This window comes from Centropristis striata, chromosome 11, assembly GCF_030273125.1.
Source record: "Centropristis striata isolate RG_2023a ecotype Rhode Island chromosome 11, C.striata_1.0, whole genome shotgun sequence".
Taxonomy (NCBI): domain Eukaryota; kingdom Metazoa; phylum Chordata; class Actinopteri; order Perciformes; family Serranidae; genus Centropristis; species Centropristis striata.
Window position 1 is genome coordinate 4,301,491 of NC_081527.1, and position 71,285 is coordinate 4,372,775.

The 71,285-nt window shown below is 37.8% G+C and overlaps 5 protein-coding genes across 6 annotated transcripts in view; all 5 read right to left on the reverse strand.

Moving 5' to 3' along the window:
- Nucleotides 1-353: 353 nt before the first annotated feature.
- On the reverse strand, nucleotides 354-13,657 carry LOC131980465 (solute carrier family 22 member 13-like). The gene is made up of 10 exons (XM_059344712.1): nucleotides 13,208-13,657; nucleotides 13,009-13,112; nucleotides 9,534-9,688; nucleotides 2,388-2,556; nucleotides 2,163-2,283; nucleotides 1,818-1,912; nucleotides 1,482-1,696; nucleotides 1,286-1,394; nucleotides 821-1,027; nucleotides 354-701 (listed from the first exon to the last, which is right to left on the reverse strand). The coding sequence occupies exons 1-10, from the start codon at nucleotides 13,637-13,639 to the stop codon at nucleotides 647-649; spliced, it is 1,662 nt and encodes a 553-aa protein (XP_059200695.1). The 5' UTR covers nucleotides 13,640-13,657; the 3' UTR covers nucleotides 354-646.
- A 2,394-nt stretch (nucleotides 13,658-16,051) lies between these two features.
- On the reverse strand, nucleotides 16,052-23,068 carry LOC131980467 (solute carrier family 22 member 13-like). The gene is made up of 9 exons (XM_059344714.1): nucleotides 22,694-23,068; nucleotides 22,495-22,598; nucleotides 21,074-21,228; nucleotides 17,613-17,781; nucleotides 17,387-17,507; nucleotides 17,041-17,135; nucleotides 16,705-16,919; nucleotides 16,509-16,617; nucleotides 16,052-16,262 (listed from the first exon to the last, which is right to left on the reverse strand). Exons 1-9 carry the CDS (start codon nucleotides 23,066-23,068, stop codon nucleotides 16,052-16,054), a joined length of 1,554 nt encoding a protein of 517 aa, XP_059200697.1.
- Nucleotides 23,069-28,817: 5,749 nt separating this feature from the next.
- LOC131980460 (solute carrier family 22 member 13-like) lies at nucleotides 28,818-39,736 on the reverse strand. The gene is made up of 10 exons (XM_059344707.1): nucleotides 39,362-39,736; nucleotides 38,123-38,226; nucleotides 37,868-38,022; nucleotides 36,300-36,468; nucleotides 36,091-36,211; nucleotides 34,486-34,586; nucleotides 34,144-34,358; nucleotides 32,822-32,930; nucleotides 30,622-30,828; nucleotides 28,818-29,245 (listed from the first exon to the last, which is right to left on the reverse strand). Exons 1-10 carry the CDS (start codon nucleotides 39,734-39,736, stop codon nucleotides 29,179-29,181), a joined length of 1,623 nt encoding a protein of 540 aa, XP_059200690.1. The 3' UTR covers nucleotides 28,818-29,178.
- A 3,908-nt stretch (nucleotides 39,737-43,644) lies between these two features.
- Nucleotides 43,645-55,887, reverse strand: LOC131980466 (solute carrier family 22 member 13-like). Its single transcript, XM_059344713.1, has 10 exons — nucleotides 55,513-55,887; nucleotides 54,252-54,355; nucleotides 53,208-53,362; nucleotides 51,790-51,958; nucleotides 50,634-50,754; nucleotides 49,610-49,704; nucleotides 47,648-47,862; nucleotides 47,445-47,553; nucleotides 46,264-46,470; nucleotides 43,645-43,769 (listed from the first exon to the last, which is right to left on the reverse strand). Exons 1-10 carry the CDS (start codon nucleotides 55,885-55,887, stop codon nucleotides 43,712-43,714), a joined length of 1,608 nt encoding a protein of 535 aa, XP_059200696.1. The 3' UTR covers nucleotides 43,645-43,711.
- A 6,464-nt stretch (nucleotides 55,888-62,351) lies between these two features.
- The window catches only part of LOC131980464 (serine/threonine-protein kinase OSR1-like), a 22,055-nt gene continuing 13,121 nt past the window's right edge, over nucleotides 62,352-71,285 (reverse strand). The window contains exons 7-17 of one of the 2 annotated variants that reach the window (XM_059344710.1): nucleotides 71,150-71,251; nucleotides 70,376-70,509; nucleotides 70,203-70,251; nucleotides 70,041-70,106; nucleotides 68,574-68,696; nucleotides 68,068-68,103; nucleotides 67,759-67,911; nucleotides 66,178-66,283; nucleotides 64,668-64,736; nucleotides 63,333-63,397; nucleotides 62,352-63,245 (exon numbers count right to left, since the gene is read on the reverse strand). In XM_059344710.1, the coding sequence (XP_059200693.1) occupies nucleotides 63,171-63,245; nucleotides 63,333-63,397; nucleotides 64,668-64,736; nucleotides 66,178-66,283; nucleotides 67,759-67,911; nucleotides 68,068-68,103; nucleotides 68,574-68,696; nucleotides 70,041-70,106; nucleotides 70,203-70,251; nucleotides 70,376-70,509; nucleotides 71,150-71,251 (978 nt within the window). In that variant the 3' untranslated portion in view covers nucleotides 62,352-63,170. The remainder of the gene's footprint in view (nucleotides 63,246-63,332; nucleotides 63,398-64,667; nucleotides 64,737-66,177; nucleotides 66,284-67,758; nucleotides 67,912-68,067; nucleotides 68,104-68,573; nucleotides 68,697-70,040; nucleotides 70,107-70,202; nucleotides 70,252-70,375; nucleotides 70,510-71,149; nucleotides 71,252-71,285) is intronic. The other variant, XM_059344711.1, reaches the window with a different exon arrangement.

A 71,285-nucleotide genomic window follows, 5' to 3' on the forward strand; every position in this document is an offset into this window, starting at 1 on the left:
CGCTCTGGTTTAATCGAGATACACAGAAACAAACCGCACTTTGGATTAAATCAAGGAGTGACTGACGGCTCTGGAAAAGCGACTGGATCGATCCGGAGACCAGTATGGACATTATCCAAGTTGAGTAGCAGAAAATTGAGTAGCAGAAAATTGCTGCCACTTTCGCCTACAGCCCTAATTCTAATCTTATCTGTCCTCCCACCAAACAGCCCTGACTCAATGCCTTTTGGAAAAACTCCCCTGTTGAGTGCTGCAGTGATGTTTTTTTCCTCCTTTCATCCCCTCGTGTTGTTTTGTATTTCTTTCTCCTTATCTCTGTCTTCCTGTCCTGTTCACCTCTGTCATATTGTTTGTGTTTGTTTATACGTTTTGGACGGGTTGATGGCAAATTTCGTTGTACTACCCTGGGCAATGACAATAAAGGCTTTCTGATACTGATCACTTTTTTCTATATATTTAAAAAATATATTTTATCCTGCCTTGTCAGACAAACAGTCATGTCGTCCAAAATCTGATTTTTAAATGATTTAATTACCTAAATGAGACTCAATGGGCAGTCCCTGCACTTATGTACAGTTAGTGATGAGTGATGTATTGTTTTAAGCAAAAACATTACGTACTAAAGAATAAATCATCAGATACATGTCTACAACTTGGTTGATTCTTGCTTGAGACTTTCTGTTTTTGTGGAGGTCACATTTCTGATGACAAAAGACAGAAACACATACATGATAAAGATTTATCTGTGATGAAATGACGAAACATAAGAGATATCAACTTATGTAATGATATTTATGATGTAAATATTTGCCATAGCTACCTGTTGTTCTCAGCCTCCTCAGTGGACTCAGGAAGCTCTTTTCTCCTGGTCTCAGGAAGCAGGAAGCAGAGCGCTCCACTAATCAGGGTCAAGCTGCTGAGGACTGTGGTGGGTATGGACCAGTGGTAGATGGACAAGATGTTGAGCAGTGGAGCCAGTAATCCACCTAGTCTTCCTGACATGGATCCTAAAGCTGTGGCTGATTGTCTGAAAGGGTACAATCGTTACAACCCCTACTGGTCAAATAGCACATTTGCTGACTCTGAGTTGCTTTAAATACACACTGGAAACATATGCTTAATATACTTTTACATGTATTTTGGCCAATGTCCTAACCTTTTAGTGCTTACTGCCCAATGTGTTAAGACACTGAAAACCAGAGTAGGATACAGTAATTCATTGTATTCTTAAAAGCTTTGTCACCATGGCCTGGACAGTTTGCACAAGAAAACTTTAAACACCTACCGAACAGATGTCGGAAACAGCTCCTGCGTAAAGACAGCAGTTACAGAACCAGCCCAGATCAGAAAAAAACGAGCTGCAACAGCTAAAGATGTAAAAGCAATGGCATGTCCTGAAATAAAAAAAACAAAAAATATTAATCTTGACATACAAGCCAACATAAACATGAAATTGATGATGACCAAACCAAACAGTTTACCTTCAGGAACAGCTAGCAGTAAGACTGAAGCAAGTCCTCCTGCCAAAAGTGGTGATATGGATGATATTCTTCTCCCAAAAACCTCCAACAGCCACATGGCGAATAAATTAGCTGGTATTTCAATAGCACCAAACAATAGCTGTGTCAAGAAGATGCTCAATCCAAATGTTTCCATATTGAAGTACAGGGATAAGATGGCAAGGTTCACTGAAAACCTTAAAAACAGGAAGAAAACAGAAGATATCCTTTGGCAATTTGGACATTGGCAATGCATATTTAATAAATGTCTGTTACTATAAAATGACTATACATAAGATTTTGGAAATTTCATCTTACCATGCCAATACAACAATGAAGAAATATCTGGTCAGGATAGAAGACCTGAAAAGGATTTCTATACCTCCTTTTTGCACAGCATCATTTATCACAATCTGAGGAAGAAATATAATTAATGTAATGCTGAAAATGTATTAACTGATGACTAAATATATTAATAAACAATTCCAAAAATAAAACATAATTCAAGTAATCTTAAGGCAGTTAAAAAAAGAAAGAATCAATAATTATTTTATTCTTGATTCTATATTTTATAAGGCTCAATTTTATTTTTGTGTTTTGTGTAGTAAATACACAATGTTTTTTGCTTTAAATGTTTTATGTGGCAGCTTTAAGTTTCAGTACCTTTTCCAAAAGAGAGTCTGGAACAGTGCGTTTGTTGATGGTTGCTGCCTTGACAATCAACTGTTTCGCCTCTTCTTTCCTTCCTCTGCTTAACAGCCATCGAGCTGACTCCGGAATAAACCTGATGGTAACAAGGAAACGGACCAAAGGGACCAAAGTGTTCAAATAGTCTATAATTTAAAAAAACAAAAACAATGAAAGGCAATAAAAAGAGTTAATGCACACCATATGTAGCTGGCAAGTACTGCAAGTGGAACTGCTGTGATTAGTTGAGTTAGTCTCCAGTGTCGGATGGCGTAGGCCACACCAGCGAGGACACATTGCCCGATTGCAGCACATAGCAGAGTCACACATGCTCCCCATGATCTTTTGGATGGCCCGATCCACTCAGTAACTACACATAAAAAAGCAGTATGGCATGTTAGGGTTATAAATATGCTCATATAACTGAATTATAACTAGGGATGGCACACATTAATGTTTCCCCAATTCAGAGATTCGAGCCACAGTTTGCAGTTCAAAGTGTCCTGTCAAAAGTTTTATAGAGGCCTCTTTTACAATGGTGGTCTATGGGGAAAATGCTTTTTTGGGTCACAGAGTGATTTTTATATTATGTGTGACCAATGGAAAAAGTTGGCTCAAGGATAAACAGCAGCACCGTTCCCAGCTGTCTAATACACAAATCATTTAATATCTGCTTAAAGATGAGATCATGTAAAAAGAGATCATGTGAGGTTGATTGTTGCTTTCTCTGGCAAGATAATCTAAATAATATCCTTTATTTTGTGATGCGACATTATTATGAAATCTTTCAGTGTGTGCATGTTTTAGATTAGAAAAAAGAACTTCCGTGAAGATTCTTTGTATGTATGTGATCCAGCCAAATTATAAAACTGGCTACGATTCTAAAACTCAAGTACTTTCAGCCAAGTAGCCATGTACTTAACATTAATACATATCCAAAGCGCTATCTTTGGTATTGAAATTTATGTCTAGAATTGTGGAATTCCAACAGTAATGGTATCCACTACTAAATTCATAGTTTTGTGACATCCCTAATTGTTACCATGCACTGCATTCAGCAGGGTTCCCACATTCCCTACATTTTGGTGCCCCGTGTGAGGCATATCACAGTTGACATTGCAGTTAAACCAGATACTGTCTAATCCATTCCTCACACTTTTGTTCTTTCCTTTCATTAACTATTTGAAGCCATCGAAGGCATGACCCTTTGGAAACTGTGATGGACATAATTTAATATGTATAATCAAACAACAACAGTAGTTAGTTGCTAAAATACCTTATCCTAAAGATGTAAGAAAACCATAGTTTCATTGCTATACTTTGCAACAAAAAGATGTGATTATTATATAAAGAGTCACTTATCAGAACACATTTTACTATAATTATCAGGTCTTTGGGTTTTTATTGCTTAGATTTTGTGTATCCTTCTTTCCTTCATGTATAAATCTGTTTCTTTACTCAGCTGCTTCAGTTTGAGCCATTTCTGTGGTAGTTTGTCAGAGATATGAACACAGTTGAGATTTATTGGGATTTTTGTGTCCACACTCTCAAAAGCCAAAGAGCTAAAGTCAATAATGCAAACTGTGATTTGCTTTTTTACTTTTGCACTGAAGTTGTGACTCTTCCAAATTTTCTCAACCCTAAAACTAAGCCCTTCTTTTCTCTCCTTAACATTTATTCAGCAATGGTCTGCTAACATCAATGTATACCTAAAGGTGAATTGAGGAAAATGGTTAAATTCAATAAAGGTAAAGTCTGATCATGCAGTAAACACATACAAAGTTCCAAAGAATCCATACTGGTTTTTAAGAAGGACATTGTGGATGGGTTCGCAAGATGGCGGCTTGACGAGAGGTCGTATTCTGCTGAGCTGGCGTGCCATTTCATTTATTACTTCATAATTACACCTAAAACCACAGTTCATTGTGAGCTCTTGCCACTCTTTACCGTATAATGAGTATTAGTACCTACTTTTTGAGACAAGCTGAGAATATGCCGCACAGAAAAACCACAACCGGAAAAAACACGGAGGAACTTAGCCAACAGGCTAGCGAGGCTGACACTGAAGCTGGCGCTAGCGCGCTAGCACCCGCACTCCGAGAAGTGGTTGCCGAGATCACAGCTAATATCTCAAAGATTATCGACGATATGCTAAGTCCTCTATCACATCTACTTCAGACTCATCGCGAGGAGCTGGACACTCATGAGGAGCGAATTACAGAAGCGGAGCGACAGATTTGTGCTCTGGAGGATACAGTCGAACCAGTGGAAGGCAAGATGAGGGCATTGGAGAAACAGGTGCTCGACTTAACGGAGCACATAGATGACCTGGAGAATAGAGGCAGGAGGAAGAACATACGTATAGTTGGACTTCCAGAGGGCACTGAGGGTGACAACCCAATACGTTTTTTTGAATCATGGCTGCCAGAAATCCTGAACATTGACACCAAAACTGGTCGGATGAAACTAGAGAGAGCACACCGCTCCTTAGCACCTGCGTCCTCCACTGCCCGGAATCCGTGAACGATCCTGGTAAGATTTCACAATTATCAGGACAAACAACGTGTGATGAATGCTTCGTTGAACATGGGGAAGACTAATCAAGCTCTGAAACACGGCAACTCCACGGTGATGATTTTCCAGGATTTCTCGGCGGCCGTGGTTCGCAGGCGCAAGCGATTTGATGGAGTGAAGAAACGTTTGAAGCTAATGGGAGCTACATACACGCAAGTCTACCCTGCCTCGCTTAAAGTCACCTTTCGCGGCACAACACAGATGTTCCAAGATCCGACGGCTGTGGAGCAATACATTGAGTCGCTGGGAGTGAGCTCCGAGGCGCAAACGAAGAACAACCCTTGATGACAGCTAAGTTTGGACCGGCTCACTTTGTTTACTGTTTGTGTCTACTGGACTCACATAAATGGTAGGTTCTGAGAATGTTGAGCTCACCGAACTGTGATATAGGTTACTTTATTATGGCGACACCTCTCTGCATAGCAGGTAGTTCTGTTTTCTGTCGCTAGGGAACCCTTTCATAGAAGGACAGTGTTTGATGTTTTTGTCAACAGACAAACTAAAATGTTATTGTTATCTGTATGTTATTTTTTTGTTTAATACTCGGCTCATCTTTCACTTTAATGATGTTCTAATATATCGACAGTATGTGAAACATGGACACACGTTTTTTGTGACTTGATATGACTCTGTCTATGCTAAAACTGTGCACCTGGAATGTCAATTGTATTCACACGCCTGTTAAGAGGCGGAAGGTTTTTGACTTACCTAAAAAGGGAGGGAGTTCATATAGTATTACTTCAAGAGACCCACCTGGATGAGGTAGAACACCTCAAATTACAGCAAGAGGGGTTTGATGTAGTTTTCTTTTCTTCATTTACATCAAGAAGCAGGGGAGTTGCCATTTTGTTTAAGAAGAACATACAATTCAAAATTTTACAGTGCATTAAAGATAAGGGAGGACGTTACCTAATTATTAAAGGTGAATTATGTGGAGAAGTAATTGCCATCATGACTGTGTATTATCCCACTGGCCATCCTAGCGACTTTTTAGCCACCGCATTTTCTGAATTGGCTGATCTTAATGTCAGAAATACATTTGTTGGAGGAGACTTTAACTGCCACTTAAACCCTATTATGGACAAGTTTCCAATAGGAAAGAAGTCCCCTTCTCTCCAGTCTAAATTTGTTAATGCCCTCTGTGAAGACCTGGATTATGTAGATGTATGGCGAGCTCAACACCCAGCAGAAAAAGAGTATACTTTCTTCTCAAAAGTCCATAATTGCCATACACGTATAGATTACTTTTTCTCACCAAAAATACTGTTGCAGTCAATTACATGTAGCTTTATAGGCAGCGTGATTGTGTCTGACCATGCTCCAGTTTTTATTCAATATCATATCAGAGATCCAGTTCCTCAAACTAGGTACTGGAGGTTTAGCCCGTTTATTCTTACAGATCACAAATTTACCTCTTATTTTACAGAAGAATTTCAGTCTTTTCTATCCATTAACTCAGCCTCTACAGAAGATCCATCATTACTTTGGGAAACGTCAAAGGCTTTTTCAAGGGGTCTTGTTATATCCTATATGTCCAGTAAGAGCCGCAGGCAAGCTGAACAAAGGGAAATCCTTGAATCTAAACTTAAAGTCGCTGAAAACCAATACATTAAAGCTCCTTCTCCAGGAAAGCTTAAGGAAGTATCTGCCCTACGCTCAGCTTTAGACTCCTTACTAACTCAACATGCAGAAAAGAAAATTAGATTTGCTAAACAAAGACTATATGAACATGGTGATAAGGTAGGGAGATACTTGGCCTATTTAACAAAGAAAAAAATCTGACTCCAAAATTATTCCTTCAATCACAGACAGGGATGGTAAGCAATCTTTTAATAATCTGGTCATTAACGACACATTTAAACGTTTTTATGAAAACCTGTATAATTCAGAACTTCAACAGGATACCTCAGAATCAATAGATAACTTTTTTTCTTCTCTTGATCTTCCCTCGTTATCAGAAGAACAGAAAGATCTTCTTAATGCTCCCATATCTAAACAAGAACTGCTGAGTGCTATTAATGGGCTACAGTCTGGAAAAGCACCTGGGCCTGATGGGTTAAGCAGTGAGTTCTATAAAGAGTTTCAGGATGTTTTAGCTGACCCCCTATTAAACATGCTAAATGACTCTTTTGAAAGGGGCGTCTTGCCTGCGTCTTTGAGAGAGGCTAATATTTCATTGATTCTGAAAAAAGGAAAACATCCGGAGGACTGTGCCTCCTATAGGCCAATCTCTCTTCTCAACGTAGACCTGAAAATTCTCTCAAAATTATTGGCAAGGCGGCTAGAGGTTTTACTTCCTGTGCTTTTTAATGAGGACCAAACCGGTTTTATCAAAGGCCGTAACTCGTGCAACAATATGCGCAGATTATTGAACACAATACAAATGTTCCATCAACAAACAACAGAAGGTCTAGTTATTTCATTAGATGCCGAGAAGGCATTCGACCGTGTTGAATGGCCTTATCTTTTTCATACTTTAACAAGGTTTGGACTTGGACAACAGTTCATCAAATGGGTTAAATTACTTTATAGCTCCCCTCTTTCTTCTGTTCTCACTAATGGGCTGAGATCCTCCAATTTTTGCATCGAGAGGCACGAGGCAGGGCTGCCCCCTGTCCCCTCTTTTGTTTGCTTTGGCAATAGAACCACTAGCTGAGGCAGTCAGGACAAATCCTAACATTCATGGCTTAGTAACATCACATAGACAGCACAAGATAATGCTATATGCTGATGATGTTTTGATCTTTATGACTATGCCTGAGATATCCACTGCTAACCTCATCCACACTATCAGTAAGTTCAGTGCAATCTCAGGCTACAAAATTAACTTTAGTAAGTCTGAGGCCATGCCCCTGGGTAGCTTAAAGGACGTGCCTAGCACACCCTGTCCTTTTCCATTTAGATGGTCCCCGACAGGTTTTGTCTACCTAGGAATACATATCACGCCTGAATTCAACGAAATGTATAAAACAAATTTTGTACCATTACTTGAGCGCATTAGGCTTGACCTGGAGAGATGGAATACCCTCCCTATTTCCTGGCTTGGCCGTGTGGCTCTCTTAAAAATGAACATCCTCCCCAGACTGCTTTATCCAATTCAGATGGTTCCAGTTATTTTTCCACATAAAACCGTAAAAAGTTTGAATAGATGGTTCAGCTCCTTCATGTGGGCTAAGAAGAGAGCCCGTGTCAAGCTAGCAACACTTTGCCTACCATCCCTGGAGGGTGGTCTTGACCTCCCTGATATTCGTAAATATCAACTGAGTGTAAATCCAGTCAGCAATGAAGTGGAGGTGTGCAAACGCCCCACATCCCTGTGGTTAGACATAGAAGGTTCAATGTCCAAGCTACCTCTTGTTAACCTATTATTTATAAGAAAACCTAAGTCTTTAATGAATGTACGTCAAAATCCTATCACCAATTGTACTGTCAAGGCATGGCACATGATTAGAAAATTAGAGGGTAAAAGTAAATTTACATCAATGTTTACGCCAATATGTGAAAATTCTGATTTTTTACCAGGGACATTAGATCCTGCTTTCCAGTTTTGGACCACTAGAGGGCTTTCCAGGTTATGTGATTTGATGGATGGATCTACCTTGATGTCTTTCAGTCAGCTGTCTGAGAAATATGATATTCAGAAACAGGATTTCTTTCGTTACCTACAAATAAGGGATTTCATACAAAGAGATTCTACAATTCTCTCTAATCAAAGCATTTCATGCATAGAACGGTACCTTTTCTCACTTCAAATGGGTCATTCCATAGGTTTCTTCTATAAACTACTTAAAGAGTACAGTACTGCAGACACATTACATTTAAAAGAAACATGGGAACGGGAACTGAATCAAGAGATTTCAAATGGGGAATGGGATGAGGCATGGGAAAATGCGAAAACTTTGAGTATCTGTAACAGAGTCAAAGCCATTCAGTTGAAAATCTTACACAGAGTCCATATATCTCCTTCCCAGCGACACAAATTTAATGCTGACCTTTCTCCTTTATGCCCTAAATGTAAAATAGAGATAGGCAGTCTAACCCACTGCTTATGGTCCTGCAGGAATATACAAAAGTTCTGGCACATGGTGGGGAGGGAGATTAATAGGATTTTATCTAAGAATCTGCTATGTGACCCATTATGCATGTTGCTTGGGATATCAAATGGCTTTTGTTGATAAGTATGAGAAGAAATTGTACAAAATGTTAACTTTCTGTGCTAGAAAATGTATTCTCTTAAACTGGATAACAGATAAAGCTCCCTCTAGAACACAATGGCATAAGGTTGTAATAGAATATATATCTCTTGACTATCTGACATGTATGCTGCGTGATAAAGATGACATCTTTCATAGAATATGGGACCCTTTTATGTCATACATTGGTATGAATATTTCAACCATATTTAGACGAGGATTTACATAGGACTGGAACATGTGCTTAACTGTCAGTTATTTTTGTATCTATATCATTTCTGAATCATCTGTCGATATGTATTATTTTTTTTTAATTTATTTTGTATTTTTTTCTCTGTGTCTGTGAGCCGAGTTGTAGTGTAGTATAGCCCAGTGTGGGTTCTTTTTATTTTATTTTATTTTTATATATTCTATTTTATTTGTTTGATTGTTCTTTGTGTTTGTTTGTTTTTCACTGTGTGCTGTGAAAATCAATAAACATATTGTTTAAAAAAAAAAAGAAGGACATTGTGAACAGAAAATTTAAGTTGCTTCCAAACTTTTGGCCTGTAGTGTCTGTATATAAGTTCAGTGTACATACCCAATATAATACAGTTGACTCGATATCCTCCAATTCCAAGTCCCACCAAGAACTGCGATGCCATATATAAGTAAACATTGGGACATAGCGCTGTAGTTACGCAAAATATGAACCCTAAAACTGCTGAAGCCTGAGTTGCTCGTTTGCGGCCAAACCTGCAATGGAAATAGATGAAAAAAATTATACAGCATAGATAGACAGTGAAAGTATGTTAACAGTGAATTATTGTCATTTGGCAATATCAGTGCCCCACTAGAACTGGGCACTAGCAATATGTGTTCGATACCAAATTTAACCAATTTAACACAACAGCCAGCAACCAACCAACAGCAATAATGTTTAGGTATTTCTGTTGTTAAGTGTAGCATTCATCATATTGTGGTGTCTTGTCTGCTGTCAACAAAACTACCAGTGCCCAAATAATTTTAGTTAATGCTACGGTTATGATGAAGGGTGTCACACCGCGGTGAGGGATGTCTTGTCTTGGGTTTTTTGTCTTGTGAATTTACAGTTTTATTTTGAAAAGTAACTTCTGGTTTTATTTTGAAAAGTAACTTCCCTCTCGTTTCAGGTCACTTGCCCTTCCTCCTGTGTCATGGTATGGTGTCTTCCCTGATTCCTGATTGTTTCCACCTGTGTTCCCCTCCCCCGTGTGTATATAGTCTTTGTCTTCCCCTGTCCTTGTTGCCAGAGTATTTCGTCGCCCTGTCAAATACCTCCAGCCTTGTTCACAGTCCTGTCTTGTACCAAGTTAAGTGTGTCAAGTTTTGTTTGTTGAATACTTTTCCTCTTAAACAGAGTGATTTTTTGTTCATAGTTTTCTGGTTAGCTTCTTTTATTTTCCAAGTCTAAGTATTTTTTTGTAGCATTGTCTTCCTCCCTTTGGAGCGTTTTCTGTTTGTAAATTTTGTAACATAGATTAGAGTAGATAGTTTCTTAGCCTGTGTGCTTTTCCTCTTCGGAGTGATTTTGTTTTGTTTCTAATTTTCATAGAGTATTTCCTATAAGATCAGAGTAGTTATTTTTTCCTCCTTCTGGAGCGCCTTTTGTTCTGTGTTTGTTTTGTGTTCTTAGTGTGTCTTCGGACCTTCTAGATGTTCATAGCTTGTTTATTTATCATTGCTGTCTAAGAGAAATCTATTCAGATAAATAAAACCTGTCATTACCGCTACCTATCTGCATCTGAGTCCTCCTTTTTGCCCAAGCCTGACAGTATACTCTGGCCAGTGATGGACCCAGCAGAGGCAGAGCGGCTATGGGAGATCCTGCGCACCCAGGAAGAGCGTCTCCTTCGCCAACAGGATTTTCAAACCGCCATGGCAGCCAACATGAGCCATCTTTCCTCCCAGATGCAGGACCTTCTAGGACAGCTCGACCGACCGAGTGTTGCAGCTCCGACACCGACCTCGGCCAGCGCTCCTGCATCTTTCCCGCACGTTGGAGGACCCGCATGTAAATTGGCCGCTCCTACCCCATACACCGGAGAACCGGGGTTATGTAAGACATTCCTCATTGATTGTTCTATTCATTTTGAACTACTGCCACATGTTTTTCCCACCGAACGATCCAGGGTGGCTTTCATGATATCCCACACACGTTATATCTGGTTAGTTTAATTCGTACAAAACTCAAAATGAAATGAAAATTTTTGGTTTTATGGAGGGATTACATCAAGCACTCAGGGACAACACTGGGTTGTGATTTAAAACACTTGTAAAACATGTGTTAAGTTTAGTTAGTGCTTATTGGTTTGGTTCAAAATAACATACTAACCACCCGAACAGCTGCTTAATTGCTTCATGAGCTAGTGGTTAGCATGCATGCTGGTCTCACTAAACGGTAAGTTTGGCTTGACATTTTGACTGAGAGAGACGAGTAATGAACTTTGTAACCACAGATTTAAAATGTGATAAGATGATGCTATCGTTGGTTGGTTCGGAGTTGCTAGCTAGCGTGCTAAAGTGGTGCTAACGATAGCAAACCCTTCCTCCAAAGTCTTTTTTTCCTTTTTTTTTTTTGTTGTGAAAATAACACAGCTGCTGGTGAAGTATAATATAATTTTTTGTTCGTAACAAACACACGGTGAAATTGAGGTTTTGGATGGACTGCTCATGTTACCGTGCCAAAACAGCACCAAAAAGAGTCAAATTTACACTAATGCTACCTATACACCAGAAGACTTTGAAAAGATTTGGAAAGACTCCTGCAAAACTATCAGCTCACATCTGCTCACATCTAAAGACAACTGTTGAGAGTTTTTAGTCCCAGCCTAGTCTCAGACTGAGATTCTACAAAGACTGTGAATCTTGCAGGATCACTATTTACAAGACTACAACTAGATTTCCTTTAGCATTTTTTACCTACCATGCAATTTTTGTGTGTGCAGTGGTTTGTGTTGGAAAAAAAAACAACAAAAAGAAGAGGAGAAGACGCCACAAAATGCCCCCTCACAAAGCTGAAAAGGGGTTTCTGTTTTTCTGACATGAAAAGTGACTATTTTACAGTAAAATAGATATAAGGAAGAATAAAGGAAAGGAAACTGTAGAAAAGAATTCATGATATACATTTATGTCCTATTTAATTATTTGTTTAATTGAATAATTATACTTATCAGCTCTATCAACTTTCCTTTAGTTGATCACACATTAATCATCAATTATTTATTACTTATTTATGTATACATTTATTTATACATTTTAACTGGGTCTGCTTACTGTTCTCTTTACTAAGAAACAGTGCCCCCAAAATCCCGCTTGTGGCCATAAATATATTACATCTCTATATTTGTATTTAGGATTGAGTTTACTAACATTATTGTGATGTAACTTTTTCCTGTTGAAGTGGTTTTACTGCCGGTCTGGACCCGCTCATCTATTGGTTGTTGATTGTGTTACGTCACTGCGACTTGCGATCATATCAAACACGTTTGATATGATCGCAAACCCAAGACTAGGAAAAGACTGATAAGAAACAGCGCCGATTACTACCTTACACTTAACGATCGGGATGACTGGAGCGCGCTGTGACTCCAGTAAGACTCCTAGATTTACTAAAGACTTTCAGTTTTTAGTCTGGGACTGTGAAAATCGTTTGGTGTAAGCCCAGCGTTACTCAGTGTAAAGGTACCAACACTCCAAAAGTGTAAAATTAACACTCTGAGGTGTGGACCCATATAGACACTTTAACACTGTAAGAGTTGATCTTGACGCTTTTAATTTGGGTATGCTGAAAATAAATGAAAGTATTGCAGTCACAGTGTGTGCTGACTTTAAAAGGTGCATTCATTCCTAGACCTCGAATATACCGATAACCCCAAACAGTTTAGTCTTGGTTTTAAAATGGATTCCCACAAAACATCACAAATCAGGAGGTGAAAAGACAAACAACAGTGTCTGTGTTTCCAGTTCAGTAAAAGTAATTATTAACAAAGTAATTATTCACATCATATACCAAAAATACTGTATGCACTACTTACGATTCAGCAAAAGGTCCAAATATTAAAACACCAACAACAGCACCGCCCAAGAACACAGCTTGTGTCACTTCCACCAAATTAGCTTTGTCACAAACAAGATCAAACTGTTGGGAAAAAAATTAAAAAAATGTTCATTAAATGTAGCATGAAAGTTAGAAACTGATTAACAAATGTCTTCTTGTCTACACTCATCACTTACATCAGTGACTATGGTGGCCTCATACAGGCTGTTGCCATAGACCCATCCATTGTGGCACCCTGTGGTCTCATTGAGTCCGTACTCCCTGATGTCTCCAATGTCCCAGTCCACAGGAACAAACATCTGACACCTGCTGAAGGTCCCATCCTCCTCCCGGGGCAGAGTCAGGTTCAGCTGCTCATCTGTGGTCAGGTTAGGGTCAGCCTGAAGGATCCAGTCTGTGTTACAGTGTCGCTCTGGATCAGACTGGATAAAAACAAGGCTTGCCAAAAGAAAATTCTGAATGAAATTTGGACCGCAAAGGGCAACCAGAATGAGCTTTTGGAATAATCCAAATTCTCCAATGTTCTGCAGGATCTCTCCAAACTCAGCCATGTTGATGTCAGTTATCTCACTGTGTCCAGACGACTGCACCACAGTTTTAAACAACATATATTAATGGTTAACCTTTTTATATTATATTATACTTTGAATTGTATTCACAGTGTTAAATTATTTTTAACTGGAGGTCACCTGAGGTGTACTAAAGAACTTGGCAGAACATTTTATTATGTTCTGCAATATATTGCCTATCATATAAATTTTTTTATTCAAGGTTGTTTTGCTGTCATTGTACAACACAGAGTTGCACAAAGAAATCCAACTGCAGTCCCTTTATCATCTTAACATTAACAATTTTCAACATCTGGGGAACATAATCCATCAACTTTGTCCTTTTTTGAGCACCAGGTATTATAGAGTCCCTCCTCGCAACAGAGTCCCGAGCTCTGCCCTCAAGTTCAACAGCCTGAGACTGAGCCAGGAGTTAGAGTTGACACAAATTGATGTGAGAGCTGACGAGAGGTTTAGCGCAGTAACATCTTTGCATCAAAGGATAATCTTTGCCAAATAATGATATTGTTAACATGACTTTTAATGATACTGTACATGTCTGAGAATGTGAGTAAAACAAATGCTTGTGTTATGTTTCACTATGTAGAAAAAGTACACAGTTTTATATCTATTTTCATTATGCATCACTGTAAATTAAATGTGAAGACCATAGTAACCACAAGATAAACAACAGTTCCTTTATTGCAATAGGCATGAACAAAGTGCCTGTATGGAATTTAGTGACAGTATGTTGTAATGTTATATAGTCCCACAATTAAAACCAGGGGTGTCAAACTGATCCAATACGGGACTGGTGAGGCTGAAGGATTTTGTTACTAACAAGCAAGAGCACACCTGATTCAACAAATTAACAGAATGAAGACATTTCAGGTGGTCGAACGAGTCAAGTGTGCTCCCGCTTTGTGGAAATGAAATTCTGCATCCACACAAGCCCTGTCTTGGATAAGTTGGACACCCCTGGTTTAGAGGGTATATGTTTAGAGATGTTGGTGTGTTTCAATCTCCATATTACCTGTATGTACGCACAAATGGGAGGCAAATCCAAACGGCCTGTAGGAGGCCCTACAGCCCCCATGGCCCACCCACAAGACAATTCAGAGGCTTTAGCTTTTGACACTCTCAGGTTTGGTTGACTGATGGATGACTAAAGAATATATGTATAGGCCAGAAAAAAACACATTTTTCACGACAGTGGACCTTTAATATCACAACATTATGAGGTTTTTAAGAGTTTTATTAAATTGAAATGTACACTTCACACACATCTTCTTCTCTGGCCCTCTGAAGGAGGCTTTTTTTCCTCTCTCCCTCTGTGTGTTTTCCTGCTTCGCTCCTCTCGTCTCGTCGTGTCTTCTGTCTTACTTTGGAAGACTCTCTCTATACTGCTCTCAAAACAAAAAAATCATGGATTTGATCAACTGGTCTCTCAACGCAATTGACACAATCCTCTCAATGAGAAGCCGGGGTTCGGGGGGAACCCCCCTGCCCTGACGGGACGTTTGCAGCTGGCTACACGATGGATGCATGAGAGAGGTGTCGAGTCGTGTGCCTTGCGGCTCTCTCCGTAGAGGACATCGAAGATCTCTATCTATTCGGAACCTTGACAACAGGTCTTTTGCTGATTGGATTGGGCCTCGCTCTGGTTTAATCGAGATACACAGAAACAAACCGCACTTTGGATTAAATCAAGGAGCGAGTGATGGCTCTGGAAAAGTGACTGGATCGATCCGGAGAACAGTATGGACATTATCGACAAGTTGAGTAGCAGAAAATTGCTGCCACTTTCGCCTACAGCCCAAATTCTAATCTTATCTGGCCTCCCACCAAACAGCCCTGACTCAAGGTCTTTTGGAAAAACTCCCCTGTTGAGTGCTGCAGCTAGCGTTTTTTCCTCCTTTCATCCCCTCGTGTTGTGCTGTATTTCTTTCTCCTTATCTCTGTCTTCCTGTCCTGTTCACCTCTGTCATATTGTTTGTGTTTGTTTATACGTTTTGGACGGGTTGATGGCAAATTTCGTTGTACTACCCTGGGCAATGACAATAAAGGCTTTCTGATACTGATCACTTTTTTCTATATATTTAAAAAATATATTTTATCTGGCCTTGTCAGACAAACAGTCATGTCGTCCAAAATCAGATTTTTAAATGGTTAATTATCTAAATGAGACTCAATGGGCAGGCCTGACCCGCAGGTTGGGAGCAACTTGTACAGTTAGTGATAAGTGATGTATTGTTTTAAGTAAAAACATTACATACTAAAGAATAAATCATCAGATACATGTCTACAACTTGGTTGATTCTTGTATGAGACTTTCTGTTTTTGTGGAGGTCACATTTCTGATGACAAAAGACAGAAACACATACATGATAAAGATTTATCTGTGATGAAATGACGACACATAAGAGATATCAACTTATGTAATGATATTTATGATGTAAATATTTGCCATAGCTACCTGTTGTTCTCAGCCTCCTCAGTGGACTCAGGAAGCTCTTTTCTCCTGGTCTCAGGAAGCAGGAAGCAGAGCGCTCCACTAATCAGGGTCAAGCTGCTGAGGACTGTGGTGGGTATGGACCAGTGGTAGATGGACAAGATGTTGAGCAGTGGAGCCAGTAATCCACCTAGTCTTCCTGACATGGATCCTAAAGCTGTGGCTGATTGTCTGAAAGGGTACAATCGTTACAACCCCTACTGGTCAAATAGCACATTTGCTGACTCTGAGTTGCTTTAAATACACATTGGAAACATATACTTAATATACTTTTACATGTATTTAAACCAGTGTCTTAACCTTTCAGTGCTTACTGCCCAATGTGTCAAGACACTGAAAACCAGTAATCCATTGTATTCTTAAAAGCTTTGTCACCATGGCCTAGAAAGTTTGCACAAGAAAACTTTAAACACCTACCGAACAGATGTCGGAAACAGCTCCTGCGTAAAGACAGCAGTTACAGAAGCAGCCCAGATCAGAAAAAAACGAGCTGCAACAGCTAAAGATGTAACAGCAATGGCATGTCCTGAAATCAAAAAAACAAAAAACATTAATCCTGACATAAAAGCCAACATTAAAATGAAATTGATGATGACCAAACCAAACAGTTTACCTTCAGGAACAGCTAGCATTGATATTGAAGCAAGTCCTCCTGCCAAAAGTGTGGATATGGATGATATTCTTCTCCCAAAAACCTCCAACAGCCACATGGAGAGTAAATTAGCTGGTATTTCAATAGCACCAAACAATAGCTGTGTCAAGAAGATGCTCAATCCAAATGTTTCCATATTGAAGTACAGGGATAAGAAGGCAAGGTTCACTGAAAACCTTAAAAACAGGAAGAAAACAAAAGATATCCTTTGGCAATTTGGACATTGGCAATGCATATTTAATAAATGTATGCTACTACAAAATGACTATTCATAAGATTTTGGAAATTTCAGCTTACCCTGACAATACAACAATGAAGAAATATCTGGTCAGGATAGAAGACCTGAAAATGATTTTTATACCTCCTTTTTGCACAGCATTGTTTATTACAATCTGAGGAAGAAATATGATTAATGTAATGCTGAAAATGTATTAACTGATGACTACATATATTAATAAGCAATTCCAAAAATAAAACATAATTCAAGTAATTTTAAGGCAGTTAAAAAAAAGAAGGAATCAATTATTATTTCATTCTTCATTATATATTTTATAAGGCTTAATTTTATTCTTGTGTGTTGTGTAGTAAATACACAATCTTTTTTGCTTTAAATGTTGTATGTGACAGCTTTAAGTTTCAGTACCTTTTCCAAAAGAGAGTCTGGAACAGTGCGTTTGTTGATGGTTGCTGCCTTGACAATCAACTGTTTCGCCTCTTCTGTCCTTCCTCTGCTTAACAGCCATCGAGCTGACTCTGGAATAAACCTGATGGTAACAAGGAAACGGACCAAAGGGACCAAAGTGTTCAAATAGTCTATAATTTAAAAAAACAGAAAACAATGAAAAGCAATAAAAAGAGTTAATGCACACCATATGTAGATGGCAATTACTCCAAGTGGAACTGCTGTGATTAGTTGAGTTAGTCTCCAGTGTCGGATGGCGTAGGCCACACCAGCGAGGATGCACTGCCCGATTGCAGCACATAGCAGAGTCACACATGCTCCCCATGATCTTTTGGATGGCCCGATCCACTCAGTAACTACACATAAAAAAGAAATATGGCGTGTTTGGGTTACAAGTATGCTCACTTAACTGATATATAACTAGGGATGGCACACATTAATGTTTCCCCAATTTATAGATTTCATTTGTAACTAGAAAATTTCCTCTGGGGAAATTTTGAAAGGGCCACGGGGGCTACTGCCGGTGTGTGTACACTATGATGAGATTCTTCAGAGATTTCAAACTATGCCCTTTAAACTCAATGTGTATGTGTGTGTGTGTGTGTGTGTGTGTAATTAAAATCACGTAAAGTTACTGTGTGTGTGTGTGTGTGTGCGTGCATGTGCGTGCGTGCATGTGTTTGAAGCATGTGTATGCATGTGTGAGGAGTGTGCGTGCTTACGCGCATGTGTGTGTGTGTGTATCTGTAACTGTAATCACATCAAAGATCAAAGGCAATCAGATCAAAGCAATCAACAGAATTAACTGACACCTGCTAATGTCCCGGAACATTGACAGGTGGAATTTCTGGCCTCGAACAGAAAGCATTTTTGGCAAAACCATAATACCTATCATTGATTGAGAGTTCTTCCTGAACGTCTACATATGATTTTTTTTTAACAAAATTTAAAAAAAAGCTTTGTTAGAGCGATCTAAAAAAACTGTTCCATCTTCCTTTTTTCCGAAATCTTCCTGCGTTTTTAATATGGGACCCAATGAGGCTGTTGGTGCGTGTTGGTGGCGCATCTATGCATCGTACGCCCAAACTATAACTCTGACAGCTTTACCAGAGGATTGTGAGAGAGAAGACAAATTTTCCTACATTTCTATGTATAAATTATTTCTGTAGAGTGGAATTTGCAGCCTGGAGCGCAGTTTTCAAATTTATTTTTTGACAATTTTTTCTCTCCCTCGATACTCTGGCGATGATGTCACACACTGTGACACGAACATTCCGTGCAATACACACCCATTATAATCTCAGAATTATACACCGATTAATACACCGATACACAATTAATTAATACACCGATACACAAGACTTGTGTCTACTGTTTAAAGTTTAAATGGAGTCTCTAGGTGAAATTATGCCGGAGAAGTAGACGTTTGAAAATCTCCAATTATTGTTCTTTTTCGCAAATTTTTTGTCGGCTGCCCCATTCATTTCAATGCAAAATTTTGAGCAGTTTTTCGCGATTTACGTCGCGAAAAATTCATATTCTTTAGAGAAAAGTAATAGCACACCGATCCCGATCAAACCGCACGTTTTGATATATATAATTTGTCCTGCAACTCTTCAAGTTGTAGGACTAGTAGCGGGACGAAATTCGCCCCGAGCACTGGTCCCTACAGCTATTGCTGTATGGGACCAGTGCTCGGTGCGATTGCCCCGAGGCCCTAATTAACCATGTTTGCAGGTTGAAGTGTCCAGTCAAAAGTTTTATAGAGGCCTCTTTTACAACGGTGGTCTAAGGGGAAAATTTTATTTATTTTTGGGTCACAGAGTGATTTTTCTATTGTGTGTGACCAATGGAAAAAAATATGCTGAAGGATAAACAGCAGCACCGTTTCCAGCTGTCTAATACAAAAATCATTTAATATCTACTTACTCATGAGATCACGTGAAAAGAGATCATGTGAAGTTGAGCATTGCTTTCTCTGGCAGGATAATCTAAATATTATCCTGTAGTGTGATGCAGCATTATTATAAAATCTTGCAGTGTGTGCATGTTTGAGATCTTTGTATGTATTTGAATCAACCAAATTTAAAAACTGGCTAAGATTCTAAAACTACAGTATTCTGAGCCCAGACATCCAAATGTATTTAAAGAATTCAAGGTAAGTGAGTTTCAATTCATGTTAATTATACCTACATTAACATTAATGCATATCTAAAGTGTTATCTTTGGTATTGAAATTGGTTTCTAGAATTGTGGAATTACACGTTCCCTACATCTTGGTACCCCGTATGAGGCACATTGCAGTTAGCAATCATATATAATAGACCGTTTGCAAAGCTCCTCTCCCGAATACTCCTGGTTTAATCATACCTTAGAATTAAGACTCAGACCTGCTTCTAGTCTATTTAAGGGGCATTGCAGTTACTGTCTAATCCAATCTTCACACTTTTGTCCTTAAGTAATGTCACAGAATCCCGCATCGGTCGGCTTTTGGCTAACATTCTGTCAAAATTTCACATAAATGAATTATATAAATGATAGTGTTATGTTTCCATTTGATTAAGTAGTACAAAACTATAGTCTAACTTTGTATCTTTCAAACTGTGTATCGATTTAACCATGTAGGTTAACCTTGGGTTTACCAGAGTCAGCAAAAGGATGCCAACGCCGGTGAATTAGCCGTTTGTATCCATTTCATGGATCGGTCACTTCCATTTCCTTACTGTAAAACAATGGGGGCTGCTGTTTTTTGGGCGGGGGGAATTGAATTTCATGGTAAGCCAAATAAATATCACCATTATCAACAATTATCAACACACACACGGACTGTGCTCTCTTCACAATAAAACACAGTACAGTAAAAATACATATGCACTTTTTAAGAATGTCGCAAGGGTGTCACCCAAGCGTTCTTACTGCTTTTGTTCATCAGAGCAATTACTAAATCTCCATGTACATAAATTAAATTTCACATGTAGATGGTTAAATATGTATGAATCAATTCTACATACAATGGTGGTGGCAATTTTATTCAAAATGGCTGTGAAACACTGGAAAGTGCTAGCCTGGGTATACCCAGACTGCCTTGCGCGCTCAAATTTAATTTCGAACTGCGGCGGGGTCTGGAAACTAGAGAGGAATCTTAGCCCTGTTTTAGGGATCCAATCACAGAGCGGGGAGGGACGGTGAGACGATGACGCGTACTACTCGGCACTTGGAAGCTTTCCGGATCCAACATGGCTGCTGCAGACGCGAAACTCTCTTTAGCTGTAGATGGTGTTTTAAATAGTTTAGAGCGAAAGTTGAAAGGCGAAAGGTCTCTCGGCAGCTCCGCTGTCCCCCGGCTGGTAGCGAGATCACCGGTAGCGGGGCTATTAGCGCCGCACCGGCGTTGATCTGGCTACCTGCCGGTGTTAGCCAGGCTAGGAAAGTGCGGCATTGCACACGTGACCAGAGACGGAAATTCGAACCTAAGAGAGGCCAATCTGTGAAAAACTTCTGATAAGTAACGTTTTTTATTAGACTTTTTGAAGACATCAAAGGCTTGCCCCTGGTAAATTGTGATGGACATTATTTAACATAACAGCAGTAACTTAATACTGCGTACCTTTTCCTAAATATGTATGTATATAAGCTCAGTGTACATACCCAGTACAATACCGTTGACTCGAAATCCTCCAACTCCGATTCCCATCAAGAATTGTGATACTAAATATAAGTAAAAATTGGGACATAGTGCTGTTGTTACACAAAATATGAATGCTACAACTGCTGAAGTCTGAGATCCTCGTTTGCGGCCAAACCTACAACAGACAGAGATGAACAAAATGATACAGCATACATAGACAGTGTAAGTATGTTAACAGTGAATTCTTCATTTTATTGTGGTGACTTGCCTGCTGTCAACAAAATCACCAGTGCCCAAATAATTTTAGTTAATGCTACGGTTATGACGTAGGAAAAAAGTTCACGTTATATCTTGTGAGTTTTATCCGTACAAAACTCAAAATAAAATGACAATTTGTGGTTTTATGGAGGGATTACATCAAGCACTCAGGAACAACACTTAGTTGTAATTCCTGTACAGTGGCAACAATTTATTTAAAAATCCTCAAACAGTTGTTGAATGTATGATCTCCAACTTTCAGCCACAGTTTCACACATACTAACCTGGGTTTGTTTGACATTTTGGTTAATGTTTGGTTACAGTTCACGTGTTAAGTTTAATTAGTGCTTATTTGTTTGGTTCAGAAAAACATACCAACCATGTCTTTCAGACAAAAAAACGGGATAAAAGAAAATATTGCAGTCATAGTGTCTGTGACTTTAAAAGGTGCATTCATTCCTATACCTCGAATATACTGATAACGCCAAACAGTTTAGTCTTGGTTTTAAAATGGATTCCCACAAAACTTCACAAATCAGGAGGTAAAAAGACAAACAACAGTGTCTGTGTTTGCAGTTCATTAAAAGTAATTATTAACAATATATACACCGGGTATTCACACGGTACAGATGATAAGACAGTCTGTCAGCATTGCGGCATTAACCACTGTAATAATTCTCCTCCTGACAGGCAACTCTGGAGAATCTCTGAAATATAACATTACTTCTACCAGATTAACTCCTGAGTCAAGGCTAGACAGATATGATGTTATTGTGATTTTAAGTTCAGTTACTATGAGTTGAGTTTTGTTCAGTTAAGTTGAGTTAAGTAAGCAGCTTGTTTATATTTTGTACATATCATATTTTTGGTTACACGTGTAGTGTGGTGTCCCTTTTTTGTAAATAAAACAAATATACCTGGACTGATGTTTCTCACATCTGCCTCCTCCCAACGTCCTAGACATTCACTAGTCACGTACCATCAGGGTATGAGTTCTTTCTTTAAAAAAAAAATACTTTGCCTTCAAACCAGCTTCAATTCTTCTTGCTATTTTTCCACACCTGCCTAAGAATTTGCACAGTACTGTATATATTTACAAATAGAAGATCTGTGTGTGTGTGTGTGTGTGTGTGTGTGTGTGTGTGTTTCATCACACACCAAAGAAACTGTATGCACTACTTACGATTCAGCAAAAGGTCCAAATATTAAAACACCAACAATGGCGCCGACCATGAACACAACTTGTGTCACTTGCACCAAATTAGCTTTGTCACATACGAGATCAAACTGTTGGTAAAAATTAAAAATGTTTATAAAATGTTGCATGAAGGTTCAAAACTGATTAACTAATGTCCACTTTTCTACACTCACATTCTACTTACATCAGTGACTATGGTGGCCTCATACAGGCTGTTGCCATAGACCCATCCATTGTGGCACCCTGTGGTCTCATTGAGTCCGTACTCCCTGATGTCTCCAATGTCCCAGTCCACAGGAACAAACATCTGACACCTGCTGAAGGTCCCATCCTCCTCCCGGGGCAGAGTCAGGTTCAGCTGCTCATCTGTGGTCAGGTTAGAGTCAGCCTGAAGGATCCAGTCTGTGTTACAGTGTCGCTCTGGATCAGACTGGATAAAAACAAAGCTTGCCAAAATAAAATTCTGAAAGAAATTTGGACCGCAAAGGGCAACCAGAATGAGCTTTTGGAATAATCCAAATTCTCCAATGTTCTGCAGGATCTCTCCAAACTCAGCCATGTTGATGTCAGTTATCTCACTTTGTCCAGACGACTGCACCACAGTGTTAAACAACATCTATTAATGAATAACCTTTTTATACTATATTATATTTTAATAGTATTCACAGTGTTCTTATTATGAACTTTAACACTGGGCTAACTGCCACTTTTTACACTGAGTGTGTTCCATGACTCATTTGGCAATCCTATCCAATTCTCACATGTGCAGGAAAAATGAGGATGTTTAATATGATCTGAACCAAATGAACCGCTCCAAGGGTAACAGCTGCAACTCTGTCATTGGTAAGTAGATACAGTGTATGCCCGCAAAAAAAGGTTAGAGAAGCAGTATAACAAGACCACCTAATGCCACCAGGACCGTTTGTAAATATGTAAATAAAAGTTTGTGTTACAGTGTCGCTCTGGATCCGACTGGATAAAAACAAAGCTTGCCAAAAGAAAATTCTGAAGGAAATTTGGAAAGCAAAGTGCAACCAGAATGAGCTTTTGGAATAATCCAAACTCTCCAATGTTCTGCAGGATCTCTCCAAACTCAGCCATGTTGATGTCAGTTATCTCACTGTGTCCAGACGACTGCACCACAGTGTTAAACAACATATGTTTGTGTTTGAGCACCAAGTATCATTGAGTCCCTCCTCCCAACAGAGTCCCGGGCTCTGCCCTCAAGTGCAACAGCCTGAGACTGAGGCCCTGTTTACACAAAATATTTTATCGGAAGTGCCTTTCGTTTAGACGGTGACGGTTAAGCCCCTTAAAAGCTTAAAAACGCAAAAATCTGAAACCACCCTCCAAAGTGGAAAAGTTGAATCCTCTCCCCCGTATCGTGTCGTCTACACTGACAAGACGCAAAACTCTGATCTGATCTGCTCACGTCACGTATGTGTTTACGTCACATACATGCTCCAGTACAGGAAATAAACAAACATGTGGATTATTTCCATGCGTCGGACCTTCAAGCTGCTCTGGCAGCTCTAATAAACTTACAGGAGTCTTTCCACCAAATGTACAGGATATGTAGAGATAGTATTACTGAACAGAGAAGGATCTGGAATTACCTCCATCACATTTTGGATGCAGCAATTTGTCGGAGGCGAGCCAGACGGCTGTGAACGAGACCTGGGAGATCTAGTGGATGGTGGAGAACTTTGTGGAAGGAGTAGCTGCTGAAAATGTGTGGCGTGAAATACATACATACAATCCAATGCCACACACTTTTGCGTCACCGTATGCAGCAGATTTCCTCCCGAAAACGCTCGTCTAAACGCGGAATAAAAAGCGAAGATGTGCCACCACTTTTGCGTCTTCTGTTCAGACCGTCCTCATGTAAACGTAGCCTGAGCCAGGAGTTAGAGGTGACACAGACTTCTTTACCAATCTTGAATTGATTTTATTTTGATGTGGTTTAGCAATGATACCCTCAGACACCCACTTTTTTTCTAGTTATGCTGTATCTATGGAAAAATGTCGTAGAGACGTAAACTTTGCCACCTGGAGCATCTGCTGAACAAGCAGAGCTGTGAACTCTAACACAGGGCTAACTGCCAATATTTACACTGTTGACACAATCGGGTTGGTGAGTACCATGACTTTGATTTTATGGCCTAATTTGGCAATCCCATCCAATTGTCATGTCCAATTTTGTGAGAGCTTCTTTTATTATTATTGGTTTCCCAGTTGGATATTGTAAAATATGCTGCACAGAAGAGATATGGCTGTTTTTAAAAGTAACGCCTGGATTCCACTGGATGCGTAACGGCTGCAGATCTGTCGTCGGAGCCGTTACGCATCCATTATAATCAATGTGTGAGATTCCACCGACTGCAGATCCGCTGCGTAATGAGTCCGACGACGCATGGCCATCCGACAGCCCTCGCAACACTTGCGCAGAGCTTCTATTTTTGTCGGACGATGGAGCACTACGCATAAATTCAGCACAGAGCAGATCGTTCGGGACAGGAAGTCTTGCACAGACACAAAATAAAACACCGGTATATTTTCAAAATAAAATACCTCGGGTTCGCTAACGAGGCCGGCCGGCTCGTTAACAAGCCGGCCGACCTCGTTAGCGCTCGTTAAGACGGAGTCGCTGGATTTGTCTCCAGTCATTAACGAGGAGATGTTGATTATCTTCCAGTTATATCAATTGATTAGGCGTGAATTCGCGAGATCTCGTGCGTCCTCGGGACTCTGCTGTCCGCAACAGCTCCGACACAGACGGATCCGGTGGGTGTTGACGGACTGCGTAGATACGCAGCCGTTGCGGACGGACCCCTGTCGGAGTCGTTACGCATCCAGTGGAATCCAGGCGTAAGGCACAAGTCCCTCCTCCACACTAGGGTTGTCACGATACTAAAATTTTCAGCGCGATGCCGATACTCAGGAAAATATCCGATACTCAATACCATTTTCAATACCACCAGGATAAAAACAAAGACCCCAAAATTTTACAGAAATATTTTTATTAACAAGAAAAATGCAACATGTTAAAATTAAGAGAACCACAGGTTAAATATTTATAATAAAAAAACAGTTGTGCAAAAAGAAACTGCAACTATGATAAATAAATACAATAAACAATAACAATTAGAAACAATATTTTAAGGTTGTATGCTGGGCACAATATTAGGAAAGCTTGATAAAAAAGAGGTGGAGTCGGCTGTGTGTGTTGCTGTTTGGTTGCAGGTCGACTTTTCTCTGCTTCATTCTGGGACTTCAAGAGAGAAAATAACTCTTTTCAGTCACCAACATTTATGAAAACTTATTAACTCTATGCTTATACTGACACTGTGTCAATTAAAGTAATATGGGCATACTATGTGCCTGATTTATATCGAGCCACCGGCCACAATAACATCAGTAATAGGTCAGTTTGATACTAACCTGTCGAAATTCACTGTAAAGGCCAGGGTGTCGCTCCTTAAGATGTTTTGCCAAGTTTGAAGTACTGCTTGTGCACACCATGGTGTTCCTGACAAAAACTATGTAAACAATAGATTCTAAACAGCTTTGTTTTTAGTGCTAAAGTCCACCAGAGCTACATCTAACAGAGTGCTAAGTTCACATAAAGTATTACATCTATGACAGAGTCTATCTATGACAAATCTGAACTCTCAGACAACCGAACACCTGCAGCTTTTTGCAGGCCTGCCAGAGCCTTGATAAAAGGCTATTCATACTTTTAGCCAATAGACTTTGTGTTTGGTTGGTGTTTATTTGTCGTGCTGTGTCTGTACTTCAGTAGAGCTAGATCTCATCTAACAACACAGTTATGCTACTAAGGAAAGAAAATATGAGCAGGGTTTTGTTTTTGATTGCTGCTGTTCGTCTCTTTTGTTTTGGTGTGTGTGCCATGGGCGCTCACTTGGTGTCTGTTCATTTCTTAAGGCAGGTTCACACCTCAAGGTCCGTTTCCTGAATGAATTCAATGTGAGGGTGATGCATTGTTTCAATTTGTTTGTTATACATTTCAATACAGACAAGTATCCCTATCTTTCTAATCTTACTTTGACCCTAGCACCACTTAAGGACAAAATAGATAGAAACTAAATAGATAGAAACTAAAAACAACAAAACTAATCACAGTTGTTCATTTTCAGTTCATCACTCACCTCCTTTCCCAAATCCACAGAGTGTCAGTATTTTCCCTGACATAAGGTACTGTGTTTTCGGACACAATACAGAGGTTATATGGAGGGTATATTTTATCATGTGATCAAACTGATTTCTGGCTGACTGCAATCTAAGACTGACCTTTGCCAAGAGTCGAGACTTTCATTGAGGTTTTTCCATCAGTAAATACACCACACACAAATGTCAACCTACATAGATGTAACTTTTGTAGAAGTAATGATTTCAGCCTTTTCTGTAACTTCAAACTGTATATTCTAGTGTCTGCCTCTTGCCCCTGTGCCAAAAGGAAACTGCTTTACAATCACCAGAATGTATCACTGAGTAACACTTTGATTACTCATAAAACCTCACCTCCTGATGTGTAGTCACCCTTGATTTGAGTCTCCCAGACGCCCTCCCTGAGACTGACATGAATACACACTCAGTGCGTTTACATGCAGTTTAATCGAGCTATACTTAAAAATCGATATTGGTGTCTAATAGGACAGTTTTCATGCAGCTGCGTAGTTTCAGTGGGTTAATATGGCGCCCTTTCTGTTGACCTCAGTTTGACACTTTGTTCCGTAGCTACTGACCGGCGATCGGCTAATGTGACCAGCTAATGCGCAACCGGCTAATGTGACCGGCTAATGCGAGACTGGCTAATGTGCAACCGGCTAATGTGACCGGCTAATGCGCAACCGGCTAATGTGACCGGCTAATGCGAGACCGGCTAATGTGCAACCGGCTAATGTGACCGGCTAATGCGCAACCGGCTAATGTGACCGGCTAATGGGCGACCGGCTAATGTGCAACCGGCTAATGGGCGACCGTCTAATGTGCAACCGTCTAATGTGCAACCGACTAATGCGCAACCGGCTAATGTGACCGGCTAATGCCCAACCGGCTAATGTGCAACCGGCTAATGCGACCAGCTTTCTTGAATGTTTTTTTTCCGGGGTCATACGCCAGCGCAGGTGGTTACGTCAGGTGCGTAGTCTTGTCATACATGCCGGCGAAAATCCTATTCAAATCACATTATCTGTGTGCCCTTATCAGAGTTGGAGAACTCCTACATCAGTCAGACTACCATGTTAACAAGCACTTCAGTTGTCCAGTTATAGTCAGGTTAAGGCAATAATTAGTTTTTTTTAGCGTCATGTAAACGTACTGAATGTTGCACTTAGCTCAAAACAAAGATTCCAAAAGATACGTAGATATTTTATGGAAGCGCTGAGAGGCAAATGAGAAAAAATATTCTGGTTGTAAAAAGACTGTTGTAAAATAACTTATGTTAGAACATACGTGCTTATCCATCCATCCATCCGGGGCCGGTATTTGCTTTGTGTCTCCCAAAAGATAACAAAAATACATTTGAGAACACACAGACATCACTGTGAAGAGTTTTTTTATTGAGAGTTTGAACAATTGTATATCAGTATAAAGTAGATTTAAGAAACAGTTAATAATTTAAGTAACATGCTACTGTGTTGGTTAAGGTAAAAAAACAGACTGAAAATATAACGTTTGCCCTGAGGTTGGCACAAAATATAAAGCCATTGTGACATTAAAATGTAAAGCTGTTGTTACCTTACAAGCAATAATTTAATCAGTAACTTTCAGAGTAATCAGCTCCTTATTAGAATTTGTGACATCTGCTGTGCTGACATTCGTCCACAAGGTGGCGCAACAAGCAAACCAAAGCAGCATCCAGCAGGAAAGGACTCTGTTTAACCCATAAGAACCCAGACTTATTTATGATGTTTAAAAAAAATAATACCTCTAAATGTCAAAGACCTGTGATGTGACATAAACGTTACATTGGGTGTTTATGGAAATTTATGTTTATGATATTTCTTATTTTAAAATAAATAAACTAGACACCTTTTCTGCTTACAGAGACACAAATTTGCCTTTTTCTCTGCATCTCCACAACATTTATCAGAATTGTGACAGGATAGGATTATGTTTTGTTCATATTTGGTCAAATGTACTTTAAATTGAACAGCAGAGCATATATATTATTTTAAAATAATTTAAACAGTGAAAATAATTGAGTGGCCTATTACCATTTTTGTTATTGTGACAAATACGTCACATCAGGGTTTTTTTTTTCATTTTTAGGTTAAAAGCCTGATGTGACTTGTGTGTATATATATGTTACTTCTTGTATATTAATATGTTCAGGAAATATGGTCAAAACAGGTTAAATGCATTACAGGACATTAACGGATTAGAATTGTTAAACGGGTTTAAAGTTAGCCTCGTAACAAAAAACTAGGTTTTTGAAATTAGCTTCTTTTTTTACATTTCTGTTTCCAGTCACAGCCTTAAGTCTTACTTTGGGATTTAATGAGTTAATGTGAAGCATAAAGCTGAATATGGGAGATTCTAGAACATTTAAAGTGTTTGTTACATCCGTGAACCCATAGGTTCCTATGGGTTAAGTCTCTGCTGCTCAGAGAGCAACAAGAATCAACAGTAATAGAAGTTATCAGACTACAGTTTGGTACATTTGGTTTGTGCAGCCGTGTTTGATTCACTTCCGCTCCTCTTGGTCTTATTTCTAAAGGGAGAAAGAAATAAACAGGAGTGTTAGTTCACTGTACATAATCTACAGTTATTTACTGTATTATTCACGATATAGGGATGAAAACGGGTGTGTGAAATGACAGTAGGTGGTTATTGTTGATGTTTTATTTTTTAAATGTATTATTACTATTTTTCTTTTTTTATGTGTTGTTGTTTGTTTGTTCATTGTTGTCTCATTGTGACTACATGGGTGTAAGTGTACTTATGTGTGTGTTAGATAATAACAACACTGTACCGAATTTCACTGTAAAACAACAGTTAAATACTAGGGACGCCAGTATTTAACTGTTATTTTACAGTCCATAGTACTATAATTTATTTTAACAGTATATTATGGTATTTTGGATTACAGTACATGTATATGTAGGGTAATGGTGGGTGTTGGGGTTATTTTACAGGGCATTTAATCGTAATTTGTCAAACGGTATAATCCCGTTTAATGCTGTTAAATTACAGTTATCTATTGTTAATTGACCGATTTAACTGTTAATTTACATGTGAGGGATGAATGTTTAACAATATTTTACAATTATTTTAAAATACAGTAGGATTCTGTTGTAAATCAACTGTAAATACACAGCAATTTGTTACAGTGAAGTTATGTATGTAATAATGGTAATAATAAGTTTATATACTACATGTTATACAATACAATGTCAACGTATATATATATATATATATATATACACTACCGGTCAAAAGTTTTAGAACACCCCAATTTTTCCAGTTTTTTATTGAAATTCAAGCAGTTCAAGTCAAATGAACAGCTTCAAAGGGTCCAAAGGTAAGTGGTGAACTGCCAGAGGTAAATAAAAAAAGGTAAGCTTAACCAAAACTGAAAAATAATGTACATTTCAGAATTATACAAGTAGGCCTTTTTCAGGGAACAAGAAGTGGGTTAACAACTTAACTCTATGGAGTCTTGGGCCATTTTTGTCCATTTTTTAATTCTTTTCATGTCTTTGTAAGTCATTTTGTGTCTTTTTTTGGTCATTTTGTGTCTTTTTTTTAGTCATTTTGTGTCTTTTGGTGTCTTTTTTGTCATTTTGTGTCTTTTTTTGGTCATTTTGTGTCTTTTTAGTCCTTTAGTCTAAAATAAAATGTGATTTTGAATCTTTTTTTTACTTTCAAAACACTACCATGCTCAATAAAGAATTTTAAATGTTGCAAATGTGCATTAATTTCAGAGTACACTGAGACATTAAACTGCATAATTTTCAATTAAATTCTGGAAAAGTTGGTGTGTTCTAAAACTTTTGACCAGTAGTGTATGTATATATATATATATATATATATATATATATATATATATATATACATGTATCCAGTTGACACATGCAGCAAGCTCACCTGTTGCCTTCAGCCTCATCGGTGGAGTCGGGCAGCTCTCTCCTCCTGGTCTCAGGAAGCAGGAAGCTGAGCGCTCCACTGACCAGTGACAGGCTGCTGAACACTATAGTGGGAATGGACCAGTGGTACACGGCCAACATGTTGAGCAACGGGGCCAGCAACCCACCAGCTCTGCTGGCAATGGAGCCCAAACCAGAGGCTGTTTGTCTGAAATGGAGACAGAAGGAGCTCACAGATGCACAGCTTTATGAAAGGAACTTTTTTTAACCGGTTTCTTGTCTGAATGTTGCTGTAGGAAACATTGAACCATTGAATCAACGACCCATTGAAATGATTCTAAGTGGAAATGGACTTTTACATCATATTCTAAACCATGGGTCTCAAACTTGCGGCCCGTGACGATATTTTGTGGCCCCCACCTTGATATGAAAGTTTAATGTGAGTTTTATATGAATGTCTCTTTACCGTGTTGTGTGTGGAAGGTCCCTTTATTGCTCCAGCTGGAGCTTTAGCTCCATTGTTTCTATGGCGACATTAACAAAAAGAAAGGCAGCTGCTACCGGACCGTTTATTATCTGCCGTGTTGTTGTTACCATGTAATTTTGTCCTTTTTTGGGGGGGGGGCATAATTTTGTGTGTTTTTTTTTTATTTTTGTACCTTTATTTAATAATTTTGTGTCTTTTTGGTAATGTTGTGTCTTTTTCTAATAATTTTGTGTTGTTTTTTTTATTAATTTTGTGTATTTTTTGTGTTATTTTGCGTCTTTTTTGGTCATTTTGTGTCTTTTTTAGTAATTTTGTATCTTTAAAAAAAAAAATTGTGTCTTTTTCTAATAATTTTGTGTTATTGTTTTTTTTTAGTAATTTTGTGTATTTTTTAAGTAATTATGTTTTTTTCTGTCATTTTGTGTCTTTTTTTTTGTCATTTTGATACTGCCTCCAGCGGCCCCCAGGTAATTTGAGTTTGAGACCCCTGCTTTAAAGTCTTTCTTCAAGGTTTTAAGCCAGTGTCTGACAATTGTTGACAGCTTCTGTGCTGACCCAGTTACAGTCATATTTTTCCCTCCCTCAACAAAACTAGGTCAAAAGTAAAAAAACAAGTCTAATATTTAACCCTGAGCTTGACTGCTTATTCTTAAAAATGACTTGACAAAAAGCAGGTAAGCCAGTAGGACAGATATGGGTCTCCTTCAGCGGCACAAACAATCAATCAGTCAGTGCTGTGTCATTATAGCCGTGTTTCCTTTAGGGGGAAGAGTGGCCACCGGGAAAGTCTCAGGCCATGCCCTCTCAGACCACGCCCTCTCAAAAGTCTCAGGCCACGCCCTCTCTAAAGTTTCAGGCCACGCCCTCTCTAAAGTCTCAGCCCACGCCCTCTCTAAAGTCTCAGCCCACGCCCTCTCTAAAGTCTCAGGCCACGCCCTCTCTAAAGTCTCAGCCCACGCCCTCTCTAAAGTCTCAGGCCACGCCCTCTCTAAAGTCTCAGGCCACACCCTCTCAGAAGTCTCAGCCCACACCCTCTCAAAAGTCTCAGGCCACGCCCTCTCTAAAGTCTCAGGTCACGCCCTCTCAGGCCACGCCCTCTCAGGCCACGCCCTCTCTAAAGTCTCAGGCCACGCCCTCTCTAATGTCTCAGGCCACGCCCTCTCTAATGTCTCAGGCAACGCCCTCTCTAAAGTCTCAGGCCACGCCCTCTCTAAAGTCTCAGGCCACGCCCTCTCTAATGTCTCAGGCCACGTTAGCTAACTGTTAGCCTATTAGCAATTTGCAGAATGGATGCTAAGGGGTTAACATCCCCTCCGGCTCTGCAGCTGGGAGAGACTGCTGCAGGAGGACTGTGCCACTTCGACTCGTTCTGTACTGCTCTGTACTCGTCATATTTTTATTTTTTATTTTATTGTTGTTCAATGAAAATGGAAATTAAAAAATGTTAATCACAAAAAAACAACAACTAGAAAATCCTGCTATTCAAGAAAGACTCCAATACCTGACTCCCACTGCCTCTTTCAACCCGAACTGTCATAAATGCTAAATGCTAAATTCTGTTTTTGTTTTCTGTATTTTGTATTTGTTAATGTTAAGCGTCTTTGAGAATCTCCCATCAATTATTGTTATTATTATAATGTATCATTCTTATGAACATGTGTTTATGAATGATTAATTCACTGCAGAGATTACAAGATGAAGAGTGAGAGCTTACCTGAAAGATGTTGGGAACAGTTCCTGTACGTACACATTACATATGGATCCTGCCCAGTTTATGAAAAAACGTCCTGAGGTTGCTAATGCGGTAACAGCAACAGCATTACCTTGAAGAGAAAAACACAGCGTATGATAAATAAAAACCCATGAACATATATGAAACCACTAAGAAATCTAAACAATATCATGAAATAACATATAGAACGTATAGCCCATACAAATATGTATGTTAATAATGCATATATTGACATATATGTCACATATTTATGTATAAACATATACTGTATGTATTAATAATATACACTCACTGGCCTCTACATTAGGCACAATTTGCTAGTTTCTGCTCAGGGCACCATGCATGACTAAAAGCATGGAGTTTCTGCCATTTTGTTGTTTGTTTCCATGTCCAGTTTAGTGCATCAACTCTTTTCCAGCAATGGTTAAAATCACTACTACCAAGTGTAGTAACATGATTTTACTTTTTTTGCAGAGATTTTTCAGATTTTGCAGTGTTTGTTTCAACATTTTTAATGCAATCTTTTGTGTTTACTGTTTGTTTGTTTTTGTGATTTTGGGGTATTTTTTGTGTTTTTATCTGTGTTTTTATCTGTGTTTTTTGTAATTTTTTCAAATTTTTGTGTGTTTTTTGTGTTTTTTAATGTATGTTCTGTGTGTTTTTATGTTTTCTTGTGATTTCTTGGTGTGTTGTGTGTGTGGTTTTTATGTGTTTCTGTGTTTTTTTTTAAAGTTTTTTTTAGTTTTTTTTTAAATTGTGTTTTTTGTGGGGGGGTTTTATTTTTTGGTGTGTTTTTGTGTGTTTTTATGTGTGTTTCTGTTTTTTATTTTTGTTTTTGTAATTTTGTGTGCGTTTTTGTTTGTTTTTTTACATGTTTTTTGTCTTCTTTTTTTTTGTGTGTTTTTTGTGTGTTTTTGTGGTTTTTAATGTGTGTTCTGTGTGGTTTTATGTTTCTTTTGTAATTTTTTGGTGTGTTTTTGTGTGTTTTTATATGTGTTTCTGTGTTGTTGTTGTTTTTTTTTAAATTGTGTTTTTTTGTATGTTTTTTATTTGTGTTTTTTGTTATTTTGTGTGCATTTTTGTTTTGTTTTTACGTGTTTTTAATATGTTTTGTGTGTGTTTTTATCTGTGGTTTTTTTTCCAATTTTTTTTGTGTTTAATGTTTAACAAGCAGTGAAACGTGTAACTAATGTCGTGGCTGGTGAGTATATATATGTCTATAAATATGTTAATTATTATATTTCCAACATTTTTCATTGAGATTAAGGAAAAGCGATTAGGAAAGGATACAGGACGTGTTTTACCTTGAGGAACAGCTAAGATTAAGATGCACAAGAATCCTCCAAACAGAAGAGTGGCCATCAGTGACACTTTTCTCCCGACTGCTTCTAACAGCCAGATACAGAGAATATGAGCCGGCAGTTCAGTCAGACCGAACATGAGCTGCGTCACGAAGATGTCCAAGCCAAAATTAGCCACATTGAAGGAAAGGCAGTAGTAGGTAACATTCAAGGAGAACCTGGTGATTTATCCAAAAAGAGAAAAACAAATATCAACCAATGTAAAATATGATACGTAAAATACATTTATATGCATCAATTAAAGGCACAATAAAGTTGTTATGTGTGTCATAAAATGTAACTTACCATGCCAGTGTTATGGTAAAGAAATATTTCCTAAGCACAGATGATTGGATAAGAATTATTATGCCTCCCTTTTTCTCTGTTTCTGTTTCTTTTTCAACAATCTGCAATCACACATTTGCTCATGTCAGCAAAACATCATCCATCATCCAACAGCCTTTCAAAACTCTGTTATATTAACTCTTTGTGTAAGGCATTCTGTTATTTTGCCCAAAATAAAGTTAATGTCCAACTCATTACAATCCACAGCAACTTTTGCCTTAAAAGTTACGAAGGAGTTGAATCTGCTGCAGTTCAGAGGCTGATTTTGTTATGTAATAGTATTTTTTGGCTTCACGTAGTAGTGGTGAATAAACAAAGTAGGGCTGCACAATTAATCAAATTTTAATCGTGATCACAATTTTGGCAGCAACGATTAAATTAACCTGATCGTCGGTTATATTTCCATTTTAAAATTCGTCTCTCCTGCATATCTAATCAAGCACTTTCTACACCAGTAGTCCACCAACAACCAGGGGGCGAACGCATAGTTAAGGTTTCATGTAGCTGCTTAAATAATTATGCGCCATTTGTAAAAGCCGGCGAAGCAGTGTTGCCAACTTGGTGACTTTGTTGCTATATTTAGTGACTTTTCAGACCCCCTTGTTATTGGAGACTTTTGGAGACTCATTCTTACTCTTCTTAACGAGCCGCGGGCGAGTCGAAGCGGCACAGTCCTCCTGCAGCAGTCTCTCCTAGCTGCACAGCCGGAGGGGATGTTAACCCATTAGCGTCCAGTCTGCAACTTGCTAATAGGCTAACAGTTAGCTCTGTAGCAGTACAGTGTGTACGTGCTAACAGGCTGACAGTTAGCTCTGTAGCAGTACAGTGTGTATGTGCTAACAGGCTAACAGATAGCTCTGTAGCAGTACAGTGTGTATGTGCTAACAGGCTAACAGTTAGCTCTGTAGCAGTACAGTGTGTATGTGCTAACAGGCTAACAGTTAGCTCTGTAGCAGTACAGTGTGTATGTGCTAACAGGCTAACAGTTAGCTCTGTAGCAGTACAGTGTGTATGTGCTAATAGGCTAACAGTTAGCTCTGTAGCAGTACAGTGTGTATGTGCTAACAGGCTAACAGCTAGCTCTGTAGCAGTACAGTGTGTATGTGCTGCTGCTGCAGGAGGTGTTCACTTAGCGATCTCTGTTTGTTTACAACAAGCACCAGACAGTAAAAACTGTTGCTATTGTTTGTTTAAAAGTAGAGCAATAAAAATACAGATGTTTCCCTAACATGGTGAATAATCATGATTACAATATTGATCTAAATAATCATGATAATCATTTTGGCCATAATCTTGCAGCCCTAATACAGAGTGAAAGGGGGAGACAGAGGGGAGGACATGCAGGAAAGGACTAAGTCGGATTTGAACCCAGGCCCACTGCGTTGCAAGATTAAGCCATAATGGTATGTGCTCTACTGATGATGCTCCACCAGGACGCCTCTGTTAACGTTTTTTGGGTTTCTTTTTTACCATAAATATACACCATACTTATAATCAGTATATGTAATATTCCATTTGAGTCGTCATAAAATGGCAAAAAAAAAAAAAATTGTTAAGGTTATGTACCTTTTCCAGCAAAGACTCTGGAACAGTGCGTTTATTGATGGCTGCCACTTTAGTAATCAGCTGTTTAGCCTCTTCTGTCCTTCCTCTGCTCAACAACCACCTGGCTGACTCTGGAATAAACCTGGTAGAAACGAGGACAGTGATATGAATCAGCACTCTGTAATACACCTTTAAAACAACAGAGGATAATACAAACAATGAATGCAGACCATATGTAAAGAGCAACGACTCCGAGCAGACCAGCCGTGGTTAGTTGAGCCAGTCTCCAGTCTCTGATGTAGTAGATCATCACGGCCAGGCCGCTCTGTCCAACGGCTCCAAACAACTGAGTCACACAGGCTCCCCAGGACCTCCTGGAGGGCCCGATCCACTCAGTGGCTGGAAACAGGAAGCAACGACAGTTAACCCTCGAGGTAAGACCCAGTGGCGGTTCTAGACCAATTTTACTGTGGGGGCCAAGGAGGGGCCAGTGTTTAATCAGAGGGGCACATTAGCACATGAAAAAATGGCAAAGTATTATTTAAGCATTCAAAATCTTTGAATGTCTTGAAAAAGACACAAAATGACCAAAAAAGACACAAAATGACCACAAAATAACTAAAACAGACACAAAAAAGACACATAAATGACACCAATGACAAAAAAGACACAAAATGACAAAAAAAGACACAACAACGGACACAAAATGACCAAAAAAGACACAAAAAAGACCAAAAAAAAGACACAAATGACCAAAAAAGGCACAAAATGACTTACAAAGACACGTATAGACATGAAAAGGATTCAAAAATGGACAAAATAGCCCAAAAAGACTCCATAGAGTTAAACTATTATACAATGTAACATTCTGGGTTCCTTTTGTGTACAATGAGATATTATTTGAACAAAAAAAAGGTTAGAATTGTTCCATTGTTCATTGTTATGACTTGATCATTTTATTATTAATTTGACACAGGGGCCACAGCAGGGGCCAAAGGCTTCTTCACAGGGGCAGTGGCCCCTGGAGGCCCCTGTGTAGAACCGCCACTGGTAAGACCCCTGCCAAGAAAACTATTGAGAACCAGTATTATAGATAAAGGCTCTCAGACAAGTTAACCCCTTGATGCACAACAAATGACCCTCATTCATTCATTCCCCATGTTATTAATGCTGCTGTGTGTTTCTGTGCTCTGTCTTTTGATATCAACTTATTTTATGATTGAATATTCCAAGTATTCTTTAAATATCTTGTTTTTGATAACAACAGATCATTGTTTCCCTTTCGCTTCTCATACTTTATGAAAAAAAAAGTTTTTGTATTATTACATAGCTAACTTCTTGACTAAGTAGCTAGCTATTTAGCCAAGAAGTTAGCTAAGTATTTAGCTTAGCAAGCAACTTAGTTAAATACTTAGCCATGAAGTTAGCTAAGTATTTAGCTTAGCAAGCTACTTAGCTAACTACTTAGCCAAGAAGTTAGCTAAATATTTAGTTTAGCAAGATACTTAGCTAAATACTTATGCTGCGTTTGATTGCACTGATTGTATTTTAACAAATACCCCATTACAAAAAAACTAAAACTAATAAAAACTAAACTAAAACTAAGCATTTCAAAAAAGAATTACTAAACTAAAACCAGCAAACAAAATTTGAAAACAAAAATTCTCATCCCAATTAAAACTAAAGCTACTGAAAAATTAAAAACATAAAGACCACAGCCTGTAAATAAGCATTCTTAATTAGGTGTTAAATGGCCTAACAAAGGTGTTTTAAAGGAAAATGATGGAGGATACAGTACCTAATATGACTCCGTTCAGTCGATAACCTCCATAGCCAATTCCAGCCACAAACTGGGATGTCAAATATAGATAAAAATTGGGGCTTAATCCAGTTGTAACAGTAAATATGAGCATCACCATGAATGGAATCTGAGCCGCTCGTTTACGACCAAACCTGGAATAGATAAAATCCCTCTGGTCAGCATATATGATAACCCTCTCTTAACAAGATGATACAGTCAGAACACGTTCTGTACAATTTCAAGAACACTTACGATTCAGCAAAAGGTCCAAATAAGAGGCAACCAACAAGAATGCCGGCCATGTACACTGCCTGTGCCACTTCCAACAGATTTGTCTGGTCACAAACTAGATCAAACTGTAGAAAATGGTTAAAAAAGACACATTTTAGCAAAATTATTTAACACTCACTGAAATACTTGCAAATTCCAAATTTCAACCCTAGAGAATGTTGAAGAATATCACATACAGCCAGAATGTGTAAGAAAACATACTGACCCGGGGGAGGGGGGTCATATTTTGCGAAAAAAAATTACGAGATTAAAGTGGCAAATCTACAAGAAAAAATGTGCAGATTTATGAGATTTAAAGTGGTGAATTTTTTTTTCGCGCAGATTTGCCACTTTAAATCTAGTAAATTTGCAACTTTTTTTCTCGAAATATTACCCCCCTCCCCCGGGTCCGTATGTTGTTGGTTTTTTGTTACACATTCCACAGTCCACATTCTGTCTTTATGTAATATCCTTCGAAATTTCAAGGCAACAAACTTCGATAAAATTTTAAGTTGGACAATTAAACTAAATATTTCAAGTTTTGTTTTTGAGTTTGCTCAACTCTGAATTCAGATTTTGTCAACTCAACTGTAAATTGTACTAATTTATAATTTACATTGTAATAACTTTTAATCCTTACTTCTGCTAACTTCTGCAATGTGCTGAATTGGCACGATTGTAACGCCGCTATGAAATGTCAGCTAATGTTGTGACCACAATTTTGAGTTAGCATTGATACGCTAATGGCTACTCTTGTAGCTGTAACAAGCAGCACAATTAGCATCAATTAGCCACTAGCATCAGTTAGCCGCTAGCATCAATTAGCCGCTAGCTTTCGCTAATGAATTTCATCGCTTTCCCGCATTTCACAACAAAGAAATAAGAGTTATCAGAACTATTGTCCCTTGTTGTGAACCCCAACTTAAAGATATAAGTAACAACAACTCCCCAACTTGTTTTTGAGCAGACAACTGGCTTCCTTTGTTGTGCTAACTTACATTATTACCCTAAATGTCAATAATTTATATTTCCAAGTTTTACCAATGTAAATCACTGTTTTAGGCCAAAAAATACAAGTTGGCTTTTTTGCAGTGTACGACCAAACAGAGAGACATGGGGACCTCATTTTGATATCTACTGAAGTTACTAAATATAGTTCTTCACCCGATAAGGAGTTAACATTTGTATTATAAATGAGCATGACACAGAAATGTGACTTACATCAGTGACTATGGTGGCCTCATACAGGCTGTTGCCATAGACCCATCCATTGTGGCACCCTGTGGTCTCATTGAGTCCGTACTCCCTGATGTCTCCAATGTCCCAGTCCACAGGAACAAACATCTGACACCTGCTGAAGGTCCCATCCTCCTCCCGGGGCAGAGTCAGGTTCAGCTGCTCATCTGTGGTCAGGTTAGAGTCAGCCTGAAGGATCCAGTCTGTGTTACAGTGTCGCTCTGGATCAGACTGGATAAAAAACACACTGGCAAACTGGAAAGGCAGAATAAGATTCGGGAGGCAAAGAGCAAAAAGAGTGATCTTCTGAAATAATCCAAACTCTCCAATATTGCGGAGAATCTCTCCAAAATCAGCCATGTTCAGGGAGATGGTTTTCAGCTCTCAGATGCTGCTGCAGGATGAACTTTAAACCTCCATTAATGTTTAAACCTTAGACTCGATATGACCAAGCTCCAAGATGAGACAGCACTTAAGTGTATATGTAATTTTGTGTAAAGAGTTGGGCTTATGATTAGCTAACCTGTTATGTGACACTTGACCATTCTCAGTGTCACATCTTTATAACATATTCATGGTCATATTCCAAGCAAATCTTGGAGAAAAAGGAGCCATGCATGTGATGAAAGGACAGACTGAAAGATGCTAAACAGAGACAGAAACAAATGCATAGGAAGTTGACACATTTGAACCAAAATCTCCTGGACTTCAGAGGTTTAATTCCATATAATCTGCTATTTCCAGTACAAATCAAAGCTCAGTGCCACTGTTCTTTTCTTTGCAGACATAATTAGCTTATCTCTCACAGAAAATGCTGTTGATCTTTTACAAACTTTTACAACATGCTGACTTGAGAGACACGAGAGGTATATTGTTACATAATATGGAGTCATCATTTTTACAACCAGTGACACAGCATCATCCATGGATATTGCTTTGTATTAAAGAGACATTTATTCCTTACCTGTAGTGTTATTTATCAATCTAGATCAGGGGTCTCAAACTCAAACTACCTGGGGGCCGCTGGAGGCAGTATCAAAATGACCAAAAAGGACTCAAAATTACTTTAAAAAAAGACAGAAAAAAACCGAAATTACCTAAAAAAGACACAAAATGACCAAAACAAGACACAGAATGACTAAAAAAAAGACAAAAAGGCCAAGAAAAGACATAAAATTACAAAGAAAAGACAAAAAATGATTGAAAAAACACTAAATTACTTTTAAAAAGACACAAAATTACAAAAAACTACACAAAATGACCCAAAAATACACAGAATTACCAAAAAAAGCACAAAATTACCAAAAAAGACACAAAGTTTTTGTTTTTTTAAAAGGCACAAAATGACCCCAAAATGACACAATATGACCAAAACAATGACAAAATTACCAAAAAAAAGACACAAAATGACATAAAAAGACACAAAATGACAAAAAAAAAGACAAAATTACAAAAAAAACCCCACAAAATTACCAAAAAAGACAAAATTACCACAAAGAAAAGTAATTACACAACTTCCACACACAACACAGTAAAGTGCCATTCATATAAAACTCACATTAAACTTTCATATCAAGGTGGGGGCCACAAAATATCGTCATGAGGGCCCACGGGCCGCAAGTTTGAGACCCCTGATCTAAGGTTTACAGAGATTGGTCTCAAAAAGAGAAACCATCTTTTCTCTGCTAGCAGTGATGAGCTGCTTTTGACCAGCTTGCACATGGACGCTGTTTTAATATGTAAAAACATGAGTTGTGACCTGCAGCTGTCCTTCTTGTCTGAAAACAAGCCAGATTAGCTTTATGATTGGCCGTCAGACACGAGGTGGAGATTCACATTCAGCAGACACCAATTATGTCATAATGTAATACACTGAATGCTTTAGCCATTAAAAGAAGTGTTACATAAACTTACATAATAAAACGTTATATAATATCTCATCCTTAGTACAGAGCAGAGGTTCACAGACTACTTTTTGTGAGTCTGAAATAAAAAAAAAGTGCATTTCCCATCTTTCCTGTAGTGCTTTTTATCAATTAACATTGTTTTGATTGTTTTGATTGACAAACACTTGACCCTCATACCAAATTTCAGCCTCTTTGCACTGCAAAAAAAGCAACATGGTCTCACAGAAATCCGTGAAATAGCCACGGATTTCGCTTAACTCAAAATCCGTGGAATAGCCACGGAATCGCTCAAATTTCCGTGAAACTGACACGGATTTCGCTACAATGCAAGTTAATGACAGTCATATTTTTCTGGCGAGATCTTCACCACAAAGTGATTATGTACATTCACTGAGTGAAGATTTAGAAAATAAAACATATATTTCTCACTAGAAATGTGATCAAAATCCATTTTTATGCAGAAACTAAGTCAAAACATTAATTTTTCACTAAAAATGAGAGAACTGTCCGCCATGTTTTTTGTTCTGACCGCCTGGACCTTGAAAGTCACGTGACTTGGAACAAACCAATAGCCACGGGATATGACTGTCATTAACTTGCATTGTAGCGAAATCCGTGTCAGTTTCACGGAAATTTGAGTGATTCCGTGGCTATTTCACGGATTTCTGTGAGACCAGGTTGAAAAAAAGGTGTGTTAAAAACCAGATAAAACAGTAAATCTGAGGGAAATGATCTTGCTGCATTGACAGATAATTTACCTTGACAAGATTTCTTAAATTAAGATTATTAAATCTAGAAATAAGCATGTTGTACATTTAAAATAAGAAATTAACTCTTAAAAGAAGATAAATTATGTAACACTTCTAAATCTAAAGGTTTTTTTTATCTCGGTAAGAAACAAATAAACTGCAGTGCACTCATCAATTCATGCATGTAAGCTTATTTCTCTCTAATCGACTGACATTATTGTTGCTTTTGCTGCAGCACATGCTGTTCCTCACTGCATCCGGCTCAGCCATTTGTCTTAAAACAGACATTAAACTGTAATTGTCTGTGACTGTAGCTCAACAAGACACATAGTTACTGATTGTAGTTTCATGTACTGGCAAACCTGACTGCAGTTTTAAAAAACCATGTCAGAAGTCGTTGTCTATCAGTGCTTTATTTTGTTCCACAGAGTTGTAAAGACAGCAGTAAAAACATAAATTGAAGTCAGACTGGGGATACAAGCAAACACAGTGGGTGACTCAGCAACATTGAAAGCAAAAGACCATTTACATAAAAATATCCTACTCAACATATTCTGCCCTACAAAGTCTAACTGCAGTAACTAGCAAAAGGTAAAACTGAGAAAAAATGCTTTAAAGTTTTTTAACGTGTTTTAACCAGCCAGCCAAATTGGTTATATGTAGATAAGTGATATTACATTTATTTCTACATGTATTGATGATGTCATTTTTATGCTCAAAAATCATGATGATTTATTTGACTTTTGACCCCAAAAATGTAGTTACTGCACTCTGGTTTTGCTGTAAAAGGTTCTAATAGTAATGATAAATAGAGTGGAGTAACTATAATGTTGTCTTCTTTCAGCTTTTATATTTTGTTTTTAGTGAATAAACATTTTTAAATTGAATTTGTTAAAAGTGTATTCATAAGTGTTAAACAACTCTATTCAAAGATGTGCGAATTTTAGACTTAATATTACAAAGAAATGTTATATTTCAGTCTTAATATCATTTTATCTCACTATTTTTTACTTCATCACCATCTAAAGCAGGGGTCTCAAACTCAAATTACCTGGGGGCCGCTGGAGGCAGTATCAAAATGACCAACAAAAAGACACAAACTGACAGAAAAAACATGAAATGACCAAAAGAAGACACAAAATTACAAAAAAGACACAAAATGACTGAAAAAACACTAAATTACTTAAAAAAAGACACTAAATTACAAAAAAAGACACAAAATGACCAAAAAAAGACACAAAATTACTAAAAAAAGACACAAAATTACCAAAAAAAGACACAAAATTACTAAAAAAGACACAAAAATTATCAGAAAAAGGCTTCGAGTTTGAGACCCATGAGTCTAGATAATAGTTTCCCTTTCAAATAAAGGTATAATTCCTATAATTTTTATGTTTAAATTAGTATATATATCCAAAGCAGACCGTGGTAAGTGCAATAACTGCTTGGTTTTGAGTTGTATTTTGTGGTTTTTATATCATTATTTCTCTAAAATAAAGCAGAACTGACATCTAAAACTTTGTCACAAGATCAAACAGACATCAAGGAGTTCAATTTTAGTTATATCTCAATTTTGAACAAAAATGTAGCTACTGCAGTTAGACTTTGTAGGGCAGAATATACATATAGCTCATATTACAAACAACAAAAAAATATCATTAAAAAACACTATATTGTGACTAGAGTCTGGTGGATTTTCTGCTGTCGACCATGTTGGAGTCACTGGTGGGCATTTTCCTAGAATGAAAAGACAATGTTAAGATTATATAATTCTGAACTTTACTCTTTAACGGTTTGACTTTTTGTCCAGATTTCTCTTAATCACTAACACTATGTGCACATTATGGGCTTACTGTTGTGTCTTATGCAACCAAACAGAACGGACTGAGAGCAAAACTATGACACTGCAAAAAAAACAAAACTTTCGGGTCACGTAAGCCGGACCACTTAAATATTAAAATCAAATTCAGTCCTGGTGCCTGTTTTTCCATTTCGTATTTTTGATCTGATATTGAAATATGAAAAAACAAGCATTTTTTGTTTGTTTTTTGTGTTATAATAAATAACAAAATAAACAGTAATTTCTTCATTATTTGATTTTTGATTGCCAATTGAAAATGGAAAGAACGAATGATACACGGATTCAGAAGCCTCTCTATTGCGGAATAATATTTCTTCAGAACTCAAAAATCGAAACTTTTAAAAGCGAGACTGAAGTTTATGCATTTGTTTCAAATAAAAGTAACATTAATACATTTTTAAGAGCTTTTCAAAATCGTATTTAAGACATTTTATGAGAGTTTTAAGATAATTTAAGACATTTTAAGGCCTTAAATTCAAATTATTGGGTTTTAGATGTTTTAAGACCCTGCGGATACCCTTGACTTAGTGTGGATGTTTCGCCTGAAACAGACCACCATTAGAAGCCAATATTAGCCGTGTTTCCTTTAGGGTAAAGAGTGGCCGCTGGGAAACTCTCAGCCCACGCCCTCTCAAAAGTCCTCTCACTCTGAGTGTCTCCATTACAAAAAGGTCCCCAGAGGGATTCAGAGACTCTGGAGGTGACGTTTGGTTTTCAATCGTCACGACGGATTAAACACGGGAGACTCAACTGTGGCCGCCGTCGCTAACTGTGCACAAAGTCAGCAGCTGGTCATAAACAAAGCAGCATGGCTAATTATGCACAGCTTCTCCGCTGATCATAAGCATACACTGTAAAAATGTCCCGTTGTTTTTACAGAAAAAAACTGGCAGCTGTGGTTACCAGAATATTTCCGTAAAAAATAAAGTACATATGTCAAAATCTTTACAGAACAACTTGTAAATTTTACATCCTAAAACTGTAGTAATTTAAAAAAAAAAAAAAACATTTTAAAGTTGTAGATTATACCGTCCTTTACTGCTAATTTAACAGGATGATGCTGCTTTTATACTAATTATTTATGCAACATTTACATGCAGATTTTGCTTATTGTGCGTTGAATACCAGTAAATTAACATTCAGTTATTATTTATTGTACATTGAATACCAGTAAAATGTACAAGTTGTTCTGTAAAATTGTTTACATTTGTACTGTATTTTTTGCAGAATTAACCAGAAGTAACCACAGCTGACAGATTTTTTCTGTAAAAGCAACAGAATTTTTTTACAATGTAGTGATGGTGAATTAACCGGCATCACTAACTGTGCACAGAGTGTCTGGTGCTTGTTGTAAACAAACAGAGATCGCTAAGTGAACACCTCCTGCAGCAGCAGCACATACACACTGTACTGCTACAGAGCTAACTGTTAGCCTGTTAGCACATACACACTGTACTGCTACAGAGCTAACTGTTAGCCTGTTAGCACATACACACTGTACTGCTACAGAGCTAACTGTTAGCCTGTTAGTACATACACACTGTACTGCTACAGAGCTAACTGTTAGCCTGTTAGCACATACACACTGTACTGCTACAGAGCTAACTGTTAGCCTGTTAGCACATACACACTGTACTGCTACAGAGCTAACTGTTAGCCTGTTAGCACATACACACTGTACTGCTACAGAGCTAACTGTTAGCCTGTTAGCACATACACACTGTACTGCTACAGAGCTAACTGTTAGCCTGTTAGCACATACACACTGTACTGCTACAGAGCTAACTGTTAGCCTGTTAGCACATTCACACTGTACTGCTACAGAGCTAACTGTTAGCCTGTTAGCACATACACACTGTACTGCTGCAGAGCTAACTGTTAGCCTGTTAGCAATTTGCAGACTGGACGCTAAGGGGTTAATATCCCCTCCGGCTCTGTGACTGCAGCTGGGAGAGACTGCTGCAGGAGGACTGTGCCGCTTCGACTCGTTCTTACTCTTCTTAACGAGCCGCCGGCTCCCGCAGCTCGTTAAGAAGAGCCGAAAAGTTGCTAATTATAGCAACAAAGTTGCTAAGTTGACAACACTGCTTCTCCGGCTTTTACAAATGGCGCGTTTTGTTGTGGCGTTGAGTACTACGTCACATCCTGCTAAGCGATCTATCCAGTCAGTAACCAGGCTTTTTTCAGGGGAGAATAAAGACCCTGCTCTTCTACAGGGACGAAAAAAGTCTCGACAAAAGCCCACTCAGGACGGCTCATATTCAAATTAGGGGCGTTTCGGCGAGTGAGACCTGCCTCAATCCGGGTATTGCCTGCTAGTGGAAACAGCCCTATTACCACAATTCCTCACTAAACATGCAGCTTGCTTACCTGTTGCCCTCAGCATTATTAGTTGAATCAGGAAGCTCTAGTCTGGTGGTCTCAGGCAGCAGGAGGGCCAGAACTCCACTAATCATGTTCAGGCTGCTGAAGACGGCTACGGGTACGGACCAGTGGTACACGGACAGCAGGTTGAGCCACGGACACAGCAGGCCGGCTGCTCTTTGGCCGATGGAGCCAATACCAACAGCTGTTTGCCTAAAAGAACGGAGTTCCCTTTCAAATATATCCATTCAGAACAATTACATATTTTGTATACACTGAAAAAAAAAAAATCTGTTGTTTTTACGGTAAAAAACCCCCAGCAAAACTATGTGTTTCCTACAGTTTATGACAGTAAAAGTTTTTATGCTATTCTTTGATTTAACGGTAATTTAAAGACTACACTGTAGAAAAATGTTTTAAAAACCCTGTTGTTTTTACGGCAGCTGTGGTTGCCAGAACTTTACCGTAATAAATACGGTAGAACTTTTTTTGATATTATGGTAAAAGGATATTAGCACTGTTTGGCCATATAACTGACAAGAAAATACTTTATAAATGGTGCATAAATTACAGATTTTACCATTAAATATTACAGTATATTTTTGTTAAAGATATGGTGTTTAGTTCATTTAACAGTGAGAAAAAGTATTTTTTTACAAAAGATAAATGCAAAAATTACAGTGTTGCTTGTATATATATTACAGTGTATTTTGTTGCAAACATGGTGCCAGTGTATTTTACAGCGGAGTAATGTATTTTTTTTTCAAACTGTAAAAAATACTGTTTTGGCTGAAATATACATTTACAGTGTTTCATTGTTACTGAAACTGAATAAACAAAAAAAGACACAAAATTATAAGAAAAAAGACACAAAATGACTGAAAAAATACAAAATTATTTTAAAAAGACACTAAATGAACCAAAAAAGACACAAAATCACCAAAAAAAGACACAAAATTACCAAAAAAAAGTAATTAAAGGGACCTTCCAAACACAACACAGTAAAGTACCATTCATATAAAAGTCACATTAAACTTTCATATCAAGGTGGGGGCCACAAAATATCGTCACGAGGGCCACAATTGGCCCACGGGCCTCGAGTTTGAGACCAATGTTTTACGGTCTTTTACAGTTTTTCACCATAAAATCTGCAAACATTTTTTACAGTGTTCTTGTACTTTGCGTACCTGATAGAAGTGGGAAACAGCTCCTGGATGTAAACCATACACACTGAGCCGCCCCAGTTAAAGAAGAACTTCCCGATGGTAAAAAGGGCCGTGATAACAACAGCGCTGTCTGGAATGTAAATAGAAACACAGCGTATTAAACCACAGATAGTCATATGGACTTATTATTATCGTGAAGTGAATGTGAACATCAGGAAGTAGACCTTGAGGGAACGCCAGGGCTACGAGGCACACAGAGCTGCCGGCCACCAGGGTCATTATCAGAGACCTCTTCCTCCCGATCAGCTCCAGGACCCAGATACAGACCAGATGGGCCGGGGCCTCGGTGATACCGAACAGGAACTGGACCAGGAAGATGTCCAGACGGAGCTTCCCCACACTCAGAATCAGGCAGAAGTAGCCGAGATTCAATGAAAACCTGCAAATCACAAGAACACAAACATGATAGAAAAGTTTTATTAACCTTTTAGTGCTCAACATATAAACACCTTCTAATGCACAACATGGGTCAAAAATGACCCGCATTCATTTCCCATGTTATTTAATGCTGCTGTGTGTTTCTTTGCTCCATCTTTTTAAATCAATTTATTTTATGATTGAATAGTCCAAGTATTCTTTGAATATCTTTTTTTATTACAACCGATCGTTATATCCCAGGGCCGGCTCTAGCCCATTTGGTGCCCTCGGCGAGATCCATTTATGTTGCAGCTCCGCTTGCTGTTTCACGGAGGGGGGAACTCCCGTTTTTGTTTGCCCATGGTGCCAACCAGGCTATATAATTCAACTGTCTGTCTATATAATTATTCATTTGGAAAGAAGCACAGCTGGAGACGCTAACAAAGTTAGAGACAAGAGAGACAATGAAAGTGCAAACCCCGCTAAAAATGTGCTTAACTGTGTTAAGCTAGCTTTGCTTTATTTCAACCTAGCTAGCAAGCTAATACAAATGAAACGTCTTCACACAAAACGACATTTAAAAAAAGATTGGGACTTCTTCTCCTCCTTTTTTCTTCTCTTTCGATACTGAGCACCGGAGAGCTTTGACGGCCGTTTCATCTTGCAAGATTTATCAAAACATAACGTGTCTGTCACTTGACCTGACCTGACCTCTGTGACAGCGGTCTGACCGTCTAAAGGGGGGCAAGGCAATGACCACATGTCACGTGACTCAGCACCACAAGTGACAAAATGTCATTGTTTATGTGTTTCTTTATTTATTTGTTATATAAGATGTATCAAAACATAACGTGTCTGTCACTTGACGTGACCTGACCTGAAAGCGGTCTGACCGTCTAAAGGGGGGCAAGGCAATGACCACATGTCACATGACTCAGCACCACAAGTGACAAAATGTTATTGTTTATCTGTTTCTTTATTTTGTTAATATTTATTATTTTCAAGACAAAACATGAAGGGAGGGCAACAATGGGCATTGAAAATTATTATTGTTTTTTTTTTTTCTCCCTCGAGGGTGACTGGCGGCGCCCCTTCAGCAGATGTCGCTCTAGGCGGTCGCCTATGTCGCCTATGCCTAGAGCCGGCCCTGTTATATCCATTTTTCCTTTCATACTTTATGAAGAAAAAGAGTTTTTGTATTATTACATCAATTTTACACACATGGGTCAAAAATGACTCATTCATCCAAATTTGATTTAAAATTAAATGACCTAATACTATAATAATAGTAATTTGTTTTAAATAGTTACTTTAGCAGTAAGAGAGGCCAAACACTCATATATTTAATATATTTAATATGTTTATGTATCATTTTGTCACACATACAGTGGATCTGGAAGGTTTTCACAGCGCTTCACTTTTTTCCCATTTTGTTATGTTACAACCTTATTCCAAAATTCATTAAATTCATTTTTCCTTAAAATTATACACACAATACCCCATAATGAAATGTTTGACCCATGTTGTGCATTAGAAGCGTAATGATACAAAAAGGGTTTTATTCAAAAAGTAAGAAATGAAAACAAAAAATTAGGATGCATGATGATCAAAAACAAGTTGATATAGGAAAACCTGGAATACTGAATGATGAAATTAATTTATTGCAAAGATATAGAAAATAAAAACTCAGTCAAGTGACTTTAGGTCCATGTTGTGCATCAAAGGGTTTAATCAAATTAAAACTAAATCCCCAAATGTGCTTTACTTACCAAGCAATGGATATAATGAACAAATATTTCATCAGGACTGTCGAGGTAAAAATGTCTTTGATTCTTCCACGTTGGACTTCTTGTTTTTCAGTTACCTGAAGGGCAAATGCATTATTATTATAATAGGGAGGACAATTATAGCTGCTGGCAGGAATCTTACAGTTAATATTAACTATTCCATGAATTAGGCAGAAATCTCCTTAATTCAGAAAAAAAGGGTGAATAGAAAAAATGTTGCAACAGTAGTTACCAGAATTCATTGACACCACACTGCAAAAAATGTCTGTAGATTTTACGGCGGAAAACTGCTAAACCAGCTAAAGTTACTAGAAGAGAACAAAGCACACTGCCGAAAGTCAGCCCCAACTGGTCTACCATGTATTTACTAAGCATTACGGTAAGAACGTGTTAGACCCACCTTCAAAATAAAAGCAAACACATGTAGCTTTCAAAATAAGAGCACATGGATGTGTTAGCAGAGTCCACAACATAATTTACAAGAAGATTGTCAAAAATGATGCCTTGAATAAAAAAAGAAGAACCCTTATTCTCCTTTACTATAATTCATCATTTACAGATGCAATGATTAAAATTGAATAGTGGTATTGGAATATGCGAGAATCCACCAAATTTAGGTTTTTACAGCAAAAATAAGGCCTCTGCCCCTTCTTGATACAGTGGCTTCGTTTATTTTGAAATTATTATATTTTTAAATACCTGCAGGGAAGTTATTTATTTCTTTGTGATGTTTATATTGTTAAATTAACTTTCTGGTTTATAATGTGAATCAATTTCATCTGGTTGAGTTATATACAGTTATAAACTTTAATACGACAAATATCGAGTCATATTGAATATTGACACAAGGCAAAAAAATATTGTGATATCAAATTTAGGGACCCCTTGGCAACGATATACAGCATAAGGTTTCTAGGCAGACTATGGCTACCTACCAAAAAATACAGACCTTGCAAACCCAGAAGTCTCATTTAATCAAATGTCATAAAATCTGAATATGACTTACCTCGTCTAACATATTATCTGGGATTTTCTTTTTATTGATTGCTGCAACTTTGTGTATCAATTTATTTGCTTCCTCAGTTCTTCCCTGTCCAAGCAACCACCTGGCAGATTCAGGAATCCACCTGAAAAGATTCATCACAGTCCAAATATTCACTCACAAACTGTTATTCATTTATCAGAGTAGAAAACTGATCTACCTAGAAGGTTAATTGGAAAGCAGTCTCACAACAGGTATCATAGTACTCTAAGGTAGTGGTTCTCAAATTAAGTAATAAAGTAATCTTCTTCTTCTTCTAAATGGGGGTACGTGAGATTTTAAAATATATATTTAAAAAGTAGCATCCAGGCAAAAATCCTTTAAAAATAATTATTATATAAATATTTTAGGAAAGTATAAGTATAACTTCATAAAATTAATATTATATTCAGTAGACTGTTCAATTTCATTCTCCTAAAAACCTAAAAGTCTCCCCCATACCAGGATGGTTCGACCCAACCTGGCATCACCTGTCAATCACCTGAAAACTCAAAGATGGAGTCGAGGTTGAAGCGTAGCTATAGTAGTTATAGTTTTAAATGGTTCTATGCTCACTGCTTTTACTACATTAGTTTGAATCACTACATTTTAGTGATGACAAATATTTGCAATAAATTTAGTCATGGATTATTAACATTTAAAATGTTTGAAATGGGTTTTTTTTCAAATGTTTGAATTTTTTATGTGTTTATCAGTTCCAAAGTTTAATAAATCAGACACTGATGGTACAGCGCTCTGTTTTTAAGTCTTTTTTTTTTCAACCTAAAATGTTTTGCCCTGGTTAACCCATTGACGCCTAAAAATGCCTGTAAAACCTCTGGGCGATTTTAAAATAAGCCCCTAAAACCTGAAGTTTTTCTGGAAAGTGTCAACTCTTCTACTAAATAATAGATTTTTCAGCCTCTGTAGCAGATAGAAATGAAATTCAACAAGTATTTGAGAGCTTATACAAATACTACAAAACTACGTATCCGCTTTCCAGGCTTCAATGGGTTAAGGGGTACTTGGCTGAAAAAATATTTCACAGAGGAACATCACTGAAAAAAGGTTGAGAACCACTGATCTAAGATGTGCTCATGTCCAGTACTGAGTAAAAATAATTAAATCAAATAACACATACCATGAGTACAACACTACTAAGGCCTGACCTCCTGCGATCACATACTGAGCTTTCCTCCAGTCACGGATAACGTAGACCAGACCGGCCATGACACACTGTCCCACAGCTGCAAACATCTGGCCCATACAGGAGGCGAAGGACCTTCTGCTGATCCCAATCCACTCTGTAGCTACAATCACAATTATAACACCAAAATCACTGCAGAGCTACATTTAATTATTAATTATAATTTAATTATTAATTTTTAACCCATAAGAACCCATGGTGACACCGGTGTAACAAACACTTTAAATCTTCTAGATTCTCCCATATTCAGCTTTATGCTTCACATTAACTCATTAAATCCCTAAGCAAGACTTCTTCAAAATATGTGTGTGACTGGAAACAGAAATGTGAAAAAGTAGATCATTTCAAAAAGCTTATTTTTTTGTTACGAGGCTAAGTTTAAACTCATTTAACAATTCTAATTCCTTAATAGAGTGTCCTTTATTACATTTAACTTGTTCTGACCATATTTCCTGAACAAATTAAAGTCACAATTTTGATGTTATGGATATGCAAACAAAAAGGCAAATGGTTATTTGTTTTTATTTATTATTGATTCATTCTTATTTTGTTACTTAAAAAAGAAGAAATCTGAAAAATAATTTATTGTTTAACAGCACTATTAATGTCACAGTTTTGATATACTATGTTGTGAAGATGCAGAGAAAAAGGCAAATTTATGTTTCTATAAGCAGAAAATGTGGCTAGTTTTTTAAATTTTTAAATTAAGAAATATCATAAACATAAATACCATAAACGCCCAATGTATCTTATATGTCACATCACAGATCTTTGACATTTAGGGGTAGTATTTTTTTTTTTCCAAACATAATAAATGGTCTGCGGTATATCCTCCATAATGTTCTTTAACCCTTTATCGGGCGAAGAACTATATTTGGTAACTTCAGGTAATATTTCGAGAAAAAAGTTGCAAATTTACTAGATTAAAGTGGCAAATCTACAAGCAAAAAAGTTGCAGATTTAAGAGATTTAAAGTGACAAATCTGCAAAAAGAAAAGTTGCAGATTTACGAGAAAAAAGTGGGAGAAAAGCAACTTTTTTCTCGCAGATTCACCACTTTAAATCTCATAAATCTGCCCCTTTTTTCTCATAGATCTCGGAAATCTCATAAACTTTTTTCTCAAAATATTCCCCCCTCCCCTGTGTCCGTATGTTTTTTTACACATTCTGGTTGTATGTAATATCCTCCAATATTCTCTAGGGTTGAAATTTAGAATTTGCAAGTATTTCAATGAGTGTCCTATTAAGGGTTAAAGATTGCTGGGTCTGGGTTCTTATGGGTTAAATGCCATGCTTGTGGTCATATATCAACCAAACATTGATTGTAAACTATAAAAAGAAGTCTACTGTACCTAATACAGTGGAGTTGATTCGGTATCCTCCGAGTGCAACTGCAATAAGGAACTGTGCCACTATGTAAACGTAGACGTTTGGAGACAAACCAGAAACTATGGCGGTTATCAGCATGATGACAATCGGTAACTGGGTGGTTCTCCTGCGGCCGTACCTGAAGTTTAGAGAGAGGGTGACCGTCAAATTAAAGGTTTGAAGTTCATCCAAAAGCTTTTCTATTACACCAGGGATACTCAACTTGCTTGGCCCGGGGGGCCGCTTTTGCAAAATGAAAGGAGACCAGGGCAATTTTACAAGTAATATAGCTTGTTTGATAAACAAACTATATTTTCACTGCAAAAAAAGGTGTGTCTAAAAACCAGATAAAAACAGTAAATCTAAGGGAAATGATCTTGCTGCATGGACAGATAATTTACCTTGACAAGATTTCCTGAATTAAGATTGTTGAATCTAGAAATAAGCATGCTGAAGAATAAGAAATTAACTCTTAAAACAAGATAAATTATCATTTCAAACTTCTAAATCTGAGGTTCCAACTGGTGGGAGGCCCTGCTTAGCCTGCTGCCCCCGCGACCCGGCCCCGGATAAGCGGAGGAAAATGAATGGATGGATGGACTTCTAAACCTAAAGTTGTTTTTTTTTATCTTGGTAAGAAACTAATAATCATCAGGTCACTCTGTTCGGGCCAGTTCATCACTGCTTGCAGCTTTAATTTATCTTGTTTTAAGAGTTAATTTCTTATTTTAAGTGTTCAACATGTTTATTTCTAGATTTAATAATCTTAATTTAAGAAATCTTGTTAATGCAGCAAGATCATTTCCCTCAGATTTAGTGTTTTCATCTGGTTTTTAGACACACCTTTTTTGCAGTGTTGATGTTTTATATGTACTCAGAGTAAAACAAATCCCATTGTGAATCAACTTTTTCATTGTTAATTGTTTGGCCACTGGGAACCATATGGCAGATTTGGAGTTCTTGCCATGAGGTGAGTACCACTGCAACACTTCACACAAGCCTGAATTTTTTTTTTTTAAGTCACTTACGATTCAGCCGTCGGTCCAAAGAGAAATGAACCAACGAGTAACCCGCCCATGAAGACGGTCTGCACAACTTCAGCCAACTTTGAGCGCTCACACACGAGATCAAACTGCAAAACAACAGTCAAACGCAGCTGAAAGCACAAATTAAAGATTATACTTGCACTGTAAAAAATGCAATTACATAAAATTACAGTATGAAAAAACAGAATGGTAAATAAAAATACAGTATTTCTACTGTAAATAATAATAACAGTAAGTTACTTGTTAATTGCTGCCAATAAGTTACTGTATAAACTACAGTCAATTCTTTACAGTGTAGTTATTCCAAATGTTTAAATTTTTTGGCAACGTTTTAAATGAGACTTGTAGAATAAAGTGATTTTGACAGAAACAACAAAACAATTTTAAGCCTCGTAACCTCCTACATTGATAACGATCATTGTAAAAAAATGTCTGTAGATTTTATGGTGAAAAACTGTTAAACCATGACACTAAAAGACCGTAAAATGATAAATGAGTTATTTCAGTTTCAGTTATAATGAAACACCGTAACTGTATATACCAGCCAAAATGGTATTTTTTTTACAGTTTTTTATTTTTTTAAATACATTAATGGTAGCAAAAATATACTGTAATATATATACAAGCCATCATTTTTGCATTTATTTTTTGTAAAAATACTTTTTCTCACTGTTAAATGTACTAAACACCATATCTCTAACAGAAATATACTGTTGTATTTAATGGTAAAATCTTTCATTCATTCAGCATTTATAAAGTATTTTCTTGTCAATTATATGGCAGAACAGCGTTTCTTTTGATGGAAAAACTATTTTTTATGGTAAACAGTGCTAATATAATTTTAACGTAATATTACAAAAGGTCGCAACGTATTTATTACGGTAAAGTTCTGGCAAACACAGCTGCTGGTTTTTTACCGTAAAAACAATAGGGTTTTAGTTTTTTTACAGTGTAGTCTTTTAATTACCGTTAAATCAAAGACAAGCATAACTGTAGTAAACACACAGTTTTGCTGTAAAAAGAAAACATTTTCATGTAAAATTAATGGAGAAATACCATGAAGTCAAAATGACAAAATTACCCTAAAAATAACGGGAATATTCAGTCTAAACTACAGATATTTACATTTAAATTTACAGTAGAAAACCCACTCACTGTATTTTTTACTGTGAAGTTCCAGCAACCATAGCTGCTGGTTTTTTACCCTAAAAACAACAGTTTGTTTTTTTACAGTGTGACTTACATCAGTGACTATGGTGGCCTCATACAGGCTGTTGCCATAGACCCATCCATTGTGGCACCCTGTGGTCTCATTGAGTCCGTACTCCCTGATGTCTCCAATGTCCCAGTCCACAGGAACAAACATCTGACACCTGCTGAAGGTCCCATCCTCCTCCCGGGGCAGAGTCAGGTTCAGCTGCTCATCTGTGGTCAGGTTAGAGTCAGCCTGAAGGATCCAGTCTGTGTTACAGTGTCGCTCTGGATCAGACTGGATAAAAATAAAACTGCTGAAGAAGATGGGCAGCAAGATATTCGGGAGGGTTAACGCTAAAAGGACGACTTTCTGGAAGACTCCGAAGTCACCGATAGTTTTCAGAATCTCTCCAAAATCCACCATTTTCACAGAGCATTTGTGTGGAATGAACACAGCCAGACTTTCTTATCAAAGCAAAGGTTGAAATAAATGTTTAACCATCACATTTTAGTCAGTAACTAAACGTCTGGTGAGGAAGCGTTTCTGGGCCAAATGGTTGTCCTGTAACTGAAAAAAAAAAAAAAAAAAAAAAAACTAGGACTGAACAGGACTGAACAGGTCCGAGCAGAGTGGAGCCGTCTGGGGGCGGCGCTGTGGGCTCAGTCCCTATGCGTACCAAATGGCATGTCTCTGTAAAACATGTTACTTCCTGTAGCCAGCGGGGGGCGCTATGACTGTGTGTCAATATTGACACGTGGGTGTGTTGAGGGCTGGCCCCTCATCAGGTGTGAGAAATTTGGGACAGATTGGACAATGTATGGTCAAGTTATACAGTCTCGTGTTGTATGGCGGGATGCCATATTTTGCCGCCATGTCACGCCCACATAGTGTGACAGTGAGTAAAGCTCTTGATAAGTGTTGTTCCCAAAGGCCTTGTGATGGTACTGACCAAGTTTGAAGGCAATAAGGTGAAATTTCTAGGAGGGGTTGGTTATAGGATGCAACGTGGTCATTTGATGAAAGGGGGCGTGGATAAAGCATAAGGGGCGGGGCTTTATGAAATATTGTTATGTAGAAGTGTTAAGGGCTGGACTCTGATGAAGCATGAGAAGTTTGGATCAGATGGGACAACGTATGGAGAAGTTATAACTATCTTGTGTTTTATGGCGAGACAGCATATTTTGCCGCCATGCCACGCCCACATAGTGTGACCGTCGGTAAAGATTTGGATAACTTTTGATCCCAAAGGCCTTGTGATGGTGCTGACCAAGTTTGAAGTCAATCGGGTTAAATGTGTAGGAGGAGTTTGTTAAAGTATACAGCATGGAAAAGGCGAAAAACGCTGTATTTGATTAAAGATGGCCGACTTCCTGTTGGGTTTGAGGTATGGCTCCAAGAGGCTTTTTGGTGCGTCTCCACATGATTCATGCGTACCAAATTTTGTGGCTATACGTGAAATCTACTGTTGGGCGAGGTGTAAAAACTGTGACTTCCTGTAGCCAGCAGGGGGCGCTATGACTGTGTGTCAATATTGACATGTGGGTGTGTTCAGGGCTGGACCCTAATCACGTTTGAGAAATTTGGGACAGATTGGACAATGTATGGCCAAGTTATACGGTCTCGTGTTGTATGGCGGGATGCAATATTTTGGCGCCATGCCACGCCCACATAGTGTGACGGTCAGTTAAGATTTTAATAACATTTGATCCCAAAGGCCTTGTGATGCTACTGACCAAGTTTGAAGTCAATCAGGTTAAATCTGTAGGAGGAGTTTGTTAAAGTATACGACGTGGAAATGGCGAAAATTCCATATTCGATCCAAGATGGCCGACTTCTTGTACGTTTTAGGATATGGCTTTTGCTGACTTTTTGGTGCGTCTCCCCATGATACACGTATGTACCAAATTTCATGTGTCTACGACAAACCTATGTGAGGGAATGAAATTTAGGGGGCGCTAGTGAGTCATTTTGCCACGCCCATTCCCGCAAATACTAGAATACGTAAATTTCCCGGGAGATCGAGTTATATTCCAAAAATGGTGAGTTTTGGGATATGTTGAAGGCCCCAAATTAGCGTTTTTTATTTGGGAATAATAATAATAGACGGACCAATTACAATTTTCCCCTAAAAAGTGAAAAAAGTGACTTCAGGTCACTTCAGTACAATTAAACATTGTCCTCACTCATTTAATTCCATCATGTGACTTTATTCAGCTACTAAAAATCATTTGCATGTGTTGACATTTCTCCAATAATCTATACATGTCAAGGAATCTCTTCAGTATGTTATCACAAATATTCCACTTCAAATTATGCATTTGTTGATGTACACATTTTTATAATCAATTATATTTTAAAAATATATGTAATGATCTGTAAAAAAGAAAAAAAAAGAAATTTACTTGCCAATTAAATGATTAAATTAATACTATAATCATTCAGTGACTCCGTAAAGAGGCAGAATGATGGTTTTCTGATGAGTAAACAATAAATGGGAAAGAAAAATCGAAGTGACTTTTTTTTTTTAAGCTCAAAGCCTTTTGATGATCAATTATTTTATCACCAACATCACACACGGACACACACACACACACACACACACGGGGAGAGAGAAGTGTAACCTGTGCCGCCCGTCTTATTAAAATGACATTTTTATCCGTAATTCTTGGACAGGTTTCGGTGAGAAAACTGCATATCATGACATCGAAGCACAGAGTGTGTGATTACAAGCCCCATGTAATGTTAACATATCAATAAGGTGCCAATTGAACAAATAATTTGTGCATGATTAGTGATGCTCTGACAAAAGGCCAACAGTGGAAAACACGACAAAACAAATTAAACTCTGTGTACTGAACATGATGAGTCTCCGTCTGCCTTAATCTATATTTACAAGTAAAATGTTCCTTTTTATCTGACATGTACACTTAAACAGTCAATGCATCTATATCGTTACATACAAACCTCATGATGCTTGTGTGACAGTGCATGGAGTTGCCATCATTTACAACATCTTTTACATACACCATTTACATCAGTACCTGAACTTGGAGCCGTTTTTTTCAGCCCTTTGCACTCGGTACAAAACAACCATACAGCTACACAGGGAGTGATGACAGTGATTTGTTGGTGAGTGTTTATAAAGCAAAGAAACTACAGTACTGTCAAAACAACTTGCCTAGTGACAAAAAAACGTAATAACTGGCCTGGAGAAGGTTAAAGCATTAACTGCATGTAAAGATGGACGACATGACGGCTCCCTGCAAGTGAAAACAACTTGTATATTGAAGAGGTTCATTAAGCCTACTGATATAGTTTTTAGTTTTAGTAAATAATTGGGTTTTTTTTTTACACTGTTTCTCTATAAAAGCCAATAAACACAGACAGACAGAGGCAAGGTAGCTGAAACTTGTCAGGTACAAGACATTTTGCTTTATTGGCCTTTATAGAGAAACAGTATTAAAAAAAAGAAGAAAACAACTTGATCGCCCTCTAGTGGCTGGCTGCGTTATAAGCCATAAGCCATAAGCCCCGCCCCCTCCATGTCAATCAAAGCTGTCAATCATGACATGACAGCCCCTTTTAACTGTCAACCAATAAAAAGCAAACCAATTAATCGCACAATGTGCTGTGATTAATAGCGTATATTTACAAAAAAAATATTTTTACCAGTTTGAACATAAAGTAGAGCTGCAGCAATTATTCGATTAATCGAACAATAATCGATTATTGAATTAATCGTCAACTTTTTTAAAGACAATAAGTCCAAATTCTCTGATTTCAGTTTCTTCAATGTGAATATTTCTGGTTTCTTTGTTCTTTTATGACAATAAACTGAATATCTCTTTGGTTTGTGGATAAAACAAGAGATTTGAGGACGTCATCTTGTGGTTTGGGAAACACCTACCATAAAGTATATCATCTTTGTACAGTTTCCAATTGTCACAAAGGATTAAGTGTCCCAACTTTTTTGGAACCAGGCTTGTAATAATGGATATTTGTCTGTAAAAGGAGAGTCAGATAGACGTAGAACAATGGAGCCCATTTTCGTTCACAAAGGTCAGAGGAAACCCTTTGAAAATGGCAAAACTATTTTTTTTCCCCTGCAAATTTTAGCATAACTTCACGACAATGGTACCAACTGATTCATCAACTCTTCTAGTTTAATATTTCTTCACTGTTTACTTTAAACTCAGCCTGCTACAGCCCAGAACTTTTTTTTTTTTTTTTTTTTTATTTTATTTTGCGTTAATTCAGTTCTCTCCCTGTCTATTTGAGTTTTTAATTTGGCCCATGTCCCATCCGCTAACATGGAGGGGGCGGGGCTAATAACTTATACTGCAGCCAGCCACCAGGGGGCGAGGGAACTGTTTTGGCTTCACTCTTGGGGAGCTGTCAGGATGTCCACCTTTAAATGCAGTTTGTGGTTTTAAAGGGTTCCTTCACCCAATATATGAGAACTCTACCTCTAGTGGTAATGAGACATGCTAGTTTTGGTTTTATCTGTTGAGGTTTTGACAGATGCATCTCAAGATTCCTGCTGCTTTTCAATGCAATGAAAGGAAATTTAATTTTTATTGGTGTTCACAGCATTGAACTAGGTATCAACAGCCATGCTAGCAGTTCTGTGAGGCCGTAGTGCATTCAGCTAAAGGCTAAAGGATGCTAACATATTCGCATGCTAACATGTTCAAGATGGCAATGGCAACATGCTGATGTTTAGCATGCACGATGTTTACTATGTTGACAACCTTAATTGAGCTTGTTTGTATGCTAACATTAGCTAAGTGACACACAGTACAGCTGAGGCTGATGGGAATTATATTATTTTGCAGGTGTTTGGTCAGAAGTCAAATTAAAATGTTGACATACTGGTGGCGTGAGCAGAAAATTCAAGGAAAAAGGAAAATGAGTATAATTAATTCCTTTAGGGATTTTCTTTTACTATATGCAACAAATTAAATGGCAATCCATCCATCACTTGTTAGGATATTTGGGTCTGACGACCAGCATGGCTACAAACAACTTTCCATTCACCTCCATTGAGTTGGGTTGAAGGTAAAGACGACCAAAACTATCTGTTAAATGCCACTAGAGGCAAGTCATATATATCCTTTTTTTTGCAATTTGGGTGAACTGACCCTTTAAATGTTATTTCACTTTGGTTGAATTTTTTTCAGTTTTTGGGCGTGCTCACAGAAGCTCATCGTCAGTCAGCCTGTAACATGAGTCGCTCAAAGCTCGACGCTCATTACCAGCATTCAGGATTTTACCCAGCTGTTGGATCAGAAATGGTAAACAGGCGAAATGACTAAATGTCTACACGGGCACATAAAAAAAATGCAATTATTACACACTGCGTCTGTCTGTTGAATCCATGTATCATTCATTCTTTCCATTTACAATCGGCAATCAAAAATTAAATAATGAAAAATTGACTGGTTATTTTGTTATTTGTTTTTTGTTATAACACAAAAAACTAACAAAATGCTTTTTTTTCATATTTCAAAATTAGGCTCAGATCAAAAATAACCATCAGCTTGCTCTGAGCAGTTTCAATGAATTTACCATAAATATCACAATACGGGCACACTACATTATATATTATTATGATTATTATTATTATTATTATAATAGTCATTTGACCGCAGTCAAACTCCCAGGTCACGTAAACAAAAATAAAAAAATCAAATGAATTCCTGGTGCCCGTTTTTCCATTTCGTATTTTTGATCTGAGCCTAATATTGAAATATGAAAAAACAAGCATTTTGTTCGTTTTTTGTTTTATAATTAAAAAAACAAATAACAAAATAACCAGTCAATGTTTCATTATTTGATTTTTGATTGCCGATTGAAAATGGAAAGACCGAATAAATCACGGATTCTGTTGGTTTGTTAAATGTTCACTTTGCTTGTGAAAATGACAGTAAATTCTCACAAATCCGTGTATAATTCGTTCTTTCCATTTTCAATTGGTAATCACGATCAAATAATGAAAAATTGACTGGTTGTTTTGTTATTTGTTGTCTATTATGAAACAAAAAATGAAAAAAATGCTTGTTTTTTCATATTTCAATATTAGGCTTGGATCAAAAATACCAAATGGAAAAAACGGGGACCAGGAATTAATTAGATTTTAATATTTAATTGGTCGGGTTTACGTGACCCAGAAGTTTGACTATATAATAATAATAATAATAATAATATATAATGTAGTGCGCCCATATTGTGATATTTACGGTAAATTCATGGAGACTGCTCATAGCGAGCTGACATGAAGGATAAACACTTTTGTCATTCTTTCTCACTTTTTTCAGTATAAAACTCTTACCTGCAGAGAGGAGATGAAGTATTAACTTTACATCAACACATCACGTGAAATTATCAAATTGTGTCGCGACGAAAATGTATTTGTTGTGTCGACGTGTGGTTTGCGGTTTTCAGAATAAAGTATTACACAACCAGGCCAAAAAAACAGATATATAATAAAAAACAAGTAACAAAATAACCAGTCAATTTTTCATTATTTGACTTTTGATTGCCGATTGAAAATGGAAAGAACGGATGAAACACGGATTCTGTTGGCTTGTTAAATGTTCACTTTGCTTGTGAAAATTACAGTAAATTCTCACAGCAATTTCCTCAAACTTTTTTGTTTGGCTGACGGACTAAATGAACTGCTGGTGAGGTTCAAGCCCAAAAAGTGGACAAATTCAACCCAAGAGAAATATTATCAGCAACCAGTGGTCACACACGGTGAAAAAAGAAAATTGCATAGTAGGAGAATCTCAGGCAGGTCTCTATCTGTTAGAATAATCCTGTCTTTGAATACCTCGGGAGAACGCCATCTGACAAAGAGTTTGAACTGCAGTTACGGGACAGAGCAGTTGGTTTATGGGGTTTTAATGGTTTCAGCAGTGCAGTCAGAGCCTAAACTCTTTGGTTTTCACAAAACCACCACACCACACGCCTTGGGCCGCCTTATACAGGAATCTGGTAATTTTCTTATATTCTATGTAAAAATCCATTTGAATTTACAGAAATACAAAACTAAAACTATGCTACAGTGTGTTTCTAATCTATCCGTATCAGCGTCGTGGGAGATTTTCTTAGATTTACTTGAATAGGCGTACATAAAATACACCTAATAATAGACTCAATTTTCCACCGAACACACTGGTAAAATCTATAGTTTGACGAACTAAGGCTGAATTTTACACTTTTTCAATTTCAGTGTAGTATAAAGTGCCGTATAAAGGTGGCACGACACTCTTGTGAGTTTTGTGGCACAGTTTATTTATTTATTAAAAAAAAAAAAAAAAAAAAAGGCAATCACTTCCAGTACTGGCAGGAGATGGTTTGGATTGTGCTTATGTATGAAGAGGAAGAAAAACAAAAAAATAAGAAAAAATTAGGAGTTGATATAGTTGATTGCATCTCTTCTCCCATTTACTGTATAAGCGCACTGTAAACGTTTCAAGTGTGATTCCTGTAATGAACTGAGCCCCTTCTCAATGTGGTCCTCATGCATCCTGCAGTAGTGTCACACTCCTGCCAGCTTCCTGTCTCCTTCTCCTCATTATTATCTTCCTCCTCCTCCTCCTCCTCCTCCTCCCCTCTTTGGCAGCAGTGGTTTCTTGGAATTGACTACAATGCAGCTGTGCAATACCATTAGTTTCTGTCCTCTGTTGACGTCTCTGCTTGACTTAACTGATGCTGAGCTGCGCAAATCCAATGAGTTTAACATCATCGGGGATTTCAGACTCCTCCACGCCGGACGCCTGGAAGAGAGAAAACAAACACGTCATGAACTGGAACTCACTAGTAGATTTTTAATAATAAATGTTTCTGTCTGTCGGCGTTCTTACCAGTTTAAAAGTCACATTTTTGTTACTATGAGGATCGTCGACAATCTTTTGCAAATTGGCAGCAACTACAGAGGAGATAACAGGAAGTGAGAGGAGCGTTTCAGACGATCAGCTGATGTTACAAACAGATGACAAGACTTTTCTATCGTGATCGGTGGTGAAAAACAGGAAATGAATGCTTTTGGAACCACATGCACAGAATCATAAACCAGCTGGATTCACATCGTACTGGCACACTTGCTGCAAATCACATTTACTTAACACGTTTTTATTATTTAGGATTGCACATCTCTCTGTGATAAACGATTCAATACGCATCTTGATACACAGGTTACGATACGATTCAAAAAGTTAAAAAAAAAAAAAGATTTGAATCGATACAGTGTAAGAACGATATGATTTGATTTGGTTTTACGGTTAATATTTTTATATTTTACTTATCTTCTGATTCGCCATGGAGTTAAAAATCTGTTTTATTGTTGCTTTGAACAACAAAAAGACCACAAACATATTTCTACATTTACGATAAATTAAAAGAAAGATCGTTCTAGAAGCTTTTTTTGTCTTTTTTTTTCCCCACTCGCTACAAAACGGAGGAAGAAGTTAGACTGGCTGGACCATGGATTGGCCGAAGAGGCGCTATGGCAACCGGGTAGCAACAATTGTTACAAAAGAAAACGGAGGTGCTGATTGGCCGAAGAGGTGCTCTGTGTATCTTTGTCACAGAAAATTTAGATTTAATTTTGCGAACTGAATCTAAACTGTGAGAACTGAATGTTCAGTTCCAAACTAATATATTAAGTTTCAAATTACAATTCAGATTCAGTTTCTCAATGCAATGATTCAAATTGAACAATACAAATTAAAATTATGTGATTCAAATTAAATTTTTTAATGCAATTATTCAAGTTAAGCAATTCAAATTCAAATATGAATAATTCTAATTCAATTTCTGGTGGCTCATATTTCAGCCGATACCTTACGACACTACGTCAAGAAGTAGGAATGTTGCTAATATCATGATATGCAATTTTTTTACTGATAAAAAAAATATATACCGATATTATCGTGAACGATACAATAAGGCACAGCCCTACATACACTTTATTTCCCTTTATTCTATTGATTCTGGAATAGCATTAACAGCTAACTTGCAGAGATAAGTAATCTATTGAACAAACATCATGATCTTTGTATTGGATGCTACAGTACGAGGTCAGAAAACTAAACCAATAACATGAAAAACCACCAGGATCACAAATCTGAAGCCATTTTCAAGTGAACTGACTCTACACTGATAATTTCCCATCATGCATTGCTGCATCTTTCACTCACCAATGACTAAGTCTCTCCCATCAACCAGACCTGCAGAGACCAACTCCTGAGAAACTCCATCAGCAGAATCTGAGGGCAGAAAATCACATTTTATCTATATAACACATTTCAAAACACATCACATGCACTTGAAAGTGCTTTACAAGCGAGTGAAAAAAATCAGGTTAATAAAATAAAAATAAAAAATAAAAAAAATCATAATGGTCAACAGTAAAATGTTTATTTTATTTTTAAAATAAATAAATAATAAAGACAATCATTGAATATAAACAAACAATCAAACAAAAAAGTACTAGTAACACTAGATAAAAGCTAGAATATATACAGGAAGTTTTAGTTCATGTTTTAATATATATTAATATTTTCTAATCAGTGGAGTGAAAGCAGCATCTCCAAATGTTGTTGTTCAGATTCGAGGAGCAGCTAAAAGTGATTTATTATTTAAATTATTTATTAAATTTTATACCTTTTATAAACTATAAATTGTAGCATACAGAACATATATTTATTTGTATTATCACTGTTATTTATTATTTTTCTCTCTTAATTTATTTATTATTTACATATTTTATTTTATTTTTTCTTTACGTTTTATTCATTTTTCTACTATAAATGGTATTATCATGATTATATATTTATTTTTATTATCACTGTTATTCATTCTTTTTCTATCTTTATTTATTCATTATTTATATATTTTATTTTTTCTTTACTGATGTATTCATTTTTGTACCATAAATGGTATTATCATGATTATATATTTATTTTTATTATCACTTTTAATCTTTTTCTCTCTAAATGTATTATCTATATATTTTATTTTTTCTTTACTGATTTATTTATTAATTTTTATACCTTTTATATACTATAAATGGTAGTATATGGAATACATATTTATTTTTATTATTATTGTTATTTATTCTTTTTTCTCTTAATTTATTTATTATTTATATATTTTATTTTTTCTTAACTGATTTATTCATTTTTCTACTATAAATGGCATTATCATGATTATATATTTATTTTTATTATCACTGTTATTTATTCTTTTTCTCTCTATTTATTTATTATTTATTTATTTTTTTCTTTGTTTCTTTACTGATTTATTCATTTTTCTACTATAAATAGTATTATCATGATTATATATTGACTTTTATTATCACTGTTATTTATTCTTTTTCTCTCTTAATTTATTTATTATTTATTTATTTTATTTGTATATTTTTCTATGACGGTATGTGGGAGTTGTGGGTTGGTGGGATTTGATTGACAAAAAAAAGGGAAAAAACTAATCAAGACATTGTATTTAAATGCATCCTGTAATGTGCTTCCTTTCTTAAAATGTGGTTTTAAAAAAAAAAAAGATAAAATGCTCTTTTTGTGACACGCCACCATGAGCTTTGGGATTAAAATCAGAATTAATAGTTGCGATGATGACGATGATGATGATAAGAGGAGGAACCAGAGAGTGGAGCCTCTCTGAACTGGACTGAAGAGAAAAGCGTCGTACCTCTGCCGGACATGAACTCAAACCGGATGTCGTTGAGTTCCTTCTTGGGATTCCTCAGTCTGAGGACGAGGCTGATGGGGACGCTGGCGTTGGCTGCAGCTGGATCCTGCAACAGCAAAACAGTCAAGTATTAACTCCACAGCACTCATACACGACAAACATGTACAAATACTTCACAACACAGATGATACAAGGTGAGTTATGTGCTGTGCCAAAGTGACATTCTGGTTGTTTAGTTTCAGGTATTAACGGTTTGTTTGCATGTGGCAAACCTAGAGGAGGAAGAGGAGAAGGACTTGTTCTTTTTTGTCAATACTTAACGTCTGTTTTTGGACATTTCTGTTGTTTCCATTGAGGGTCGAGAGCTGGATTGCTTATTTATCAATTATACAGTTTTAATTATGAAGTGACTGTAATGACTACATATCGTCTATAATGACACAAGTGCAGCTGTGAATTAGGACTTCACAAATAAAACCTGATTTGCCAAAAATTCGAAACACTCAGTACGTTTACATGACACTTGAAAAAAAAACAAATTATTGCCTTAATCTGACTATAACTGGACAACTGAAGTGCTTGTACACGTGTTAGTCTGACTGATGTTGGAGTTCTCACACAGATAATGTGATGGGAATAGGATTTTCGCCGGCATTTATAACAAGACAACGCATGTGTGCATGCTCCTATGCTCCACCCCCACTTTGGTGATTTGATGCTTGATTTCTGCTCCTCTGTTCTCTGTCTCTGTGAGTGACGCAGGTCACTATCAAAGGTCAAACCTTGAGTGTAATAAATATCTCTGTGCATTTAAATTAAGTCAGACAATGTGATTTTGATACAATGATTATGTTTGTGTGTTAATTTTGGTTTAGAAACTTTGTTTACATATATTTCATTGTCTGTTTCATATTTTTTAGACTTTTAGAATCTATGTGAGACAGTAAAAATCCTTTGGCTCTGTAAGACATAATATCTTTGTTATACATAACAAGGCAGGTTTTGTTGAATGTTCTGGAGAAGAGGCCAGGGCAGGATGGCCTTGTTCCGGCAGCAAGCAACCAGGTGGCGTTGTATTAATTAAAACTGGCGAATCGGCGATCAAGAAGGCGGGACTTCCTGGAGGAAATCGACCAGCATGTTTTGTAAACAAATGTTAGTATTTTAATGGGTTCAGGGAGAGAGACGTGGAACTGAAACCCGTCTGTTTGTATTCAGGGACATGAGTTTTGAACCCGGAGAATCTCTGTAAAGTGCACATTTTTTGACGTATTGTAATAAAACTTTGTTAAACTGAGAAACTTGGACGTCTCCAGCTCTTCCTTCCCCATCAACGAACTGCGCAGAAAAATGGTGAGTTTTTTTCTGTTGGTGACAGATTATCAATTTTCAAGGTTTCCTCATGCAATTTTTCTAACAGGGGGAAAAAATGTAATTGTGTAATTTTCAGACCGCCATTACATTTTTCATCTTGCGCACGCGACACTTTGGGAATCCCTGTTCTAAATGAATATAGGGGAAACCCTGAAGCCGTTTCATTGTGTTTCTGATAGACTCTGCTGTAGCTGGGAGTGTTTGTACCTGAGCAGCAGGTGCGTGTGAAGGGCTGGCGGTCTGAGCTGGAGCCTGTGGTGGAGCCTCCTCTCCTGTCTGGCCCACAGCAGCAGCAGGAGGCTCCTGAGGAGCTCCAGGAGGCTGCAGGTGTTGTGAGGAGCCGTCTGCTGGGGGGAAAAGCTAAGAGACACCACACCAAACAGCTCAGTGGACGTTTTCTCATTTATACATGAATGGAAACACGAGGACACACACAGGACAGTCATGCAGATCGCTCTGTCGAGGCATTACAGTAAATCAAGATTTTCAGGTCATGTCCACTAGGAATGGACTCACCTCCATATTCTGGGAGCCGTCCTTCACTCTGGGGGACTGCAGGATGGACATGACAGATTGACAGAATTAAAAACATGCAAGTCTCCTTTTATCCCCCCCAATGTATGGACTGATGGTATTATTGTTATTGGAGGATTGAAGGAATTTGACAAAAGGTGACTTTAAAACACAAGGCTTAACTGAAATCACAGTTAAGGTAACAGACAGTAAAATCCCACACCAAGACATGAATTGAGTGTAAACGCACAGAGCATCGTTTGAAGGTGATCTGAGCAGGTGTCTGATGCTGGGAGAACTTTATATTTTCTACAATTATACACACTGACTCTGAGGCAGGAGGCCTGAACAAAAGCAAACTCCACCTTGGATAAGAAACGCTCAGACTAACAATCCAACAGCACCACCTGCTGGCCATCAGGATGCTGTGTGCTGTGAGAAACACACTATAGAGGCCTTGTAAAGTAAACAGAGAGGGTTTTTTTGAAGACAGAGGCATGCAGTCTTACCCGCAGAGCCGCCACAGCAGCTTTACCCTCCTCGCTCTCCTCGTCCAGCTCGTCGTCGCTCCACTCCCAGCCGCCGTCCTCCGTCTTGTGGAGACGGCCACTAGAGCCGGGCACGCGACGCACCTGCACAGTGATTCAGAGAAAGGAAACTCTTCATATTGACACGTTCAACTTCCATGTTTGGAAACTGGGACACACCCTAGTGCAAAGAAACACAACGGGCCTCATTCACAAACCGGTAAAATGTCTTTACTTCTGCAGCTTTCACACAGATTCTAACAGCCAATATTCAACACTTTTTGAGTGGTCAAATTCAAGCACTTTTCAAGCTTTTCCAGGACCTTACAACAGCAAATGTCCCGTTATATTGCCGGAAAGATATGTGCCGGCTTTTCGCCTGCGAAGGCAAAGTGATATTCGTACCCTTTCATAGTGCAGTCCGGCGTTGCAGAAAGACGTGGGAGGAGACGATAGTGATGTGCGACAGAGCAGCAGCAGTGCTACAGTAGCACAATGCTAACAGGCTGCATAGTTAGCGCTGAAGCAGTACAGTGTGTATGTGCTGCAGCAGCATGCGTTTACTTAGCGACCTCCGTTTGTTTACAACAAGCACCGGACACTCTGTGCACAGTTAGCGATGCCAGTTTGTTTACAATCAGCAGTGGACACTTTGTGTACAGTATGCATGCCGGTTTGTTTACAATAAGCAGTGGATGCTGTGCCAAGTAAGCGATGCCAGTTTGTTTACAATCAGCAGCGTGCACTTTGTGTACAGTAAGCATACCAGTTTGTTTACAATAAGCGGTGGATGCCGTGCACAGTTAGCGATGCCAGTTTGTTTACAATAAGCGGTGGATGCTGTGCCAAGTAAGCGATGCCAGATGGTTTACAATCAGCAGTGGACACTTTGTGTACAGTAAGCATGCCAGTTTGTTTACAATAAGCGGTGGACACTTTGTGTACAGTAAGCATACCAGTTTGTTTACAATAAGCGGTGGATGCTGTGCCAAGTTAGCGATGCCGGTAGCAGTTGTTGTGCAGCTACTGAATAGTGATTCAATGACTGTCGGACCAAGTGCGAGGCATGTTAGACGTCACACGCAACGTCAAATATTTCGCCTTGCCGGTACGACCCGTTCATAGTGGTCCCGCTCCAACAGTCCGACCAATTTATCGTCTCTGTGACGACCTTTGGAGGCGGAAAAAATGTGGGATCACTTGATCTCGGCATCCTGTTTCTAGCACGTTCAAAGTGCAGGCGAGACGATACAGAGCCATAAATGTCCGGCATGAAACGACTATGAAAGGAGTTAATTTAATGTTCTAAGGACACTTTCATGAACCAGGCGTAGACTTGAATCAGGACCTTTCTTAAGAACACTTTTCAGAAAAAAAGACTTGGAAGATATCAGTGAATGAGGCCCTTTGTTATCGGTAGACAAAGTGCATTAGTGATGATTATCCAACCTTTTTGGATCGCTCTGTTATTGTTGGACCTTTGTGTAGAAGCCTGTCCTGCAAGTACTCGTTGTTCTGTAACAGAAAGACAAACATTTCATTTATTAACATTCTCTCTGAAACTCCAAAAAATAATTGAATTTATTTGAGTTATAGTGATGCAAGGCTCACTTTGGCTTTCGTGAAGAATTTATGCTTCAGCAACTCTGCAGCAGTTGGCCTAAATAGGGAAGAGACACAAGGCTCTTCATTATATCCATTACACAACTGAGGAATCTAATGGAAAGAAAAACAAGCACAACCTTAATCTGGCATGAAGCTAAAGGGTTTGAGGACAAACTGACCTTTTTTCTGGATCTTTCTGTAAACAGAGAGAGAGCATCTTCCTGAAGGACTTGCCGTACTTCTTCACCATCTCCTTGTCTGTGATGCCAGTCTCCAGACAGGGAGGGTCGTTCTGCAGAGTCAGCATCAGCACCTACGTACCCACAAACATCAGCTTCACTCAACTGATAAAATCTAAACTGAGGGAACCTTTATCAAAGACACTCTGTGCAGACTGGCTGGACAGAGACAAATGGCTACATCAGCCTACAGAACTTAAGATGGTTAAATTGTATTCTTCTGCTAAAGTAAAAAAAAGAAGCTTGGTATTGTATTATTGAGCGTTGCAGCAGTATAGCTTGCCTGTCCGAGTGGTTCAGACAGTGTTTTTTGGGGAATCTTTGTAAGTTCTGCTAGTTTGTAAATTTGTTAGATAAAGAGAACCAAGAGTTGGACACCCTTTGTTTAAATTTTAGTTTGTTTTGTCTGTTGTTTTTGAAAGCTTATGGGTGCTGACCTCGTTTTGTACTTTAGAGCTTTTCTTTTAAGCCAAGAGCTTGGTAATCAACTTAGCTTTTTTCAACTTTGTATAGTGTATTGCTTTTGTCAATTGTCAGCCCCCATATAGCCTCCTTTTGTTGTATTTTGTTGCACAAGAGCACTCTCTTACTGGTTAAAAATAAACACCTGATTTTAACTAGAACTGCCCAGTGTTGCGTTCCACCTCATTTCTATTCCTTTTACATGTTACAGCTCTCAAAATGGAGCCGGGTCGTAACAGCACACACAGTTACCTTCATTGGTGGATATTTGTGATAGGGAGCAGCTCCAGTGGCCAGTTCAATGGCCGTTATCCCAAAACTCCAGATGTCGGCTTTGAAGTCATAGCCACGGACCTGCAGATTAAAACCAGAAGCAGGTGAACAAAGT

Excerpts from the sequence above, each read along its gene's own strand:
- LOC131980467 (XM_059344714.1), bottom strand. The coding sequence starts at position 23,068 with ATGGCTGAGTTTGGAGAGATCCTGCAGAACATTGGAGAATTTGGATTA. Across the intron at positions 22,599-22,693 it reads AGGCCACCATAGTCACTGAT|TTTGATCTCGTATGTGACAA; the intron begins GTAAGTAGAATG and ends TTTTACCAACAG. Across the intron at positions 16,920-17,040 it reads TTCATTGTTGTATTGTCAGG|GTTTTCAGTGAACCTTGCCT; the intron begins GTAAGCTGAAAT and ends CCTGTTTTTAAG.
- LOC131980460 (XM_059344707.1), bottom strand. The coding sequence starts at position 39,736 with ATGGCTGATTTTGGAGAGATTCTCCGCAATATTGGAGAGTTTGGATTA. Across the intron at positions 36,212-36,299 it reads GTCGTTGCTCTTTACATATG|GTTTATTCCAGAGTCAGCCA; the intron begins GTCTGCATTCAT and ends CGTTTCTACCAG. Across the intron at positions 32,931-34,143 it reads AATCTTAGCTGTTCCTCAAG|GTAATGCTGTTGCTGTTACC; the intron begins GTAAAACACGTC and ends TTTCTCTTCAAG.
- LOC131980466 (XM_059344713.1), bottom strand. The coding sequence starts at position 55,887 with ATGGTGGATTTTGGAGAGATTCTGAAAACTATCGGTGACTTCGGAGTC. Across the intron at positions 47,863-49,609 it reads TTCATTATATCCATTGCTTG|GTTTTCATTGAATCTCGGCT; the intron begins GTAAGTAAAGCA and ends TGTGATTTGCAG. Across the intron at positions 43,770-46,263 it reads AATAATGCTGAGGGCAACAG|GAAAATGCCCACCAGTGACT; the intron begins GTAAGCAAGCTG and ends TTTTCATTCTAG.
- LOC131980465 (XM_059344712.1), bottom strand. The coding sequence starts at position 13,639 with ATGTTGTTTAAAACTGTGGTGCAGTCGTCTGGACACAGTGAGATAACT. Across the intron at positions 1,913-2,162 it reads CAGACTCTCTTTTGGAAAAG|ATTGTGATAAATGATGCTGT; the intron begins GTACTGAAACTT and ends TTTCTTCCTCAG. Across the intron at positions 1,028-1,285 it reads CTGTTTCCGACATCTGTTCG|ACAATCAGCCACAGCTTTAG; the intron begins GTAGGTGTTTAA and ends GTACCCTTTCAG.